This window comes from Dermochelys coriacea, chromosome 1 (assembly GCF_009764565.3).
Source record: "Dermochelys coriacea isolate rDerCor1 chromosome 1, rDerCor1.pri.v4, whole genome shotgun sequence".
Taxonomy (NCBI): domain Eukaryota; kingdom Metazoa; phylum Chordata; order Testudines; family Dermochelyidae; genus Dermochelys; species Dermochelys coriacea.
The window spans coordinates 14931475-15003563 of NC_050068.2; the positions used below are offsets into that span (position 1 = coordinate 14931475).

At 44.6% G+C, this 72089-nt stretch overlaps 2 protein-coding genes and 1 long non-coding RNA gene across 5 annotated transcripts in view; 1 reads left to right on the plus strand and 2 right to left on the minus strand.

Moving 5' to 3' along the window:
- Positions 1 to 10667: 10667 nt before the first annotated feature.
- LOC119848254 lies at positions 10668 to 13241 on the minus strand. Its single transcript, XR_005290224.2, has 3 exons — positions 12695 to 13241; positions 11502 to 11625; positions 10668 to 10833 (listed from the first exon to the last, which is right to left on the minus strand). It is a non-coding gene; the product is annotated as an uncharacterized LOC119848254 (long non-coding RNA).
- A 2319-nt stretch (positions 13242 to 15560) lies between these two features.
- On the plus strand, positions 15561 to 58318 carry AQP11 (aquaporin 11). The gene is made up of 3 exons (XM_038403638.2): positions 15561 to 16581; positions 49113 to 49229; positions 56396 to 58318. Exons 1-3 carry the CDS (start codon positions 15972 to 15974, stop codon positions 56446 to 56448), a joined length of 780 nt encoding a protein of 259 aa, XP_038259566.1. The 5' UTR covers positions 15561 to 15971; the 3' UTR covers positions 56449 to 58318.
- A 2699-nt stretch (positions 58319 to 61017) lies between these two features.
- The window catches only part of CLNS1A (chloride nucleotide-sensitive channel 1A), a 20938-nt gene continuing 9866 nt past the window's right edge, over positions 61018 to 72089 (minus strand). Inside the window, exons 5-7 of one of the 3 annotated variants that reach the window (XM_038403662.2) lie at positions 66512 to 66685; positions 64768 to 64852; positions 61272 to 61410 (exon numbers count right to left, since the gene is read on the minus strand). In XM_038403662.2, the coding sequence (XP_038259590.1) occupies positions 64785 to 64852; positions 66512 to 66685 (242 nt within the window). In that variant the 3' untranslated portion in view covers positions 61272 to 61410; positions 64768 to 64784. Of the gene's footprint in view, positions 61411 to 64767; positions 64853 to 66511; positions 66686 to 72089 lie in introns of all 3 variants that reach the window. The other 2 variants (XM_038403670.2, XM_038403676.2) reach the window with 2 other exon arrangements.

Sequence of the window (72089 nt, forward strand, 5' to 3'; positions counted from 1 at the left end):
GTGATGAGTGAGATATAAAGGCACAGATGGATATAATAATTTACAATTCCGAGGGCAGAGGCTTCATTCCATTTTACTTAAGATGCAATGCTGAATGCAAAATAGTACCTTGTCTTGAAGAACATTCAGTAACTTCTTGCAAGTAGAGTGCAGTTTAATAGGAGTTTATATAGGTGCACAGATAATAAGGTGAGGGATTTCCTAGCTATAACAGAGATTATGTGCCATTTAAGCTTGCAGCATGCAACAAGAGAAGGATTTCAATTCATCACCACCCAGAAAAATCAAATTTTATCCTCTCGCAAAAGATCCTGAAATCCTTATTGGCACTATCAAGCAGATGTCTAATCCAATATTGCCAGCTCCAAACTTGCCAAAATCATGAATCAGTCCCCCCAAAATTATGAGATTGGCTTAGAAACCATGAGATTTAAAATAAATGTTGGGTTCTTTTTATTTGCCTTCTGGCTTGTGGATGCACTTGGACCATGTTTTCAAGGTTTTTGCCACAACCAGGAGGGCTTTAAGAAAAACATCAAATATCACAAGATTCATGATGAATGGCAAAATTAAATTACATCTGGCCTTCTTCAAATAACCCATGTCTTCAAATCATCATTCATTTAAAAAAATCAATTGTATTTTTGACATATTAAAAATCTTATTTTAAAACCCCATTTCCACAGGATTCTACCAAGGATCCTCTATTATTTAAAAACCTATAGTGTTCATGCAGATAAATTTTTGTATATGTATTACTATATATAACTTATATCCTATCCTTTAGCACTGGAAAGGAGAAGGTTGGGGGGAAATATGTGAAAAAAGAGGTTTCAATTCTTTGCCCAAGAAATAACCTTTTTCTTGGTTTTATGCTGTGTAATACTTTTAATGACAAATATACTTAATAAAGTAAGCAATACAATCTGAAAGAAAATGAAACAGAGAAATGTTACTGCAAGCTGGTGCAGTGGGTCACCGAGTTCAGCCAGAACTAAAAATCATTGGTCAGCAAGTCTCCATCCTCTAGGTTTTATTCTTGAAGAGGGTTAGAATGCATTGGTTACAACCAGAAAAACAAAGGAAAAGTTTCATAGTAGCAACCGTGTTAGTCTGTATTCGCAAAAAGAAAAGGAGTACTTGTGGCACCTTAAAGACTAACAAATTTTGTTAGTCTCTAAGGTGCCACAAGTACTCCTTTTCTTAAAGGAAAAGTTGTTTGCCATAAATAAACCCAACTTCATGTACAATCAATCTCTACAACAAATGGACGAGAGCTCTCCCTTCTCAAAGGCTATCTACTCTTCTGCATGGTGAACATAAGAACAGCCATACTGGGTCAGACCAAGGGTCCATCTAGCCCAGTATCCTGTCTATTGACAGTGGCCGGTACCAGATGCTTCAGAGGGAATGAACAGAGCAGGGCAATTTCAAGTGATCTATCCTATTTTCCAGTCCCAGCTTCTGGCAGCTGGAGGTTTAGGGACACCCAAAGCATAGGCTCGCATCCGGGACCACCTTTCGCTAATAGTAATTGATAGACCTATCCTCCATAAACTTATCTAATTCTTTTTTGAACCCAACATTCCATAACAACGAGTTCCACATGTTGACTGTGCATGGTGTGAAGTACTTCCTTTTGATTGTTTTAAACCTGCCACCTATTAATTCCATTGGGTGATCCCTAGTTCTTGTGTTACGTAAAGGGGTAAGTAACACTTCCTTATCAACTTTCTCCATATCACTCATGATTTTATAGACCTCTATGATATGCCCCCCACAGTCCCAGTCTTTTTGATCCCTGCTGGGATGGAAGCTGTTCCATACCCCTAATCATTTTGGTTGCTCTTTTCTGTACCTTTTCCAATTCTAATGTATCTGTTTTTGGAATGGGGTGACCAGAACTACATGCAGAATTCAAGGTGTGGGTGAATCATGGATTTATATAGTGGCATTAGTATATTGTTTTTCATCTTTTATCTAACCCTTTCCTAATGGTTCCTAACATTGTTAGCTTTTTTACTGTACTTTGACTGGATGTTTTCAGAGAACTATCTACGATGACTCCAAGATCTCTTTCTTAAGTGGTAATGGCTAATTTAGATCCCCGCATTTTGTATTTATGTATAGTTGGGATTATGTTTTCTAATGTGCATTAAACTGTGAGAAGAGTTCCAGATTTTTCTGGATTCCCCTAAGAATTTGATCAAGTTTCCAGTGCACAATCCTACTTCATTATCTGCCCCTAAATTCCTGCTTGCTGAAAATCAGATAGGGCCTCTATCACATGGATTATAGCCTTCATCTCATAATTCTGCTACTGTATGTGTTGAATAGCTCATTTATATGACCTGATTGTTATGAACAGTTTAAAAGTATAACCTAATTCTTTGAAGTCAATTGTAAAAAGGAGCTCCCTTATGGCTCTAGTGCCTCCTAGTGGCCCATCTGGGGATTGGCTCACCTTGTGATCTGACACCCCTTCTGATTGCTCAGCCTGTTGTCCTACTCACTTTGTAGTCTCACTCATACCCCATAACCTCAGCCATGCAGAACACAGTGCCATCCACAGCCTCAGAAACAACTCTGACATCATAATCAAAAAGGCTGACAAAGGAGGTGCTGTCATCATCATGAATAGGTCGGAGTATGAACAAGAGGCTACTAGGCAGCTCTCCAACACCACTTTCTACAAGCCATTACCCTCTGATCCCACTGAGAGTTACCAAAAGAAACTACAGCATTTGCTCAAGAAACTCCCTGAAAAAGCACAAGAACAAATCCGCACAGACACATCCCTAGAACCCCGACCTGGGATATTCTATCTGCTACCCAAGATCCATAAACCTGGAAATCCTGGACGCCGCATCATCTCAGGCATTGGCACCCTGACAGCAGGATTGTCTGGCTATGTAGACTCCCTCCTCAGGCCCTACGTTACCAGCACTCCCAGCTATCTTCGAGACACCACTGACTTCCTGAGGAAACTACAGTCCATCAGTGATCTTCCTAAAAACACCATCCTAGCCACTATGGATGTAGAAGCCCTCTACACCAACATTCCACACAAAGATGGACTACAAGCCGTCAGGAACAGTATCCCCGATAATGTCACGGCTAACCTGGTGGCTGAACTTTGTGACTTTGTCCTGACCCATAACTATTTCACATTTGGTGACAATGTATACCTTCAAATCAGCGGCACTGCGATGGGTACCCGCATGGCCCCACAGTATGCCAACATTTTTATGGCTGACTTAGAACAACGCTTCCTCAGCTCTCGTCCCCTAATGCCCCTACTCTACTTGCGCTACATTGATGACATCTTCATCATCTGGACCCATGGAAAAGAAGCCCTTGAGGAATTCCACCAGGATTTCAACAATTTCCATCCCACCATCAACCTCAGCCTGGACCAGTCCACACAAGAGATCCGCTTCCTGGACACCACGGTGCTAATAAGCGATGGTCACATAAACACCACCCTATATCGGAAACCTACTGACCGCTATTCCTACCTACATGCCTCTAGCTTTCATCCAGATCATACCACTCGATCCATTGTCTACAGCCAAGTTCTACGATATAACTGCATTTGCTCCAACCCCTCAGACAGAGACAAACACCTACAAGATCTCTATCATGCATTCCTACAACTACAATACCCGCCTGCTGAAGTGAAGAAACAGATTGACAGAGCCAGAAGAGTACCCAGAAGTCACCTACTACAGGACAGGCCCAACAAAGAAAATAACAGAACGCCACTAGCCATCACCTTCAGCCCCCAACTAAAACCTCTCCAACGCATCATCAAGGATCTACAACCTATCCTGAAGGATGACCCATCACTCTCACAGATCTTGGGAGACAGGCCAGTCCTTGCTTACAGACAGCCCCCCAATCTGAAGCAAATACTCACCAGCAACCACACACCACACAACAGAACCACTAACCCAGGAACCTATCCTTGCAACAAAGCCCGTTGCCAACTCTGTCCACATATCTATTCAGGGGATACCATCATAGGGCCTAATCACATCACCCATACTATAAGAGGCTCGTTCACCTGCGCATCTACCAATGTGATATATGCCATCGTGTGCCAGCAATGCCCCTCTGCCATGTACATTGGCCAAACTGGACAGTCTCTACATAAAAGAATGAATGGACACAAATCAGACGTCAAGAATTATAACATTCAAAAACCAGTTGGAGAACACTTCAATCTCTCTGGTCACTCGATTACAGACCCAAGAGTGGCTATCCTTCAACAAAAAAGCTTCAAAAACAGACTCCAACGAGAGACTGCTGAATTGGAATTAATTTGCAAACTGGATACAATTAACTTAGGCTTGAATAGAGACTGGGAATGGATGAGTCATTACACAAAGTAAAACTATTTCCCTATGTTATTTCTCTCCCCCATCCCACCCCCCACTGTTCCTCAGATATTCTTGTTAACTGCTGGAATTAGCCTACCTTGCTTGTCACCATGAAAGGTTTTCCTCCTTTCCCCCCCCCTGCTGCTGGTGATGGCTTATCTTAAGTGATCACTCTCCTTACAGTGTGTATGATAAACCCATTGTTTCATGTTCTCTGTGTGTATATCAATCTCCCCTCTGTTTTTTCCACCAAATGCATCCGATGAAGTGAGCTGTAGCTCACGAAATCTTATGCTCTAATAAATTTGTTAGTCTCTAAGGTGCCACAAGTACTCCTTTTCTTTTTGCGAATACAGACTAACACAGCTGCTACTATGAAACCTGTCATGCTTCCTTGTAGCTTAGCCATCCAGGCCAGTCACATTGAAGTTCCCCCCATTCCAGAGTATTATCAAAATCCATTCCAAACTGTCCCCAGCAGTCTCCAAATAGGCTGCCCCTTGCATGCTACTTCCACAATGGCTTGTAAGGGAACCCAGGCCCATCCTCAACACTGGATTCCAATCCAGGAACCCTTGACCCAGCAGCTCAAGTCTTTATTCTTCCAGCTCTTACTGCTTCCCTGGATCACTTCCTACACTGCCTATTATAGGCCTCTCGTCTCCTCCCTCTGTATCAGGGAGTGCGACTGTAAGTTTCCTCAGCCTTCCTCTCTGTTGTCAGCTCCCCAGCTTTATAGAAGCCCCACCTGTTTCTGCTTAGGTGAACTTCATCCTCACTTAATCCTCATTGCACTCTAGCTCCCCTCCAGATGCAGCCTGTGGCTAATTAGCCTCTCTTGCCTATATTAACCCCCCCAGGGCTAGTGGGGTGGGGGGAATGTCCCATCACATCACTACAAAAAATTATGTCAGGGTTTTGGTTTTGCATTTTTATTCTTCCAAAAATGTTATTTGTGGCAGCCATGTATTCTAGTATTCCGCATATTTGTCCATGCAAAGATATTAACACAATGGGTTCAGAAACAAAACACTGGATCTAAATTATTACACTGGTTGAGTGTATGTGATCAACCATATCTAGTGGCTGGGCTCAGAGACTAAAAGAGCCTACTAATGTCTCATAGCTAGAAGAGTTCAAGTAGTAAAGGCCTGTGTTTTTGGTGCTGACAATCCAAAGTCCCAGCCTCACTGAGGACCATGGTGTCTGCATGTATGTGGTCACTGATTGTTACAACACCTCACTACTTTATTTAATTGGATTTATAAAAACAAGTTCAAAAGAAAAACTACTCATAGACACTAGGCACCCATTAAAATTGTTTAATCACACAAACTTTGTGGTTTGGGCTTCTCTCTAGAAAATATGTAATCTTTTCCAACAGAGATAACAACATAAATTAAAGCTGCTGTAAGATTACCCAACAAATGATTGGTTTGTAGAATGCTGCTATATTTTGTGGTCATAAAAAGCAATTATGTATACACAGCTTATGTAAAGAATTTATATATTCCAATTAAAATTGCAAGCTGGTGACCTTGAGCTGACCTTTTAGAGAACTATGACTGCTCGATCTTTTCTTCATGTAGTCATATGAGCATGTAATGGAAAATTCCATGCTGACATGTCAAGCAAGCTGCAAATCAAAGGAATGAATGATGATCCATATGTCAGCAAACCGTCATATATTTCATGTTATATATATGTGAGCCAGTCCAATCTTCCTCTTCTCTGGCAACTTGACAAGAATGTGAGGAATCTCACCCATAGCAGGACCATAGAAGTGGGAGGCAACTCAGTAACTAATTCCCAAATTGCCCTTCATGACAACTTAGGACACCATAAATAGTAAGGCTGGCCCTTGCTAACCCACTCCTCCCCCACTTGTCTGTCTTAGCATCATAGAAGAAGGGACCTCAATATGTCATCTAGTCCAGTCCCCTGCACTCAAGGAAGGACTACATAATAACTAGACCATTTTTGACAGGTGTTTGTCTAACTTGTTTTTAAAAACGTCCAATGATGGAGATTTCACAACCTCCCTAAGCAACTTGTTCTAGTACTTAACGACTCCTGACAGGATGTTTTTCCTAATATCCAATCTAAACCACTTTCAAAAGCCGTCCCAGAATGCCCCACAGTGACAGTATAGTTGGTACAAACACTCCTGGTGAGGTCACACACCGCTGACACAAGGATTGTAGTGTGGACATGCAAAAACAGTTCAAGTACTGCAGTGGCTGTATGCTGACATAATTTAGGTTGACATAATTTCATAGTGTAGACATGCCCATAGAATGGAAGAATTATTTCTCCTGTCTTGCTTACAACACTCCTGCTGATACATCCCAGAATGTTTACTTTTTTGCAATACTGTTACCCTGCTGATTCATATTATCTTGTGGGCCACTGCAATCCCCAAATCCCTTTCCACAGTCCACAGAAGCCCCTTCTGAGCTTTGAGGGAGGTACCCACAGGTGAGGGCAGTGCGCAGAGCCCTCTGCCCCTCCACCCCCCAGGGGCCGCAGGGACATGGTGCCGGCTGCTTCTGGGAGCGGCGTGGGGCCAGGGCAGGCATGGAGCCTGCCTTAGCCGCGCGCTGTTGCCACCCCAGAGCTGCTCAAGATAAGTGGCGCTGGGCCGGAGCCCGCACCCTGAACCTCTCCTGCACCCCAACCCCATGCCCTGAGCGCCCTGCTGCACCCCACACCCCTCCTGCACCCCAACCCCCTGCCGCACCCCTCCTGCATCCCAACCCCTTGTCCTGAGCCCCCTTGTATACTCCGCACCCCCTCCCACACCCCGCACTCCCTCCTGCATCCCAACCCCCTGCCCCAGCGCTACATTCATGGCCCTGCATGCAATTCCCCCACCCAGATGTGGCCCTTGGGCCAAAAAGTTTGCCACCCCGATGTAGACTGTAAGATCATCAGAGCAGGCACTATCTCTTACTATGTGTAATATGTACAGGGCCTAGCATAACGGGGCCCAATCACTAGACAAAACTGTACTATAATACAAATAATTAATAATAATAATTATTTCCTGAAGTAAAGACAAATGGAAGGCATATTTTCTAAGGAGTGGGATGATGTATAGTGCATATTTGAATGTATAATGAGCTACATATGCAAAAACAGGTTTGTACAATTGTGACGAAGGCTAAAATTGTTAACTTGTAACTACATGTGTGTTTAGGTCATCTGAAGTTCTACATTTTATTTATTTCTTTACTTTGATGTCCTTATTTATTTAATATAAAGTAGCAGCACATTTTAAACTCCTAGGAACCCTTATGTTCATGCTTGCTCCTAATTATTGATCCCTGATTCAGCACTGGCAGGGATCAACAAAAGAACAGGTGGTAAAGCACAGCTATGCGAGAGAATTTATTCTGTTTGCTCTGAAAAGATTTTGCAACTTTGCTCTGAACATTATACTGACCTTAAGCTGAAAGTAAGGTTTTGTTTTTGTTGGTGGAAGGCAACATATTCATCACAGTAGGCATTGCCTCTGCAGGATATTTACTGTCAATATCAGTGCTTCTCAAAAAAAATTTTTATGGACCACTTGAAAATTGCTGAGGGTGTCGGCGGACCACTTAATGATCCTTCCAAATGTTGTTTGACTGTTAGCTAACTATTGTAAAACGCTTTGGATAAAAGCACTATATAAAAAAACCTTAATAATGATTAACTTTTTTTGTTCTACAAATAAAAGCACACAACTCATATTTTAATATCAGTAGTCTTACCTTTCTAATGTGATGGATGTGCCCTCTCTCCCCTGCTGTGGCAGCCCCCAAGCTGGGCCTGGGAAGGAGGGGGGTCTCTCCCTCTCCCCCACCACAGCAGCCACAGAGCTGAGGCTGAGAAGGAGGGCCGTCTCTCCCCGGCAACCACAGCCCTGGAGCTGGGGAAAGTTGCTTCTTTCTCTGGCCACCGCAGCTCTGCACATCCCAAATTCCTCCCACCCACTCTTCTCATCCCACTGCCCCTCCCATCTACCCCCTATTCCCCCACAAGGCCACCACCTCACCTTACATGTGTGTCTTCTCCAAGGTCCAGACATCTAATTAGGAGGGTGGCCCTTCATTCTCTCATGTGCGGCTGCCCAGGCACACACCTTAAAGGGAACTATCCGCGGACCACCTGAATGGAGCTCGTGCACCACTGGTGGTTTGCGGACCACAGTTTGAGAACCTCTGGTCTATATGAACCTTGTTCAACAAATTGCAAGTCAGAAAGTAATTCCTGAAAGTTTTGAAAACATAAGGTAATCTTTGCTGCCATCTTCTGGAAAATTATGTGTATATATGCCCAGGTATGCTGAACTTTGTCCTTTTCTGCCCTTGCAGATACACTCTGTTTAGTACTAGCTCAGCTGCAACAATCACTGATAACCACTGACAGCAGTGGTTTAGTTTCATAGTGCAAGGGGACAACAACCTTACTAAAACTCCATGGGGGTGTTTTGGTTGACTAACTCCCAGTATCAAAAGGGGAAGGGTGGATGGGAAATCAGGACATGGAGACTGACAGTCCCCAAGAGCAATGGGGAGAGGCCAATGCTGCGGGTCAGCCTGATTGACAGGGTGGGCAGGCTAATCAGGGAGTCAGGAGGCCAGGGTGGGTCCCGTCTTCCATGTGAACTGGAATTGCCTGGGTCAGAGAGAGTGTGGCCGAGCTAAGGAGAAAGCAGGGGCCCAAGCTGAGCTGGGGAGCAGAGCCATGCCAGCCAGAGGGGCCAGAAAAGCAGCCCAGGAAGCAGGTCAGGGCTGGAAGCAGAGTCACAGAAGCAGCCCACAGAGCAGACCTGTCCTGGGGGGAGAGCAGCAGCCACAGAGCCAGAAACAGCCCAGGGAGAGAGCAGATCCTGTGCTGGGAGCAGAGCTGCAGCCACAGAGCCAGGTGTAGTGAGCAACTGGAGCCAGCCAAGGGGGGATCCTGGGCAAAGGGCCCAGCACAGAAAGACACCCCCAGCCAAGGGTCCTTGCAGACCAGACTGGGAGGGGGACCTTATCCCAATGGGGGGCTGATGCTGGGAAGAAGGGTCCTACCACCCAAAGCCCGGAGGTGTGTGATCACCACCAGAGCAAGTGTCTAACCTGCAGCATCCCTGCAGCACAGCCAGGGACTGAGAAGGCCTGGGACCTAAAAGGAACAGACTGTGAACTGCCCTGACGTTCCAGAGACACTGTTTGTGATGTTCCCTGCCACAGAGCAGGGTGATGTGTTTTCCTTTAACCTTCCCATTTTGCCTTATTCTTTTTTAAATTAATTGTTGATTAAACAACTTGTATTTGCTTTAAATTGTACGTAATGATTAGTGGGTCAGGGAAGTGCCCAGTGCAGAGAGAGTACCCCAGAGTGGGGACACCCTAGTCCCTGTCCTAGGTGACCATAGCAGGGTTGGGGGTCGAGCCCCCCAGGAATCCTGGACCCAACCTTGTCAGGGTTATGAGGACTCTGCCACACAGGAAAGTGGAAGGAAGTCCTCAAGGGCAGGGAGGCCTCTGGGTAAAGGTAGTGGGAGCGAGGACTCAGATTCTTTCGCTAGCCCACTTCACCGGGGTAGTGCAGAAGCTAGGAAAGTTCCCCACAATAGCAGGACCATTCCCCAGCTTGCTATAAGATAGACTCTCGAACAGTATCCTTACTGACCACTCAGAAGCCGGGACAATGTGCTTTCTACCTTAGATCACAACTACAGAATGTCAGAGGAGTAGCTGTGTTAGTCTGTATCCACAAAAACAATGAGGAGTCTGGTGGCACCTTAAAGACTAATAAATTTATTTGGGCATAAGCTTTCGTGGGTAAAAAACCCACTTCTTCAGATGCATGGAGTGAAAATTACCAGATACAGGCATAAATGTATTGTGACGGTGCTCCCCATAAGGCTTTATGGAAATATGCTTATGAATATATATATATATATATGACATAACTGGAATATGTTTTATGCTATATATGCCATGTAACATATCTATGTAAAGGTCATGATCTACTGAATATATTCATCCAGTTGTGCATGTGTCATTGTTGTATTCGAAGTTATGAATACTGGCTGTATATTTGTTTGATTTTAAATAACTTTAGTAAGGCATTTGGTCTGCTTCTTTAGAAAGGAATTTGCAAGTTAAGTGCTCAATCAAGAAGCACTTAATGCACAATGGATCTTGGAAGGCTCCAATCCACATAAGAAGTCTTCCTGGAGACATTCAAGACAGCATGTGGGCAATGGCTGTTGCCTGTAAAAACTGAGTCATGCATGGACATGTGACTTGCCCATGTGACCCCAAAACTCCATCTTGTAGCTAGATTCTACACAGGGGGAGGGAGGGATGTCCACCCACAAGAGAAAGTCTATTTAAACCCCTGGGAGACCCCTCCATTTTGTCTTCAGCAGGCTCAAGAGAGCCTCTCTACCGCCAAGGATACCTGAAAGAAACTGGAACAAAGAACAGTAACTACAGGGGGTGTGAGTAATTGCTGGACCCAGACTAGAAGGAGACTAGTCTGTAAAAGGAAGCTTACCGGAATTCCTCTGAGGGTGAGGTGTTATCTGTATTCAGTTTTCTTAGACATAGAACACGCCAGTCTATTTTATTTTGCTTGGTAATTCACTTTGTTCTGTCTGTTACTATTTGGAACCACTTAAATCCTACTTTCTGTATTTAATAAAATCACTTTTTACTTATCAATTAACCCAGAGTATGTATTAATACCTGGGGGTGGGGGGCAAACAGCTGTGCATATCTCTCTATCAGTGTTATAGAGGGGGAACAATTTATGAGCTTTATACAGGGTAAAATGGATTTATTTGGGGTTTGGACCCCATTGGGAGTTGGGCATCTGAGTGTTAAAGATAGGAACACTTCTTAAGCTGCTTTCAGTTTAAGCCTACAGCTGTTAGGGGACATGGTTCAGACCTGGGTCTGGGTTTGCAGCAGGCTAGTGGGTCTGGCTCATGCCAGGCAGGGCACTGAAGTCCCAGGCTGGGAGGGCAGGGAAAGCAGGGGCAGAAGTAGTCTTGGCACATCAGTTGCAAGTTCCCAAGGGGGTTTCTGTAATCCAACCCATCACATATATATTGGCACATGAAGAGAAGGGAGTTACCTTAGAAGTGGAGAACCAATGTTGAAGGCCAATTTAGTCAGGGTGGATGTAGTCCATTCCTAATAATTGCTGAGGAAGTGTTAATACTACAGAGTGGTCTAGCACTGAGATAATGAAATTCCTCCTGAAGAATAAAAAAAAATGACACCATCAGAAATGTTTCTTCTCTACACATTCCAGAAATAAAAATTGTAGGCCCAGTGTGAATAGCATAAACCCTCCTACACTCACAGCCTGGAACAGGTAGATCTTCACTTCTTCTCTCTGCAGCTGAAAAATACTCTCGGGGAGTGGAGGAACTGCCTCCAATCAAGTGAGGACTAATTCTGTATGTGAGAATGGAGGCAAGAAACCATCTTCCTGTGTAAAAGTAACTGGTTATATTTATGCTGAGTAATTTAGAATTCACAATCCTTCTTCTCAATTGACCAAACATGAAGCTATCCCAAAGGAGGAACAATGCCTATCTTCAGGGCTGGCCTGAGAAAATACAGGCCTTCTATATATATCAAGGCAGGGCCCTGTAATGGTCTCAGAGGTACCCAGGACTGAAAGTCATTTTGTTACACCCCCGCCCCCTAACCTACAGCATGAGGGAGCCTTGCTTGTGCTTAACTGGATATCAGCTCCCTGACATCACCAGCTAATTAGCCACCCAAGCACTCTCCTCTGACCTATACCAGTCTTTGCTTTGCCTTGTAGGTTAACAATGGGTGCACCCCAATCCCTTTGAAGCATTCCCCCTGTAGTGTTAAGCCCCTTATAACTGAACACTCACAGAAATACCAGGCCTGCTGTTTCCAAAGGAACAGTATACACACTAGTTTATATGATTCAACTGAGAATCAGCACCTTACTTAACATCACAGCACTGAGATATATTTATAGTGAAAACAACAATATGTTCCCTAGCCTCTGTTTGCCAAAAGCTGGGAATAGGGATGGATCACTTGACGCTTACCTGTTCTGTTCATTCCCTCTGGGGCACCTGGCATTAGCCACTGTCAGAAGACAGGATACTGGTCTAGATGGACCTTTGATCTGACCCAGTATGGCTGTTCTTAAGTTTATTTTCAAGTGATAGCAAGTCAGAAAATTGGAAACAAAAGGCTACATATAAAATAAAATCATAACATGCTTTCTAGAGACTAAATTTAACTGGTTAACCTCCTGTCTAAAGACATTTATCTCACCTCCAAGGTCCTCTGAAGTGTTTCAACCAAGGTTGGTTGAGATCCCATTTTGATGAGTATAAAGGCACTGCCTGTTTAACTCCTACGGGCAGGATAAGGGGGTGCGTTGTTTGTCTTCTATTTATATCCCCAAAGTTCACTGATTGTCCCTCATGGTTTCTTTTCCTGTGTGCTGCTTCCCTGTGGACTTCACATCTCTTTGTTAACTTCATATGTAAATAGGCATCCATTGTGTTAGCTTACAATGCTTAACTTACATCCGACAAAGAGAGAGATGAATAAATATCTCTTGTCTGACAGAAAACCGTCTTCCCCCCATCTGCCATGATACAGAAGCTAAGAACATATTTTCAGTTACTCCTTACATAGTATCTCTACATACATTTCACAATAGTATTAATGAGCAGTGTGACCCCAGCTTTCGTTTAAGACCTCACATGACATTCTTTGGTGAACTAGAATGTACATACTGTACCAGAAACAGGACATTTGGAGTTCACTGTATTAAAAATGCAAATGCTTATATACTATTTTGAGGTTGTATGGGGCTTCTTTAGCAGGATGATATGGTTAATGTAATCTTTGGAAGGTAAAGGATTTTTTGGAACAATATGTGTGAAGTGGATTTCCTAAAAAGTACTTTGGGGTGAGGAGAATGCACATTTTTCCTACCCAAGCCAACCTTTTGAAGATACATCATGTGGAGAGAGATCCATTGTGTACTAATGACCTGCTTCTGGAAACTCTAAATGGAAGATCCCTGAAATGTATAAAGTGTAGACTGAGTGTGCTTGTTCTCAGCTGAAACGGTTATGAACCTATAACCAGAAGGAACCCAATTTGGGTGGAGGTTTGAGGGGCTCTCCGTACCATAATCCATGTAAGGTTAGGGTGATCTCTGGTAAGCTTATTAGCATGCGTGTAGTTTCTTTTAGGGTAGGGTGACCAGATGTCCCGGTTTTATAGGGACAGTCCCAATTTGGGGGGCTTTTTCTTATGTAGGCACCTATTACCCCCCACTCCCGTCCCGATTTTTTACACTTGCTATCTGGTCACCCTATTTTAGGGGTTTTAACACTTTTTTTTTTCTCTGTAATGCTTTCCCCCTTAATAAAGTAGGCTCGCTTAGAAAGAGCTGCGTGGTAATGACAACTGTGGGCAGTCACACCGTCACCCACCTCTGAAGAGACAGCAAGCAGGCGGTGCCCTTACGCAACTTGTCTGCGCTGCACAGAATACCACAGCGAAGGCAGGGAACAGCGCCGTGCGGTACCGGGGTCGGAAAGGAGCGGGACGCGCGTCTCCACCCGAGAAACAGAACGGGGGCTGGGGAGCTGGCAGCCGGAGAGTGGGTGCCCCTTGGCGGGGCCCTGGGGGAGAAATACACGTGCAGGGGCCTGAGCTGGGACGGTGCGGTAGGGACGGGAACGCAGAGGGCCGAGGTCATGCCCTCCGAGCCATGAGGGCACGGTAAGGCCAGTGGGGGGGGTCAAGACGCCCAAGTCAGGCTGGGGGCAGAATCAGGCTGAGGAACGTGGATAACCGGTGAAGTGGGGAGGAGGCTTCCCCCCCCCCCCCCCGCGGTGTGCTGGGGGGGGGCACGCCCCTGCGTGGGCTTAGATCCGTGGGAGGCGACCCGGCTCCCGCCCCCGGACCAAGCCCCTCCCCGGGGACCCGGCTCCCTCAGCAAGCGCGTGAGCGTCACCTCAGCGGACCAACGGTCCCAGGCGGCCGCGCGAGCTCCCGGCCCCGGTCAGCGGCCAGCTCGGGAGCCGGGCACCGGAGGACGCGCCGTCTGCGCACGCGCCGGCTTCGCTCGGGCTCGGGCTGTTTCTGTCCCGCCCGGCGGCCACGGGCCCGGAGCAAAGGCGGCTTCCTTGCCCGGGTCCAAATGCGGGGCCGCCAACTGCCGTTTGGTGGAGGCTCCTCGAAGCGGGGGGGAGGGGCGCTTTGCCACATAGGCATTGCGGAGAGGAGAGGAAAGGAGAGGAGGTAGCGACCGGCTGTGGGGGGAGCTGGCCAGGAAGGGGGGGAGCTGTGAGTGACCCCCGAGCGGGAACTGGGGGAGCTGAGTCACCCCCCCCCCCGACAGGCTGTGGGGGGAGCTTGGCAGGAGAGGGGGGAGCTGAGACACTCGCCTGACAGGCTGTGGGGGGAGCTTGGCAGGAGAGGGGGGAGCTGAGTCACCCCCCCCCGACAGGCTGTGGGGGGAGCTTGGCAGGAGAGGGGGGAGCTGAGTCACCCCCCCCCCGACAGGCTGTGGGGGGAGCTTGGCAGGAGAGGGGGGAGCTGAGACACTCGCCTGACAGGCTGTGGGGGGAGCTTGGCAGGAGAGGGGGGAGCTGAGTCACCCCCCCCCGACAGGCTGTGGGGGGAGCTTGGCAGGAGAGGGGGGAGCTGAGTCACCCCCCCCCCGACAGGCTGTGGGGGGAGCTTGGCAGGAGAGGGGGGAGCTGTGAGTGACCCCCGAGCGGGAATTGGGGGAGCTGAGTCACCCCCCCAACAGGCTGTGGGGGGAGCTTGGCAGGAGAGGGGGGAGCTGAGTCACCCCCCCCGACAGGCTGTGGGGGGAGCTTGGCAGGAGAGGGGGGAGCTGAGTCACCCCCCCCCCCGACAGGCTGTGGGGGGAGCTTGGCAGGAGAGGGGGGAGCTGAGTCACCCCCCCCCGACAGGCTGTGGGGGGAGCTTGGCAGGAGAGGGGGGAGCTGAGTCACCCCCCCCGACAGGCTGTGGGGGGAGCTTGGTAGGAGAGGGGGGAGCTGAGTCACCCCCCCCGACAGGCTGTGGGGGGAGCTTGGTAGGAGAGGGGGGAGCTGAGTCACCCCCCCCGACAGGCTGTGGGGGGAGCTTGGTAGGAGAGGGGGGAGCTGAGTCACCCCCCCCGACAGGCTGTGGGGGGAGCTTGGTAGGAGAGGGGGGAGCTGAGTCACCCCCCCTGACAGGCTGTGGGGGGAGGTTGGCAGCAGAGGGGGGAGCTGAGTCACCCCCCCCGACAGGCTGTGGGGGGAGCTTGGCAGGAGAGGGGAAGAGCTGAGACACTCGCCTGACAGGCTGTGGGGGGAGGTTGGCAGCAGAGGGGGGAGCTGAGTCACCCCCCCCGACAGGCTGTGGGGGGAGCTTGGCAGGAGAGGGGAAGAGCTGAGACACTCTCCTGACAGGCTGTGGAGAAGAAGAGTCCCCCCTCACAGGCAGAAGGGGAAGCAGGGCTGGAGAGGGGTGAGCCCAGGACCTGAGTGTAATTGCCCCTGCGCTGGGAGAAGTCCTGGCCTCTGACAGCATGGGCCTCACTATGGTTCTGGATGATACCTGGATCTCGCTCCTGCTGATGGCTGGCACCATGATGTTGGTAGGAGGGTGCCGGATGCTAACCAGACATCATATGTACTCCCAACGCCCTTGTCCTCGCACGTTTCTCCTGGAGGTGTTTGCCACTTTCCAAATCTGTTCCTGCACCAATGAGCTCCGGCTGCTGGCCAATGTGCAGCCCAAGCCACATGTTGCCCTCGCCCTTACCTACATTTTTACTGTCCTGCATGGATTGACACTGACTGGCAGCACATGCAACCCCTGTGGCACTCTGCAACAAATCTTGGATGGTGGGATCTCAGTCAAGCAAGGCGGGCTGAAGGTTGGAGCCCAGTTCGCTGGTGCAGTGCTGGCCAGAATTTACATGCGCTGCATCTGGTCCATGGGGATCATCAAGGTGCACTCTGAGGCACTGTCCGAGGGCTGCTGTAATCCCATCCAAACCACTGAGACCCAGGCTTTTTGCATAGAGCTGCTCTTCTCCACCGTGTTCCAGCTGACCATACTGCAATTTGAGTCCATTAAACCCAGCCTCAGAGTCCACCTAATTGCTCTTCTCATTACTATGCTGGTGTATGGAGGTTAGTTACCTTTTTTTTTTTGTCAATGGTTGTCTCAAGTTGTAGATATTTCTGAATTATGTGATGTGTTAAAAAATGTGTGCATGGAAAATTGTTTCTGTAGTGCTGTTGTGCTTTACAGCTGACAAAAAACACTGAACAAAGACCTTGATCCAGTAAACTGAACAGGATAGGGATATTTCATTTGGACTCTGTATAGATGTAAAGGTCTACCTGCATAGATCCCATTCCAGGATTGGGGCCTGAGAATGAAGTGAAGTGAAATCTCTGTTGTAAAGAATTTGCAATCTATAACACAAATGGGTAAAACTAAGTATAAAGAATTTCTCCAGATGGTTCTTTTAAATATTTTACTGAAACAGACAGAAAAATCCTTTCATAATACAACTTTATATTACATGACATCTTTCATACAACTTGTGTCAATTAATTTTCATCAGTTTAACTACATCAGCGGTTCTCAACCTTTTTCTTTGTGAGGCACCCCCAACATGCTATAAAAACTTCATGGCCCATCTGTGCCACAACTCTTTTTCTGCATACCCAGTAGATTAAAAGCCAGGGCCTGCGTTAGGGGGTAGCGAGCAGGACAATTGCCTACCAGGGCCCCATGCCACAGGGGGTCCTGCAAAGCTAAGTTGCACAGGCTTTGGCTTCAGTGCCGGGCCAGGTGGTGGGGCTTGGGGCCTTGGGCTTCTGCCCCACACAGCGGGGCTTGAACTTTCCGCCCTGGGCTCCAGCAAGTCTAATGCCGACCCTGCTTGGCCGACCCCCTGAAACCTGCTCATGGCCCCCCATGGGGGCCCGGACCCCTGGTTGAGAACTACTGAGCAACATCAATGTGCAAACCCTTAACATAGTTATACTACTCACACGTAAAGCACGGTTTACACCAGTGTGATTTAATTAGGTATATTACACTGAGACTTCAGGTAAACCATGACTAGACCCCTGCAAATTGGCGGATATCCGTGGACTGTGTTTGCGGATCGCGGACTGGCTATGGATACAAATTTTGTATCTGTGCAGGACTCTAACCATGACCAGGAACAAATGTCTCTCAAGTGTATACGGTAATGTTAATTGGCAATCAATTAATTCAGGTTACAGCACAACCAGCAACTCTAATCTAAACAAGACCAGGAAGACTGGAGCAAGTCCATAAAGATTTGCAGAAACAAGTTTTGCAATTTTGAACTACATTCTGAAGAGAATTTTTGAGGACAAACGCAACGTGGTGATGCTTCCTAACAGATTTTAAGTGTCTCACTGGAATTTTTCAGCAAAAGTCTTAGAAGAGGGGTGTACATTAGATTATAGTATTCTGACATTAGCATAAAATAGAACACAAGATTCCTGATTTCTAACATTCCTCTGCTGTCTAGCAAATATATGTGTAAGCCAAAAGTATGTGTCATGTCATCCCCTTAGTGGCTGGTCCTCACAGAGGATAGTGGCCTGTTACTGCTATTATTTAACTCAAGTGGTAGACTTCTGCACTGTGGATAGGGTGACTAGACAGCAAATGTGAAAAATCAGGATGGGGGGGGTAATAGGAGCCTATATAAGAAAAAGACCCCAAAATCGGGACATCTGGTCACCCTAACTGTGGATCTAATGCCCTTGGGTTCCAGCTCTGCTGATGATCTATGCAGGAAATCAGAATGGCTCAACATGAAGGAATGTTTGTGTTTTTTTAATTTGTTTTTTAAAAACACTGGGATATTACGTATAAAAAAACTACATTAAAAGAACATTAAGGTTACAATATTAACCACTCAAAAATTAGGAAATTCTAGAACTAAGGTTGCCTGAGCAGTCATAATTCATCCTTCTTTATGTAACATTATGATATAGTTGTTAATTACATGATTACGTGCTATTTGTTTTACTGGATCCCTGCCTCATTTAGTGCACAGGATGGATACTGAATGAAGCAGTGGGTTGCAAGAAGAGAAAGAATGGCCTCCTGCTGTTAAGGCAATTGGACTGGGACTCTGGAGAGCTGAGTTCTCTTTCTGCCTCAGTCTTCCCATATTGGGCAAGACTGTTCATAGATTCATAGATACTAAGGTCAGAAGGGATCATTCTGATCATCTAGTCCGACCTCCTGCACAGCGCAGGCCACAGAATCTCACCCACCCACTCCTATGAAAAACCTCACCCATGTCTGAGCTATTGAAGTCCTTAAATCATGGTTCAAAGACTTCAAGGAGCAGAGAAGCCTCCCTCAAGTCAACCATGCCCCATGCTACAGAGGAAGGCGAAAAACCTCCAGGGCCTCTCCAATCTGCCCTGGAGGAAAATTCCTTCCCGACCCCAAATATGGCAATCAGCTAAACCCTGAGCATATGGGCAAGATTCACCAGCCAGATATCCAGGAAAGAATTTTCTATAGTAACTCAGATCCCATCCATCTAATATCCCATCTCAGGGGATTTGGCCTATTTACCCTGAATATTTAAAGATCAATTACTTACCAAAATCCCATTATCCCATCATACCATCTCCTCCATAAACTTATCGAGTAGAATCTTAAAGCCAGATAGATCTTTTGCCCCCACTGCTTCCCTTGGAAGGCTATTCCAAAACTTCACTCCTCTGATGGTTAAAAACCTTCGTCTGATTTCAAGTCTAAACTTCCTGGTGGCCAGTTTATACCCATTTGTTCTTGTGTCCACATTGGTGCTGAGGTTAAATAATTCCTCTCCCTCTCCTGTATTTATCCCTCTGATATATTTATAGAGAGCAATCATATCTCCCCTCAACCTTCTTTTAGTTAGGCTAAACAAGCCAAGCTCCTTGAGTCTCCTTTCATAAGACAAGTTTTCCATTCCTCGGATTATCCTAGTAGCCCTTCTTTGTACCTGTTCCAGTCTGAATTCATTCTTTTTAAACATGGGAGACCAGAACTGCACACAGTATTCCAGGTGAGGTCTCACCAGTGCCTTGTATAATGGTACTAAAACTTCCTTATCCCTACTGGAAATACCTCTCCTGATGCATCCCAAAACCGCATTAGCTTTTTTCACAGCCATATCACATTGGCAGCTCATAGTCATCCTATGATCAACCAATACTCCAAGGTCCTTCTCCTCTTCCGTTACTTCTAATTGATGCGTCCCCAACTTATAGCTAAAATTCTTGTTATTAATCCCTAAATGCGTAACCTTACACTTCTCACTATTAAATTTCATCCTATTACTATTACTTCAGTTTACAAGGTAATCCAGATCCTCCTGTATAATATCCCGATCCTTCTCCGAATTGGCAATACCTCCCAGCTTTGTATCATCTGCAAACTTTATTAGCACACTCCCACTTTTTGTGCCAAGGTCAGTAATAAAAAGATTAAATAAGATTGGTCCCAAAACCGATCCCTGAGGAACTCCACTGGTAACCTCCCTCCAACCTGACAGTTCGCCTTTCGCCTGTTATAATGCATACATGAAAAGAGGCTGAATTGTGGTTGCCCAGGCAAACTTAATTATGGTATTTTTTAGCTTGAATGCTTGACTTTGCAACCTTAATGTTCTTTTCAGATATTACTGAAAATCATATATAGGTGAATAAGATAATCCTCAAATATAAAAATCATGAGGGATGAGACCAAAAGCTTGTTTAGGCTTTGGGATCCTGATTCACAATGCTTCAGATTAATATTTATAAATTATTAAACTGGGCCATTTTCATTGTTATGTACTTCAAACATTCAGTTTTTTCTCCAACAAATAACAAATAGATTAGACCAGTGGTTCTCAACCAGAAGTCAGGGGCCCACTGGGGGGTCCAAGCAGGTTTCAAGGGGTCAGCCAAGAGGGGACCGGCATTAGACTTGCTGGGGCCCAGGGAATAAAGATGAATCACCACTGTATGGGAATGAAGCCTGGAGCTGCAAGCCCCACTGCCCAAGGCTGATGCTGAAGTCTGAGCAACTAAGCTTTGTGGGGCACCCTGTGGCAGGGGGCCCCCAGGCTATTGCCCTAATTTCTGCCCCCTAATGTTGGCCCTGGCTTTTATATGCAGAGTTGTTGTGGCACAGGTGGGCTGTGAAGTTTTTGTAGTATGTTGAGGGAGCCTCAGAAAGAAAATGGTCTAATCCAGGGGTTCTCAACCTTAATGTGGAGTAATAATTTGCCATTTTTAAAATTTTACATTATTTTACTTGCGTTACGAAAAATGTACTAAATCTGTGAATTTGAACTAAGTTAGATGGTTTGTTTTTAAAAGGCAAATTGTGGGTGTGCTTTTCAAACTGACATGTGCTTCAGTAATGAATGACTCAGATATATCAGAGTACATTTCTTATGTCAGGCTTCAGCCTAAGGTGAATGTTTTATGACCTAGTAAACGTTCAAGAGCTTTGTGCTACAAGTGTAAGTGTGACTATATTCTAAAAAGTGATTGTTTTAAAAAAAAAAAAGTTTATTATTTGCTCCATAACAAAATTTGTTTTGTGTACATTTTTTAAAACTATTTTTTCCTCTATTTTTTTCTGTTCTGGACAGAGACTTGTATGCCGTAAAGTACTTAGCAGCATACTTGGGGACAATACCAAAGATAAACAGGGTTTATGAAGTTATAAGGCAATTTTCACCTGGGCATTTAAGCATAAACTGCTATCACCAACATTTTTCACTAGGATCCTAAAGTCTAGCTGGGTTATTTCTTTATATATAATTACCAGTAAACCTGACCCAAAAGAGTGGTGTTACACCTCAATTTATTTTAACTACCACTAATATACATATCAGTTGGGTCAAATTAACTGCTGATGATGTGCAAGAAAGTAAAAAAAATCGTCATTATTTGTAAACTGAATGACTTTTATAGGGAGTGATTGAGAGAGAATAAATTTGGAAGCCCTCAATGTCATATTCTTTCACTTTTTGAAAGTACAAACAGCTTTTATAAAAAATAACCTTTTCTGCCTTGTTACTCTTCATATAGTATTTATGGAAGTACCAAAAAAACGCGTGAGTAATTGGTCCCATGTAATTTAGGTCTTTAAATATTTTCTGTTTGAAAGAAGGCACTTGTATTTAAAAAGCATAGTATAAAAATGGAAATACACAGTCTGTACCTTTCACACCCCATAATTTTAACAGTAACTCTGTCTCCCTGACCATCAGAATTCAAGGGCAAAGAGCTTATTAAGTGATGTGCAATATTACCATTATTTTAAAAAAATATACTACAAAATATTTACTGTTGTACTATGAAGTGTTATATAGTATTAAAACTACACTTGTCAAATTAATAAAGAATATTTTGATGCATTATCCTTACGAGACCAGTAGCTCAAAATGTGAACTGGCTGTGATACCTACACACGTATCATCCTTGAATGCAGGGAGCCCAGGGGGATACAAATATGAGGGAAAAGCTCAAGGTTGATTGAGGTACCTTAACTTTGCATTTCTGTATTTTCTGGTGTTCCTTTCTGTTTTTGTTTTTAAAGTATAATTTTAATTTTTATCATTGTAGATTTTTTTAAGTAGTGTTTTATTAAGGTTCAAATTACATTTTTGGTTTAGAATAAATATCTCAATATTTAAAACTGCCCAAAAGCATGTGAGGTACCTTGGAGAACAAATAGAAATACGGTGATACTGCTTTGAAGACTTTTCAATCTAAAATTTATACTGTATGTAAAATAACCTTTTAACTGTTGTGTTAATCATTATATGTATAACGAGAGATTATAGAAGTTCTCCGTTTCTTATGCAAAACTAGCTATGGAGGACTACTGCTTAAGTTTCTAATACTCCATTATCTACTACGTTATTATCTGGGTTGAAGAGGAGCTGATCCCTCGTTCACCAAATGTGGCTACTTGATGCTCTTCGGAAATAGCAGGAGAACAGGAGTCAGAAAATCTCCTATTCCTCTGTTTTATGAACATTAAGTTGTTCTAGCAGCTACAACATTGTTAGGAGGGGACAAAAGAAAGCACAAGGGGAAAGAAGCAACAAAGGATGCAGGAGACAGGAGAACATAGGAGAGAGGTGGGGAGGGTTAAAAATCCCTGGATTGAGAATGTGGGAGGGAAAGAGCAAGGAAAAAATTGAAGCAAACTTTTAGGGTGAGAATCATTCTTTGTTTCTTTACTGTTTCAAGTGAGTCTCTTCATTAATTAGATCAACAGCCAAAAGAAGGTCAAAATATAATTTACCCCCTAAACAGTAGTTAAAATAGTTCAAGGTAAATTGGGGAGTTCACCAGTTTTGGCTGATACCATCACAGGTCTGGACATTGTGACGTAATGTAGTGCTGCATCACCTTGTTGTGATGAGTCACTGCAAGGAAAAGAGAATAAGGATGACAGGAAAAATGTCCAAAAGCAGACCTTTGGTCAGCAAACTGAAAGTGTAAAGGTATGTGTGCATCTCTACCCAGCTACACATCTCTGCTTTTCCACACTTCCATTCTGACCATGATGGACAATCTGTTTTAATGTAAAAACAGATAAGAAGTGGGAGCTGGGATACTTTCCCAGAAAATTTTGTAATATATGATGCAGTTTCATACAATCTAGAAAATCAAGACATTTAAAGAGAAAGTTTATGTTAAATCGATGTATTTATTTCTCCTGTCTCTTCCCATTAGGGGCTGCAAGGCACTTTCTCCTAGTGCTGCTACCACTTCATGTTCCTTTGGTTTGTGAGTCCCCACTTCAAAGGAAGGGGGGAGGTTTGGAGGAGCAGTGCTCCCCCAAGAATAATTTCTCTTAGCTTTTAGTGAAGGAATGAGAGCTGTGTTCCTGCACAATAACTCCTGCCCCTAAAATTGTTGAGTTCTTCATAAGAACATAAAATAAGAATGGCCATACTGGGTTAGACCAAAGGCCAATCTAGCTCAGTATCCTGTCTTCCGACAGTGGCCAATGCCAGGTGCCGCAGAGGGAATGAACAGAACAGGTAATCATCAAATGATCCATCCCCTGTTGCCCATTCTCAGCTTCTGGCAAACGGAGACTAGGGATGCCATCCCTGTCCATCTTGGCTAATAGCCATTGATGGAACTATCCTCTATGAACTTATCTAGTTGTTTTTTTGAACTCTGTTATAGTCTTGGCCTTCACAACATCCTCTGGCAAAGAGTTCTACAGGTTGACTGTGCATTGTGTGAAAAAATACTTCCTTTTGTTTGTTTTAAATCTGCTGCCCCTCACAGACAAAAATGAAATTAAAACCCTGCAAGTAAAAAAATGTTTGTACTTTTTGCATGATAAGCTAACTACCTGTTTAATGTTTTTAGAAAAACTTTTGTATGTTGGAAAGTTTTGTCACTCTTTTTCTGTGTGTCTCTTTTTACATATCTCTTCCAGCTCCTCCTCTTTTCTTCCTTTTTTAAATATAAAAGTGCAGGGGGAAAAGTCTCATTTTCTTGCCTGACCCTTTCTGACCAATCTGATTTATCCATTGTTCCCAATGAGCAGCCTAAACATGGTGTATAATCTACAAAATAGAATACTTCATTCTAGTCATATATTTACAAGAGTTCCATGTCTGCAGAGGTGGCCATCTAATATTTAAGGGCCTGGCTTGTATTATTATGATGGCACAGATAGGTAGAGAAGAGGAGAGTGTATGCAGGCCATATTCTTCGCAACATCAGGATAGGATCTCTACTTAACACATGAAGTGGCATAGAGACTGCTGGCTAGATGATGGCAACCCGAAGACAGCTAGCATACGTGCTTTTTGACAGAACGGCAATGTTTCCCAGCAGCACATTTCCTTCCATCTTTACCACAAGCTGCAGCTTTCAGTCCTAGAATTACACATTTTAAGACAGGATTTCACTGTCAGTATCTAATTCAATATTTCTTATTAAATACTGGTATAATCCTGAAATATTCATTAAAAATACTTTGGGTCTGGAACATGGAATCGTTAGAATATCAGGGTTGGAAGGAACCTCAGGAGATCATCTAGTCCAACCCCCTGCTTAAAGCAGGACCAATCCCCAATTAAATCATCCAACAGATTTTTCCCCATGTCCCTAAATAGCCCCCTCATGGAGTGAACTCACAACCCTGGGTTTAGCAGACCAATGTTCAAACCACTGAGCTGTCCTCCTCCCGCCCCCGACATCAAACACTATGATATCAGAGTAGTTTGTCTTTGCTGAAATAAATACTATGTTTGGTGATATAAAAACTTCACTGTGAATCATTAAACATTTTGTTTAAATACTAGACAGAAAAAGTACTGTTTTTCCTCATGATCAGCAGTGATGTTGGTCTGTTGTCAGCAGATATTGGAAGATAAGGAAATAATAGAGTGCCATCACTTTACATATTTAATGTACCTGCAGCATTCAGCTGTGCATTGTGGGAGCTACAAAATCAAACCCACCCCAGCTCACTGAATAGCTAAGCTAGAAAAGGCAGCCATGTTTTAAAGTTATAAAAATCAATATGAACTTCATTTTATATTGCCAAGCCATATTATAGGCAATTCTCAAATAAGCCTTCATGGGAAAATGATAGCTCAGAAGATTGTCCATGGGTAAGGCTGAATTTTTGTCATGGGAGTCTAAGACTCATTGATTTCCAGGTTTTTTTAAAAAATGATGATTTTTGAAACTTGGGAATTTTGGCATGCAATAACAAATAGCTAAACCAGTTTCACTGAGAGCTCAGGTATGTGGGCCATGGAGGGTGGGGTGTCTAACATATCTCTGCTAGGTTTTTGGGTTTTTTTCCCCTGAAAAATTTCCAGTTGGTGCAACTTCACCATTGGTATCAAAGGTGGGACCACTAGAATAGACAAAGTTTCAAGCACCCACAACCATTTGAAAGCATGTTTACACAATACAAGTTAAAATGCTGATGGGCTGTTGTTGTTTTGTCTTTGCTAGCACTCCCACCATTGTAATAATTGATGAGATGCACTAGTATTTGCAAAAGTTGGAATTTTTTAAAATCAGAAAACAGGCTAGTTTAGATGAGGCCTTAGGTAATGGGAGCTCTAGCATCTATTTTATTTTGTTTGATTTATAATTACATTAAAAATGCACCCATTTGCTATTTTGTTTTGAGCTTCTGGTGTGCCATTTTGAGGAAGATGGGTGAGTAAAACAGATTTTATGATCTCTATGGTTTTGGATTTTTTAAAGACATCACAGAATTTACTTTGTTGGTTTTTGAAGTGTCTGCAGTGGCTGAAGCAGAAAAGTGATGAAGAAATGACAGTAGCAGGTCTATTCTGTCTGCCTTCCTGCTTTGGTGCTTCTACAGAGCTGAACTGGAAGCACTGGATAGCAGATATAAATAGTTTTACACAATTTTATTACAAAAAAAGTATTTTAAAATTAAAATAATGCGTCTATGACTTTTGGCCCTCTCCTTTACTATCAATTTGTAACTTTTACCCTTTATCCTCCATGACCAGGCCATCACTTTCTGTATAATTACCATGATAACCTATTAACCCCAATAAAGGGATGTAGCACCTATGGACTCTGCATTGTTAGTTTAGTTTAGGTCAGTTCAGAGGTGACAGGAAATTGTTACCATCTGATAGTTTATGTGAAATAAGTTGGGTGGCCTCAGTTTCAGATGGCTCAGAGAAATGAGTGGACAGCATGGTAAACAATACCAGCGACCCTTCAGACAACCAAAGGCACGTTCAACTGTCATTCTGCTCCTGCTGAGCCTGTAGTTGAAAGCTCCTTGGTGCTGTCGAGATGAACAGAGTATGGCTTCATGAGCCCTGGGAGCAAGGGATAGGCTGGGATGCCCAGGATCACTATAGGCATTTCAAAATTCCCAATGGTAATCTGCTGGGCGGGAAAGAAAGTTCATGCTTGCAGCTTCCTGAACTGTCCTGTATTCTTAAAGATGCAAGCGTCGTGCACCTTCCCAGACCAGCCACACTGATGTCAGTAAAGAGTTCCCAGTAATCCACCAGACCTTGCATAACCATAAAAAAGTAGCTCTTTCTCTTGATGTACTCTGGGGCTGGTCATCTGGTGCCAGAATAGGGATATGCATGCCATCTGTCACCCCACCACTGTTCAGGAACCTAATTGCTGCAGATCCATCCACTACGTTTTGCACATTGCTGAGAGTCACAGTCCTGCATAGCAGGAGTTGATTAATGGCTCTGCAAATGTGCATGACAGTGGCCCCTGTAGTGGTTTTCCCAACTCCAAATTGATTCCCAGCTGACTAGTAGCAATTGGGCATTGCAAGTTTCCACAGTGCAATCACCACTCACTTCTCAACTTCTCAGTGGTGCTCTCATTTTGGTGTCCCTGAACTGGAGGGCTGGGGCAAGTTCAGCACACAGACCCAGGAATGTGGCATTGCACATCCAAAAGTTCTGCAGCCACTGCTTATCATCCCAAACCTGCATTGCAATGCGATCCCACCAGTCAGAGCTTGTTTCTCAAGCCCAGAACCATCGCTTCATCATCTCCAGCCGCTCCATGCACACTACCCCCAACCTTGAATTGTTTCTTTCTTGTCTCCAAGGAATCATCATGTTCCCCATAGCTTTTCTTGCGGCTCTGCAAATACTGCAAGATCATGCACCCTGTGTTTGTAATGCTCATGACAATAGTGCAGTGCAGTGCTGTGCAGACTCCAGTCTTCTGTCAGAGCTGGTGAACAGCAAGGAGGGACATGCGCATTTGTGGGATTTTGAAAAGGCATGAAAAACATGGGATGGAGAACACTTCTTTTTTGAAGTTGACCCGATATTCCCAGTCACCCCTGCATTACTTGTTCTGGCCTCATCAGGTATTGCAAAAACTCCCAAAAGACAGTGCACTGAGTGGTGGTGAGTTGCACAGTGGGTTACCTACCCAGGGTGCACTGCACTCTGCATCAATAGAATCATAGAATCATAGAATATCAGGGTTGGAAGGGACCCCAGAAGGTCATCTAGTCCAACCCCCTGCTCAAAGCAGGACCAAGTCCCAGTTAAATCATCCTAGCCAGGGCTTTGTCAAGCCTGACCTTAAAAACCTCTAAGGAAGGAGATTCTACCACCTCCCTAGGTAACGCATTCCAGTGTTTCACCACCCTCTTAGTGAAAAAGTTTTTCCTAATATCCAATCTAAACCTCCCCCATTGCAACTTGAGACCATTACTCCTCGTTCTGTCATCTGCTACCATTGAGAACAGTCTAGAGCCATCCTCTTTGAAACCCCCTTTCAGGTAGTTGAAAGCAGCTATCAAATCCCCCCTCATTCTTCTCTTCTGCAGACTAAACAATCCCAGCTCCCTCAGCCTCTCCCCGTAAGTCATGTGCTCTAGACCCCTAATCATTTTTGTTGCCCTTCGCTGTACTCTTTCCAATTTATCCACATCCTTCTTGTAGTGTGGGGCCCAAAACTGGACACAGTACTCCAGATGAGGCCTCACCAGTGTCGAATAGAGGGGAACGATCACGTCCCTCGATCTGCTCGCTATGCCCCTACTTATACATCCCAAAATGCCATTGGCCTTCTTGGCAACAAGGGCACACTGCTGACTCATATCCAGCTTCTCATCCACTGTCACCCCTAGGTCCTTTTCTGCAGAACTGCTGCCGAGCCATTTGGTCCCTAGTCTGTAGCGGTGCATTGGATTCTTCCATCCTAAGTGCAGGACCCTGCACTTATCCTTATTGAACCTCATTAGATTTCTTTTGGCCCAATCTTCCAATTTGTCTAGGTCCTTCTGTATCCTATCCCTCCCCTCCAGCGTATCTACCACTCCTCCCAGTTTAGTATCATCCGCAAATTTGCTGAGAGTGCAATCCACACCATCCTCCAGATCATTTATGAAGATATTGAACAAAACGGGCCCCAGGACCGACCCCTGGGGCACTCCACTTGACACCGGCTGCCAACTAGACATGGAGTCATTGATCACTACCCGTTGAGCCCGACAATCTAGCCAGCTTTCTACCCACCTTATAGTGCATTCATCCAGCCCATACTTCCTTAACTTGCTGACAAGAATGCTGTGGGAGACCGTGTCAAAAGCTTTGCTAAAGTCAAGAAACAATACATCCACTGCTTTCCCTTCATCCACAGAACCAGTAATCTCATCATAAAAGGCGATTAGATTAGTCAGGCATGACCTTCCCTTGGTGAATCCATGCTGACTGTTCCTGATCACTTTCCTCTCCTCTAAGTGCTTCAGGATTGATTCTTTGAGGACCTGCTCCATGATTTTTCCAGGGACTGAGGTGAGGCTGACCGGCCTGTAGTTCCCAGGATCCTCCTTCTTCCCTTTTTTAAAGATGGGCACTACATTAGCCTTTTTCCAGTCATCCGGGACTTCCCCCGTTCGCCACGAGTTTTCAAAGATAATGGCCAAGGGCTCTGCAATCACAGCCGCCAATTCCCTCAGCACTCTCGGATGCAATTCGTCCGGCCCCATGGACTTGTGCACGTCCAGCTTTTCTAAATAGTCCCTAACCACCTCTATCTCTACAGAGGGCTGGCCATCTCTTCCCCATTTTGTGATGCCCAGCACAGCAGTCTGGGAGCTGACCTTGTTAGTGAAAACAGAGGCAAAAAAAGCATTGAGTACATTAGCTTTTTCCACATCCTCTGTCACTAGCTTGCCTCCCTCATTCAGTAAGGGGCCCACACTTTCCTTGGCTTTCTTCTTGTTGCCAACATACCTGAAGAAACCCTTCTTGTTACTCTTGACATCTCTTGCTAGCTGCAGCTCCAGGTGCGATTTGGCCCTCCTGATATCTTTCCTACATGCCCGAGCAATATTTTTATACTCTTCCCTGGTCATATGTCCAACCTTCCACTTCTTGTAAGCTTCTTTTTTATGTTTAAGATCCGCTAAGATTTCACCATTAAGCCAAGCTGGTCGCCTGCCATATTTACTATTCTTTCGACTCATCGGGATGGTTTGTCCCTGTAACCTCAACAGGGATTCCTTGAAATACAGCCAGCTCTCCTGGACTCCCTTCCCTTTCATGTTAGTCCCCCAGGGGATCCTGGCCATCTGTTCCCTGAGGGAGTCAAAGTCTGCTTTCCTGAAGTCCAGGGTCCGTATCCTGCTGCTTACCTTTCTTCCCTGCGTCAGGATCCTGAACTCAACCAACTCATGGTCACTGCCTCCCAGATTCCCATCCACTTTTGCTTCCCCCACTAATTCTACCCGGTTTGTGAGCAGCAGGTCAAGAAAAGCGCTCCCCCTAGTTGGCTCCCCTAGCACTTGCACCAGGAAATTGTCCCCTACGCTTTCCAAAAACTTCCTGGATTGTCTATGCACCGCTGTATTGCTCTCCCAGCAGATATCAGGAAAATTAAAGTCACCCATGAGAATCAGGGCATGCGATCTAGTAGCTTCCGTGAGTTGCCGGAAGAAAGCCTCATCCACCTCATCCCCCTGGTCCGGTGGTCTATAGCAGACTCCCACCATGACATCACTCTTGTTGCACACACTTCTAAACTTAATCCAGAGACACTCAGGTTTTTCCACAGTTTCGTACCGGAGCTCTGAGCAGTCATACTGCTCCCTTACATACAGTGCTACTCCCCCACCTTTTCTGCCCTGCCTGTCCTTCCTGAACAGTTTATAACCATCCATGACTGTACTCCAGTCATGTGAGTTATCCCACCAAGTCTCTGTTATTCCAATCACGTCATAATTCCTTGACATCACCAGGACCTCCAGTTCTCCCTGCTTGTTTCCAAGGCTTTGTGCATTTGTATATAAGCACTTGAGATAACCTGTTGATCGCCCCTCATTCCCAGTATGAGGCAGGAGCCCTCCCCTCACAGACATTCCTGCCTATGCTTCCTCCCGGTATCCCGCTTTCCCACTTACCTCAGGGCTTTGGTCTCCTTCCCCCGGTGAACCTAGTTTAAAGCCCTCCTCACTAGGTTAGCCAGCCTGCTGGCAAAGATGTTCTTCCCTCTCTTCGTAAGATGGAGCCCGTCTCTGCCCAGCACTCCTCCTGGCATTCCTGGTGAGTATGTGTATTGTAAACAAAAGGAGCCAAGCATGCACGCACAGAAGCGATGTACTAACTGCAGCGGCTGTATGAGATGGAACTTAGGTTGACATAATTTTGTAGTGTAAACGTGGCCTCAGTCACCACCACCAGTTGAGAAGCATTATCACTAAAGCTGTGAGTTTGTCATGGAGGTCACAGAAGTCACGAATTCTGTGACTTTCCAGGACCTCTGTGACTTCTGCAGCAGCCAGTGTAGCTGGCCCCGGAGCCACCTGAGCAGCTCAGGCAGTCCCTGGGGCAGCCGCACCACCTGCTGCTGGGGCAGTCTCTGAACAGTTTATAAACTAGGTCCTGTTAAACAGAAGGAAGTATTTAAATTGGTAACGTAAAGGAAACCATTTAAGGAACAGTTTTCAGATAGTCAAATGAATGAATATTAAGAATCTTACATTTCAGTTAAATCCCTCTTTTCTGATGTGTAGCCCGAGAAGCTGTTAGCATTTTAATATCCTGAGGACCATTATTAAATCTTAACATTATTACATGAACAATTAAAATCTAAATTCTTGGTAGTAATTTTGCAAACTCCATCTCACCAATTATGTTGAAATCTTAGTGATGTCATCGTGTTGCAGAAGCAATGATGGATTGGAAGGTTGCTTCTTGATGCTGTGATGTGGGGGGAACAGGACGGGATGGGACAGGACTGAGGGTCACATTGGATGATGTTGCCGTCTCCCCTGATTTCTGCCAGGGTTTATATGCCCTGCCCTGAACCTCACTGCATACCACCAGAACCTTTAAATTGTGCCCCACACACCACACACACACACAATCAACAGTTACTGTCTCTGGTGGGAGGATTAGCTGTTTTGTTGCTGTTTGTTTGCTTGCTTGTAGAGGTATAGTAACTCTTCAACTTTATGGTTATATTGCTTTTGTTTTAGTGGCAGGAAACTCTCAAGCCATCTTTAAGTTAAAGTTTTAACTCTTTTTTTTCTTGATTCAGTCCATTTTCTGAAACATCCCTTCACTTCTAGCAGGATTTAATAGGAGTTGAAATTCAGTAAGGGTTCATTGTTCATGCTGATTTATTCACCCAAAGAAAATTAGAAGCAAGCTTAAAAAGGCTTAACCCTGGGTAAAATCTGCAAAAACACCCCTGTCACACATGATCAAACACAGGCAGTTTAGCAGCATGAAAATTCTGGTTTGCAGATATCACTCTTCAGCAAAATGGCCACCACCAGAAGGACATACATCAAAAGTGAAAAAACAAAAAAGCCAAATTATCCCCAGTATAACTCCACTGATGCAAGTGGTGTTATACTAATGATGAATTTAGCTTCATTTGTCTTTATGGGCCTAATCGTGAGAAATGCTGAGCATCTTCATTTGCATTTGAAGTCAGTAGGAGGTGAAGGTGCATGGCATCTCTCAAGATCATCCCTATGTTTAGCCTATGTGTTTAAAAAAAAAAAGTGAAAAAAGTAATGCATAAGGCAAATTTAATGTTATTTCCCTCCCCCCACCCATTATTGCCTAGCAATTACTTACTATAAGATAATGTACCTGAAAAGATACTGGAGCAAATTAAACAATCAATTTATAAGCACCTGGAGGATAATGAGGTTGTAAGGAATAGTCAGCATGGTTTTGTCAAGAACAAAACATGCCAAAGCAACTTAGTTTCCTTCTTTGATAGGGTTACAGACCTAGTGCATAGGGGGGAAGCAGTAAACGTGATATACGTTGATTTTAGTAAGACTTTTGAAACAGTTCCCTCTGACATTCTCATAAGCAAACTAGGTAAATGTAGTCTAGATGAATTTACTATAAGGTAGGTGTACAACTGTGTGAATCATACTCAATGAAAGATCATACTCAAAGTGTCGTTATCAATGGCTTGTTGTCAAATTGGGAGGGCATATCTAGTGCAGTCCTGCAGCGGTCAGTCCTGCGTCCAGTACTATTCAACGTTTTCATTAATGACTTGGATAACTGAGTAGAGAGTATGATTATAAAATTTGCAGATGACACCAAGATAGGATGGGTTGCAAGCACTTTGGAAGACAGGCTTAAAATTCAAAATGACCTTGATAAATTGGAGAATTGGTCTGAATTCAGCCAGATGAAATTCAGGGAAGACAAGTGCAAAGTACTTCACTTAGGAAGGAAAAATCAAAGGCATAGAACAAAGTAGGGAATAACTGTCTAAGTAGCAATACTGCTGAAAAGGATCTGGGGATTAGAGCGGCCCACAAACTGAGTGTGAGTCATCAATGTGATGCAGCTGTGAAAAAGACTAATATGATTCTGAGGTATATTAACAGGAGTGTTGTGTGTAAGACACAGGAGGTAAATGTCTTGCTTTACTTGACACTGGTGAGGCCCCAGCTGGAGTACTGAGTCCAATTCTGGGCACCACAATTTAGGAAGGCTGTGGACAAACTGGAAAGAGTCCAGAGGTGAGCAACAAAAATGATAAAAGCTTTAGAAAACCTGACCTATGAGGAAAGGTTAAAAAAACTGGACATATTTAGTCTTGAGACAAGAAGACTGAGGGGTGATCTGATAAGTCTTCCAATATATTAAGGGCTTTTATAAATGGGATGGTGATCAATTGTTCTCCATGTCCACTGGAAGTAGGACAAGAAGTAATGGGCTTAATTTGCAGCAAGGGAGATTTAGGTTCGATATTAGGAAAAGCTTTCTGACTATAAGTTAAGCTCTGGAATAGGCTTCCAAGGGATGTTGTGGAGCCCCCATCATTGGAAGCTTTTAAAAACAAATGGGGCAAATGGGGCAAACACCTGTCAGGGATGGTCTAGGTTTATTTGATCCTGCCACCATGCAGCGGGCTGGACTTGATGACTTCTCAAAGTCCCTTCGAGCCCTGTGATTCTATGAATGTTAAAAATTACATAAAAAAATAATTGTTAGTCTAATATTAAAATTGTGATCACTGTTTTCATGTTCTATTATCATTTGGTGTGTGGCATGTCATGTGCAGTCTGGGCATTGTGTTTCAGATTTCATGGAAGCTTAAATTGATGAGTTACTACACTGAATTCCCAAGGTACAGAGGTCAGAATCTCTCAATCTATATAGTCTGTAACCTTTGGAATTTGCTCCCTTTGGACATTTGGCCAAGGTTTTTTGGGTAGTCTACAGGGAAAGATGCAAAATACATTTATATGCTTCGGCTTCTGGTTTATTGTTTGGGGGTTGGGCAGTAACAGCAGTAGTAGTTTTTTTGTTTTTTGAAATTTACCTCACTGTAGGTTATGTATGCAGTTATGTTTATTAACTTTGTAAAGTAACACCTACTTACTAAGGCAAAAGGTTTCATAATAAATCATTAGGGAAATGGAACAACAAATAGAATAAAATTAGTCTTTTAATAAATTTCCTCCATTGAACAGCAATTAGAAATGGAGGTTACTTGTAACTGAAGTTCTTCAGTAGGCACTCTGCATATTCACACTCCTGGGATGTGCTGACACGGTGCAGCTACAGTGATGGAACCTTCCAGTAGCAGAGCCTGTTAGAAGCATTTTGGTCCTCTCCTTTCTCCTCTTGACCAAGAGTGCGCGCTGGAGAATAAATGCTAAAGCAGAATACCAAGTAATGATACAATTAGGACTCCACAGAAGCAGGGAAGGAGGCAGGGAGTGTGAATATGCAGAGTGTATATCAGAGAACTCCAGTTACAAATAACCAACCTACGTTTCTTCTTAGAGTGCGCTTTGCATATTTCCACCATTGGGAAAGTTTGGAAAGCAGTAGAGTAACTCCTTGCTTAACGGTGTAGTTATGTTCCTGAAAAATGCTACTTTACGCGAAATGATGTTAAGCGAATCTAATTCTTACGGGGAAACTAATGTAAATAGGGTGGGGTTAGGTTCCAGGGAAATTTTTTTCACCAGACAAGAGACTATTTTATTATACTGTGTGTGTGTATTATGTAAGTTTTAAACAAATAATTTAATACTGTACACAGCAATGATGATTGTGAAGCTTGAGATGGTGAAGTCAGAGGGTGGGATATTTCTCAGGGAATGCCTTACTGCTAAATGATGAACTAGCACTCAGCTGAGCCCTCAAGGTTAATACGTTGTTAATGTAGCTTCAATCTACAAGGCAGCAGGAATGGAGGGAGGAGACAGTGTGTGTGTGTGTGTGAGAGAACGAACGAGAACATAAGAGGCCATACTGGGTCAGACCAAAGGTATCCTGTGTACTGACAGTGGCCAATGCCAGGTGCCCCAGAGGGAGTGAACCTAATAGGTAATGATCTAGTGATCTCTCTTCTGCCATCCATCTCCACCCTCTGACCAACAGAGGCTAGGGACACCATTCCTTACCCATCCTGGCTAATAGCCATTAATGGACTTAACCTCCATTAATTTATCCAGTTCTCTTTTAAACCCTGTTATAATCCTAGCCCTCACAACCTCCTTAGGCAAGGAGACGCACACTGTGTGTGTGTGAGAGAGAGAGAGAGAGACATGCACTGCCCCTTTAAGTACACTGACCCCACCCTAAGTACACTGCCTTTTTAAGTAGATCAGCAAGTTGAGACAGCAGCTGCTGCCAGCAAGCTCCCTCCGTCCTGAGCCCTGTTGTGTCCTCCCTCCCCTACCTCCCCACTCTGTGGAGATGGGGTAAAGGAGCTGGGGGAGGGGGACACCCTGACATTAACACCCCTCTTCTACCGCCAGCTCTTGCACAGCAAGCAGGAGGCTCCCTGAAGCAGCTCCAAGGCAGAGGGCAGGAGCAGCACACGGCAGTCGGGGGAGGGACAGCTGATCTTCCTGGCAATAGATAGCCTGCTGGACAGCTGCCACACAGGGAACTTAGGGGAGCTGATGGGGGGCTGCCAGTCCACCCTGGTTCCAAGCCCCCATCAGCTAGTTCCAATGGGCTGCTCTTTCTGCAAGGAGTGGACAAAACGGGTGGCTGCCAAACAAAGTTATAAGGGAGCATTGCGCAACTTTAAACACGCATGTTCTCTAATTGATCAGCAGCATAACAAAGTTAACCAGGACGACGTTAAGTGAGGACTTACTGTACCTCAGTAAAGGAGGGACAGAGTCCTAATTGAACAATGATTGAAATACTGACCTTCCAAAATGAGCTTTGGACCTGGATTCTAGATCTAGTGCATAGTGACTTGTAAAAGCATGGATTGTTTTCCACGTAGCAGTCCTGCAAATTTCAACAATGGGAATGTGCTTGAAAAATGTTGTTGATATAGCCGTTCCTCTAGTACAGTGTTTTCCCAAACTTGGAACGCCACTTGTCCCGCAGCCCCCATTGGCCGGGCACAGTGAACCAGGGCCAGCGGGAGCCGCGATCAGCTGAACCTGTGGACGTGGCAGGTAGACAAACGGGCCCGGCCCGCCAGGGACTTTCCCTGAAAAAGCGGCGTCCCAAGTTTGGGAAACACTGCTCTAGTACTATGAGCTCTAATAGGACCTGGAGAGGAAAGCAAAGCTGTCCTATAACACTCCTCAATACAGAGTCTGACCCATTTAGATAATGATTGAGCTGAAATGGCCTACCCTTTGAAGAACTGGTATAAGGAGATAAACACCTTGGGAGAAGATCTGAAGTGTTTCGTTCTATCCAGGTAATATGAGAGTATTCTTTTTTTATCTAAAGGAATGTAATCTAGCATCTGCCTTACCTATATTAGGATTTGGAAAAAATAAGGGTAAGATAATACATTGATTCTTCTTTGAGTAGTGTCCCTATAAGTGCTTGTGACAGATTTCCCTGGGGTGCAGCCTGGAACAGGGGTACCACTGCATCCTCTGGCATACCAGTCTGGGCCCCTTTTCATACTGTGAGGCTGTGACAAGCTGCAATCCTCTCTAGATCTTGCACTTATACAGCCATACATAAGCAGGGACACACCCAGCTACAGTTTCATGAATGCTTCTCCTAGCCCCTCATGAACTAAACAATAGAGAGGCTCCAGCCAGTTTCCCCCAGCTCTCCAGCCTAGGACCCCAAAGCTGTACTGTCTTTCCCTGGTCAGAAGCCTAACCAGTGTAAGTTATTACCCAGTCTGCCCTTCCCTCCCTCAATGGGGGGAGGACAAAGCACCAGCCCCTGTTCCTGAGCAAATTTCCCTTTCACTTGAAACAACACACTGTTATAGGTAAAAAATATATAATAGAGTTATTAACTACAGAAAGATAGTTTAAGTGATTATAAGTAATAGCATTCAGATCAAAGTAGATGACATAAGAAACCAAACCAAACTGCAATCTGTTCTATAAACTAGACAAGATTTGAATCAAGCAGTGTCTCACTCTGATGATAAAAAGAAAAGGAGTACTTGTGGCACCTTAGAGACTAACAAATTTATTAGAGCATAAGCTTTCGTGAGCTACAGCTCACTTCATCGGATGCATTTGGTGGAAAAAACAGGAGAGATTTATATACACACACACACACAGAGAACATGAAACAATGGGTTTATCATACACACTGTAAGGAGAGTGATCACTTAAGATAAGCCATCACCCAACAGCAGGGGGGGGAAGGAGGAAAACCTTCCATGGTGACAAGCAGGTAGGCTAATTCCAGCAGTTAACAAGAATATCAGAGGAACAGTGGGGGGTGGGGTGGGGGGGAGAAATACCATGGGGAAATAGTTTTACTTTGTGTAATGACTCATCCATTCCCAGTCTCTATTCAAGCCTAAGTTAATTGTATCCAGTTTGCAAATTAATTCCAATTCAGCAGTCTCTCGTTGGAGTCTGTTTTTGAAGCTTTTTTGTTGAAGGATAGCCACTCTTAGGTCTGTAATCGAGTGACCAGAGAGATTGAAGTGTTCTCCAACTGGTTTTTGAATGTTATAATTCTTGACGTCTGATTTGTGTCCATTCATTCTTTTACGTAGAGACTGTCCAGTTTGGCCAATGTACATGGCAGAGGGGCATTGCTGGCACATGATGGCATATATCACATTGGTAGATGCGCAGGTGAACGAGCCTCTGATAGTGTGGCTGATGTGATTAGGCCCTATGATGGTATCCCCTGAATAGATATGTGGACAGAGTTGGCAACGGGCTTTGTTGCAAGGATAGGTTCCTGGGTTAGTGGTTCTGTTGTGTGGTGTGTGGTTGCTGGTGAGTATTTGCTTCAGATTGGGGGGCTGTCTGTAAGCAAGGACTGGTCTATCTCCCAAGATCTGAGAGAGCGATGGCTCGTCCTTCAGGATAGGTTGTAGATCCTTGATGATGCGTTGGAGAGGTTTTAGTTGGGGGCTGAAGGTGATGGCTAGTGGCGTTCTGTTGTTTTCTTTGTTGGGCCTGTCCTGTAGTAGGTGACTTCTGGGTACTCTTCTGGCTCTGTCAATCTGTTTCTTCACTTCAGCAGTTGAGTATTGTAGTTGTAGGAATGCATGATAGAGATCTTGTAGGTGTTTGTCTCTGTCTGAGGGGTTGGAGCAAATGCGGTTATATCGTAGCGCTTGGCTGTAGACAATGGATCGAGTGGTATGATCTGGATGAAAGCTAGAGGCATGTAGGTAGGAATAGCGATCAGTAGGTTTCCGATATAGGGTGGTGTTTATGTGACCATCGCTTATTAGCACCATAGTGTCCAGGAAGCGGATCTCTTGTGTGGACTGGTCCAGGCTGAGGTTGATGGTGGGATGGAAATTGTTGAAATCCTGGTGGAATTCCTCAAGGGCTTCTTTTCCATGGGTCCAGATGATGAAGATGTCATCAATGTAGCGCAAGTAGAGTAGGGGCATTAGGGGACGAGAGCTGAGGAAGCGTTGTTCTAAGTCAGCCATAAAAATGTTGGCATACTGTGGGGCCATGCGGGTACCCATCGCAGAAACTACAAAGAAACTACAGCATTTGCTCAAGAAACTCCCTGAAAAAGCACAAGAACAAATCCGCACAGACACACCCCTGGAGCCCCTGGGGTATTCTATCTGCTACCCAAGATCCATAAACCTGGAAATCCTGGACGCCCCATCATCTCAGGCATTGGCACCCTGACAGCAGGATTGTCTGACTATGTAGACTCCCTCCTCAGGCCCTTCGTTACCAGCACTCCCAGCTATCTTCGAGACACCACCGATTTCCTGAGGAAACTACAGTCCATTGGTGATCTTCCTAAAAACACCATCCTAGCCACTATGGATGTAGAAGCCCTCTACACCAACATTCCACACAAAGATGGACTACAAGCCGTCAGGAACAGTATCCCCGATACTGTCACGGCTAACCTGGTGGGGCCATGCGGGTACCCATCGCAGTGCCGCTGATTTGAAGGTATACATTGTCACCAAATGTGAAATAGTTATGGGTCAGGACAAAGTCACAAAGTTCTGCCACCAGGTAGTTGACAGTATGCCAACATTTTTATGGCTGACTTAGAACAACGCTTCCTCAGCTCTCGTCCCCTAATGCCCCTACTCTACTTGCGCTACATTGATGACATCTTCATCATCTGGACCCATGGAAAAGAAGCTCTTGAGGAATTCCACCATGATTTCAACAATTTCCATCCCACCATCAACCTCAGCCTGGACCAGTCCACACAAGAGATCCACTTCCTGGACACTACGGTGCTAATAAGCGATGGTCACATAAACACCACCCTATATCGGAAACCTACTGACCGCTATTCCTACCTACATGCCTCTAGCTTTCATCCAGATCATACCACTCGATCCATTGTCTACAGCCAAGCGCTACGATATAACCGCATTTGCTCCAACCCCTCAGACAGAGACAAACACCTACAAGATCTCTATCATGCATTCCTACAACTACAATACCCACCTGCTGAAGTGAAGAAACAGATGGACAGAGCCAGAAGAGTACCCAGAAGTCACCTACTACAGGACAGGCCCAACAAAGAAAACAACAGAACGCCACTAGCCATCACCTTCAGCCCCCAACTAAAACCTCTCCAACGCATCATCAAGGATCTACAACCTATCCTGAAGGACGAGCCATCGCTCTCTCAGATCTTGGGAGATAGACCAGTCCTTGCTTACAGACAGCCCCCCAATCTGAAGCAAATACTCACCAGCAACCACACACCACACAACAGAACCACTAACCCAGGAACCTATCCTTGCAACAAAGCCCGTTGCCAACTCTGTCCACATATCTATTCAGGGGATACCATCATAGGGCCTAATCACATCAGCCACACTATCAGAGGCTCGTTCACCTGCGCATCTACCAATGTGATATATGCCATCATGTGCCAGCAATGCCCCTCTGCCATGTACATTGGTCAAACTGGACAGTCTCTACGTAAAAGAATGAATGGACACAAATCAGACGTCAAGAATTATAACATTCAAAAACCAGTTGGAGAACACTTCAATCTCTCTGGTCACTCAATCACAGACCCAAGAGTGGCTATACTTCAACAAAAAAGCTTCAAAAACAGACTCCAACGAGAGACTGCTGAATTGGAATTAATTTGCAAACTGGATACAATTAACTTAGGCTTGAATAGAGACTGGAAATGGATGAGTCATTACACAAAGTAAAACTATTTCCCCATGGTATTTCTCCCCCCCACCCCACCCCCCACTGTTCCTCTGATATTCTTGTTAACTGCTGGAATTAGCCTACCTGCTTGTCACCATGGAAGGTTTTCCTCCTTTCCCCCCCCCGCTGCTGGTGATGGCTTATCTTAAGTGATCACTCTCCTTACAGTGTGTATGATAAACCCATTGTTTCATGTTCTCTGTGTGTGTGTATATAAATCTCTCCTCTGTTTTTTCCACCAAATGCATCCGATGAAGTGAGCTGTAGCTCACGAAAGCTTATGCTCTAATAAATTTGTTAGTCTCTAAGGTGCCACAAGTACTCCTTTTCTTTTTGCGAATACAGACTAACACGGCTGCTACTCTGAACTCTGATGATACAAACAATTCAGCAATCTTCCATACACAGGCTGGGATTCCCTCTTTCCCACCTGGGACAACCTTCCTCTGTTCAGTCTTTGTTCCTAAGGTGTTCGCAGTTGTTGAGTTGTGTGGGGAGTGAGGCCAAGTGATGATATCACTTCCCCATTTTATAGCTTCTTCCATGTGGAGGGAACTTCACTGTTCCAAGCAAAGTCCCCACTCCCCAGCACAGTTTGTGGGAAAAGCACAGGCACAAGGTGGAGTCCAGTATCACATGATCTAGTCACATGCCCTTGCATACTTCAATGAGTCATAGCAGGGGCCATTATCCTTATTTTGGCTAGAATGTTCACAGGAAAGTCCATCAGGTGGGGATACCTTTCTTCCATGGCCTATTGTGTTTCTTATTGGCCATTACCTTGAATGGTTCATCCACAATGAGCTGGCTTAACTGGATGTAAACTACCTTGTGGGTGTTACCCAGGAGCAAACACATTTGAAATATTGGTACATAGTCAGTATTCATAACTTTTAGATACAAAAATGAGACATGCATATGTCATAAAAATAAAGGGAAGGGTAAACACCTTTAAAATCCCTCCTGGCCAGAGGAAAAACCCTTTCACCTGTAAAGGGTTAAAAAGCTAGGATAATCTCACTGGCACCTGACCACAATGACCGATGATGAGACAAGATACTTTCAAAGCTGGAGGGAGGGAGAAACAAAGGGTCTGTGTCTGTCTGTGTGATGCTTTTGCCAGGGACAGAACGGGAATGGAATCTTAGAATTTAGTAAGTAATCTAGCTAGATATGCTTTAGATTATGATTTCTTTAAATGGCTGAGGAAATAGGCTGTGCTGAATAGAATGAATATTCTTGTCTTTGTGTCTTTTTTGTAACTTAAGGTTTTACCTTTTGGTTCCTTTCAAACTTTCACAGGAAAGTGCATCAGCCACTTTGTTAGAAGCTCCTGAGATGTGTTGGATGTCGAAATCAAAATCTTGGAGAGCTAAACTCCACTGAATAAGTTTTTTGTTATTTCCCGTGGCGGTATGAAGCCACCATAGTGCAGCATGGTCAGTTTGCAGGTGGAAACGCCATCCCCAAACATATGGGCATAGCTTTTCCAGAGCGTAGACAATGGCATAACATTCTTTTTCACTGACTGACCAGTTGCTTTTCCTCTTAGACAGTTTTTTGCTGAGAAACACTACAGGCTGGAATTCTTGATCCGGTCCTTCCTGCATTAAAACTGCTCCCACACCACGCTCGGACGCATCTGTGGTTACTAGCAACTGGTTGTCAAAGTCTGGGGCCCTTAGTACAGGGTCAGACATGAGTGTCGCTTTAAGTTGGTTAAAGGCCTTCTGACACTCTTCGGTTCACTGAACAGCATTTGGCCATTTCTTTTTGGTTAGGTCTGTCAGTGGGGGGGGGTGATTTGGCTGTATTGCGGTACAAATCGTCTGTAATAACTGGCCAAGCCTAAGAAGGATTGAACCCGTTTCTTTGACTTTGGGACAGGCCACTTTTGGATAGGCATCCACTTTGGCCTGTAGGGGGTTGATAGTTCCTTGACCCACCTGGTGTCCAAGGCAAGTCACTCTGTTTAGGCCTATTTGACACTTCTTAGCCTTAACAGTCCTGCCTCCCTTATGCACTCGAAGACTTTTTGTAGATGTTCCAGGTGTTCTGCCCAGGAATCCGAAAATATGGCCACATCGTCAACATAGGTGACTGCATATTCCCCTAATCCCGCTAGGAGACCATCTACAAGTCTTTGGAAGGTGGCGGGTGCATTCCGCAGCCCGAAAGGGAGTACATTAAATTCATACAGCCCGACGTGTGGTGAAGGCTGACCTTTCCTTGGCGGATTCATCTAGCGGTACCTGCCAGTACCCCTTAGTTAAGTCCAAGGTAGAGATGAACTGGGTCTGTCCCAGTTTCTCTAATAGTTCATCTGTGCATGGCATTGGATAGTTGTCTGGGCGAGTTACAGCATTTAGCTTACGGTAGTCCACGCAAAAACGTATCTCCCTATCTGGTTTGGGAACTAGAACCACTGGAGAGACCCATGCACTGCCAGAGGGGCGGATTACACCCATCTGTAACATATCCTAGATCTCCCATTCTATAGCAGTTTTAGCTTGAGGAGACACCTGGTAAGGTTGGACTTTAATTGGGTGAGCATTACCTGTGTCAATGGAGTGGTATGCGCGTTCAGTCAGTCCTGGGGTGGCTGAGCATGTCGGCACAGAGCTAGTGCACAGCTCCTGGATCTGCTGTCGCTGCATATGCCCGAGGGTCATGGAGAGGTTCACCTCTTCCATGCCACCAGCACTTTTCCCTTCGTAGTAGACACCTTCAGGCCACTCAGCATCATCTCCTCCCTTGGCTGTAAACTGACAAACTGGAATTCTCTAGAATAAAAGGGCTTTAGAGAATTAATATGGTATACCTTAGGCTTTCAGTTGGAGGTGGGGAAAGCTATGAGGTAATTAACAGCTCCCAGGCGCTCCTGGACCGTGAATGGCCCTTCCCACGACGCTTCCATTTTATGGGCCTGGAGCACCTTTAAGACCATAACCTGGTCTCCTACTTTGAAGGAACACTCTCTGGCATGTTTATCATACCAGGCTTTTTGCTTTTTTTGAGCATCCTGTAGGTTTTCTTTAGGAAGGGCTAGAGAGGTTCGGAGGATGTTTTATAGGTTGTTCACAAAGTCCAGAATGTTAGTTCCTGGAGAAGGTGTAAATCCCTCCCATTGCTGCTTCACCAACTGTAAGGCCCCTTAACCTCACGGCCACGTACAAGTTCAAATGGTGAAAACCCTAAACTGGGATGTGGTACAGCTCTGTGGCAAAGAGCAACTGCTGCAACACTAGGTCCCAACCATTGGAGTACTCATTTACGAATTTACGTATCATGGCCCCCAAAGTTCCATTAAACTTCTCCACCATGCCATTTGTTTGGTGGTGGTAAGGAGTGGCAACCAAGTGATTTACCCCATGAGCTTCCCAAAGGCTTTCCATAGTTCCTACCAGGAAATTAGTTCTTGTATCTGTGAGGATGTCGGAGAGCCAACCTACCCTGGCAAAAATGTCTGCTAGTGCCTGGCACGCACTTTTAGCCCTGGTGTTCCTTAGAGCTACTGCTTCCGGCCATCGGGTGGCAAAATCAATGAAAGTCAGTATGTACTGCTTTCCTCTGGTTGTCTTTTTCGGAAAAGGACCCAGAATATCCACAGCTACTCGCTGAAATGGAACTTCAATAATGGGGAGTGGCTGGAGAGGGACTTTGACCTGGTCTTGGGGTTTTCCCACTTTTTGGCATACCTCACAAGACCAGACATAGATAGAAACATCCTTGCCAATTCCCTCCCAGTGGAATGACCTCCCCAACCGGTCTTTGGTCCTGTTCACCCCAGCATGGCCGCTAGGATCATCGTGGGCTAAGCTCAAGAGCTTGACCTGGTACTTAGTTGGAACTACCAACTGGCTCTGAGGATGCCAATCTTCCTGGAGTCCACCAGAAAGAGTTTCCTTGTATAAAAGTCCTCTTTCTACAACAAACCTGGATCGATTAGAAGAGCTGAGAGGTGGTGGGTTGCTCCGTGCTGCTGTCCAAGCTCTCTGCAGGCTTTCATCTACTTCCTGTTCGGTCTGGAACTGTTCCCTTGATGCTGGAGACATCAGTTCCTCATTGGATTGTGGACCTAGGCTTGGTCCCTCTGGAAGCAATGTAGGGGATCGGAGTGTTTCCGTTGACTGTGAACCGCTCTCCGCTGGTGCACTATGTTGGGGTTCAGGCTCCGGCTGAGCCTCTTGCGTCGGGTTATTGGCTGCTGCCGGTTCAGGTTCGGTGGGGCCCTCTGGTGTTAGGGTTGCAAGTACTGGATTCAGTGCTGGCAATGGTTCTGGTGCTAGTTGTTCCGCTGATTCCGGTTCTGGGACTGGCTCTGCCTGGGTCTCTGGGACTGGATCCACTACTGCTGTTGCCGACATTGGCCTGGGGTCCAGGTCCATCACCTCTGACAGGGTCCTGGTAGAAGTTTCCAGAACAGCGCTAGGCGTGACGGCTGGTTTAGTCTGGCTGTGGGTGACCATTCCCACCCTCTTGGCTGACTTCACTGGATTGGCCAAGTCTTCCCCCAACAGCATGGGGAAGGGATAATCATCATAAACTGCAAAAGTCCACGTTCCTGACCAGCCCTTGTACTGGACAGGCAACTTGGCTGTAGGAAAATTGAAAGAGTTGGACTTGAAGGGTTGAATTGTCACTTGGATCTCTGGGTTGATTAAATTGGGGTCCACTAAGGAGGCATGGATCGCTGACACCTGTGCACCAGTGTCCCTCCACGCTCTGACCTTCTTCCCGCCCACACTCAGTTTCCCTCCGCTCCAAGGGTATCTGGGAGGTATCTGGGCCTGAGGACCTCTGGTGTGATTCCGGTGCAGGTCCCCACATCTGTACCCTAGAGTTCAGAGTGGGGAAGTAACCTTGACAGCATACAAATAGGATAATCCTATTCAGCAAACCATAACTTTTCCTTTAACACCTTATATGACATACTTCATATAAAATAAAAGGAGTACTTGTGACACCTTAGAGACTAAAAAATTTATTTGAGCATAAGCTTTTGTGAGCTACAGCTCACTTCATCGGATGCATTCTATCAACTTCATATAAAATGTATCAATCATATCGCCATGGCAAATATGGGGGTTCCAGGGTGTTGCTTTGGGGTACAGAATATCACAGTGTTCCACTGGAGGTGTGCTTGTGTCCCTGCACTATTGATTGGAGAACTTTGGTAACAGTGTCCTTTAGGCCTGTGCTGTCTCTCCTTGTGCTGCTCCACAAGGTTAGCCAGCATGCAGGGGCTAACCCACTTCAGTTCCTTCTCAACCACCCCAGGCTAGAAACAGAGCCATTAGCAGTCTGTTAAGATTATTGTTTCTTATTTTACATACTGTGACAGGGCAAGGCCAGATGGCTATGGAAGAGTAGTGGGAGATAGATATATTAGCTCCAGGCTAAACAAATCCCTGGTACCAGGATAAGTGAAATGGCAGCTGCTCCAGGTCAATTAAGACACCTAGGGCCAATTAAGAACTTTCCAGAAGGCAGGGAGAAGGCTAGGTTGATTGGGACACCTGAAGCCAATCAGGGGCTGGCTGAAACTAGTTAAAAGCCTCCCAGTTAGTCAGGTGGGAGTGCATGTCAGGAGCTGTGGGAAGAAGTTGCGCAGTTGGAGAGGCTGAGTAGTACACACCATATCAGGCACAAGGAAGGAGGCCCTGAGGTAAGGGTGAAGTGGAGCTTGAGGAAGTGAGGGCTGCTGTGGGGGAAGTAGCCCAGGGAATTGTACATGTCATGTTTCTAAAAGGTCAGCTACCATAGCTGATACAATTAGGGTCCCTGGGCTGGAGCCTGGAGTAGAGGGTGGGCCCAGGCTCCCCCCCCCGGCCTTTGCCTCCTATTTAATCACTGAGACTGGGAGACAACAGAGACTGTGCAAGGAAGGATAACTTCTCCTCACCTCCCTCGCAGGCTTATGACGAAAATGGCTCAGTAGACTGTGACCCTTGTCTCTAGAAAAAGAAGGGTTACGTGGAGGGTCACAGTGAGCCTCAGACTGGCGAAATCTGCCAGAAAACGCAGGACCCACAGAGGCAAGGAGAGAGCTTTTTCACAATATCTATAGTTAATTAGTCTCTTACTTATAGTTTTAGTTGTAGTTTTCCCCTTTCTTATTTAAAAAAAAAAAAGACTATTTTCTTTCCTCTCTTTTTACCTGCTTTGGACCCTTTCCCCCAACAGGGTATGCCTGGTTCACCAGGCTTCAAGAAGTGCCGCACCAAGAATATAACTAGATAAATTCATGGAAGATAGGTCCATCAATGGCTATTAGCCAGGAACCAGGATGGGCAATGATGGTATCCCTAGTCTCTGTTTGCCAGAAGCTGGGAATGGGTGACAGGGGATGGATCACTTGATGATTACCTGTTCTGTTCATTCCCTCTGGGGCACCTGGCATTGGCCACTGACAGAAGACAGGACACTGGGCTAGATGGACCTTTGTTCTGACCCAGTATGGCCATTCTTATGTTCTTATGCACCTGTAAAGAGGCAATCCCAATTGCAGATAAGCACCCTCACTGCATTCACTGCCTCTGGGAAGGCCACATACAACAGAAGTGTGGTCTTTGCCAACAACTCCAGCCAAGATCGCGCAAAGACAGAGCGCTCCACCAGAAGATCATTTTCATGGCGGCAGCTCTCTGGCCCCACCTGCTGGGTAGACATGCATCTTCCCCACTGCCTTCTACATCTTAGGGATGTGGGTTGAAGAAACAGGCTCTGGACCCTTCTCACTAATCATCTAAGAAGAGAGCAGGAAATCCCCTCAGTGAGCCCAAAAATAGCCGTAAGTGATCACCATCTTGCTCAGTATCTTCAGGATTGAGACCATCTCAGTCTGGCACCCATGCCTCATGAAGACCGATGGCAACTGGTACTGATGACAGGCCCATAGATCCAATGGGCCCGGGGACCAGGTCATGTGTACCAAAGGACAAGAGTAAGCATTCTAAAAAGACGCTCCTTGTACACAAGTCCACTTCTGAACTGCCAGCAACAGCTCACCTGGCACCAGAACGACCAGTGTGGACAAGGTCTCCTTCCCCCCCCCCCCAGCATTACCATTGATGCCAGGACGATTAGTACTGGCAGAATCTTGCCATTCCAGAGACCTCTGCATGCTGGATGCACCTGAGTCCCCACACCTTGGTACTGAGACCTCTGCACTGAGCCTCTACCAAGCATGGGAAGTATCCCCACTGTTATGCAATGTGTCTCTGCTCTCTAGTGAGGGTTCAGACAGTGAGCCCAATACCCACAAATGGCCCCATCACCAACATCTTGGTACAGCCACTCATGGACATCACCACCAGGCTCTGTGCAACCCCAATGGCCATATTGGGACCCCCTCAAGCTTTGCCTGAGAATCCTCCAGGCACATCTTCTTAGCCGCAGCATCCAAAGCTTTGGAACTGCCTCAAGACAGTAAAAGGAAGGAACAGGAAGCCAATACTGAAGAGGAAGTGGCACCAAGGATCATATTCTCCTCTTCTCCAGACAAAGCCATCATGCCTCCACCACCATCTTTGGCAGATGACTAATCTCTTCCAGGAGCTAGTGAAGAGGGTGGCAGACACCCTCCTGATACCACTGGAGGAAGTTAAGGATACCCACCATCAGCTTTTTGACATCCAGTCTTCCTGTTCCAACGTTGGAATGATTGTTAAGATGACCGTGTTGACTTTTTGAGCCTTGACAAACTTGATAGGCCCTAGAGATTGTTCGAACCACATACTCCATTCATTTTACCTCCCTACCCATACCACAGCACCCTTCCCTTTCCCTCTTCAGGGATCCTTCTCATGAGAATTTGCTATGACAAGAGAGAGATTGCCTCCTCCAGTTAGGAGCTATAAAACTATTTCCTCAAAATCTTTGAGGCAAGGGTTCTACTCTCGTTATTTCCTAATACCCAAAAGGAAGGGAGGTTAGAGACCCATACTAGACCTCAGAGCTCTCAACAAGTTTGTCAAGGCTTAAAAAATTCAAGATGGTCACCTTATTGATGATTATTCCAGCACTGGAACAGGGAGACTGGTTTTTGGCTCTCGACCTCCAGGATGCCTATTTTCACATCTCGATCATACCGGCTCATAGACCATTTCTCAGATTCACTCTGGGACACGACCACTAACAGTATTTTCTAAGTTTCAGAGTAGCAGCCGTGTTAGTCTGTATTCGCAAAAAGAAAAGGAGTACTCCTAGTATTTTCCAAGGTTCTCTCAGTGGTAGCCACTCATTTACGCTATCAAGGAATAACGATCTGCTAGACAGAAAGGAAGGAAAGACTGCCAGAAACAATGCACATTTTTTGAAACCATGCTTCCTCTCTTTGACCTCTGTCATGATCAGTAAGTTAATTATGTTGTTTTAATGTTTAATTTAATTTTTTTAATTTTTAAGTATAACTATTACAATACTGCAACTAACATTTAATTTATTTGTAGACAGTTGCACTAATTATGAAGACAAACAGCTCTAAGGTGGCCTGATGTTGTGGCAGTTGGAATGAATTGAGGTGGCAATGGCACCAATGATCCTCCTTTAGCCACACCTCCAGCTGCTGGCACAGGATCTGGGGATGGGAGGGGAGGGACAAGGCACTTCTAACAGGCACTACTACAGAAAGTTTCGCTGTCCTAGCAGCACCAGATCAGCGCATCCCAAGAGACTGACTATGCAAGGGGGCACTTGTAGAAGAACTGATACTATATAGTATCGATCAAGGACAGTCACAGAGATGGGGCTTATCACTATGCACTGGAAACTCAGATGTTGTCAGAAAGGCTGTAACTCAGCTCCCTGTGGTAGAGCATGTTTTTTAAATAGTTTTAAAAACAGTTCTGCCCAGTTCACCTGACCAGACAAACCAAATCAGAATTAAACTGTATTTAAAATCAGATCTGCTAGTGCTGTTTATTACCAATGTAACAAAACATACATTTAATATAGTATCATGGATTAACATTTGTGGCCCCATACCAAATATTTCTGCTCAAAGAAATACAAGTCAAGAGAGATGGTTTAGTTTAATTTTGTTTAAAATTTATTGCAGGAGGAAACCTCACTGGAGCAATATTTAACCCAGCACTGGCCTTTTCATTACATGCAAGTTGTTTCCATGACAAATTCTGGGATTATTCACTAGTGTATTGGATGGCACCTTCCTTAGGTAAGTGCCTTTATGCTTTTTTGCACTTAAAAAAAACATTGTAACAACACGTGATTTAGGGAAAGAAATCACAATCCTTTATTTTCACAATCTACTAGTTTTTCATTTCAAATTGAATCCAAAAAGCTACATTAATGCAATGTTAAGGTTAGAACTTGAATCAAGTCAGGACATTCAACGTTATGGTTCCCAGAGAAATCATAATTTGTCCTTGCATATATATGTAACCCTTCTGCCTGTCAGAGTTGACGGCAACAAGGGCTGGGTTCAGTATCTAAGGGTTCCATTCCAATAACACAATGCAAAACCGGCTCGAGCCCCTACCCAGTGACCTGGGACAAATATATACCATCCCCGCTGGGCGCCTCCAAGAGGCAATACTTCCCCTCTTGCAAGCACATAGTCCGAGTATAGCAAAAAGCCTTTTAATAACAGAGAGAAACAATGTGGCATTATGTTGGGGAACCACCACCAACAGGATTCATAACACAACCCATGAGCAAAAACCCACCCCAAGCAAATTGGGCCGTGTCCTTTCCCTTCGGTTCTTGAGTCCAGCAACCCAAAAGTCCAACGGCCCAAAAGTCTCTGTCCCTGGTCAGGGCAGGCCCAGAGTTTGAAAGTTTATCTGCAGAGTTTTACCTCCCAACCTGGGTGGAGATGGGAGGGGAGATTAAGGGGCACCTTACGTGGTCCAAAGCTAATTGCCACACCTCTCCCTGGGGCTCCGCTCTGCCAGCTGCCCCCATGAGCTGCTCCAGGCATCCAACAAACTGCTCTGCTTGCCATCCCACAAACTACTCCGCCATATATCTTCAGGCTCCCCTACCACTCAATGATTTCAGCTCTTAGTAAGTTTAGCTCTTTTGTGATTTCAGCTTGTAGTAGGGGAGCCTCAGTGCTAGTGCACCATTAGCCCAAAGTTAATTCAGCTCAAAAGCCTGTAACTAGACTCCTGCCCCCTCTCTCTATTTACTGGGTTTTGGAACCCATGACCCTTGCCTAGCAAGTGCTGCTTAGTTGATGGTGAGTCCCTCCATCATAACAAAAGACTGAGTACAGTTGCACTGTCCTTGATTCACATAATCAGGATAACAACAATTTATTCTTGCCCCAACAACAGAGAAACTGGGGCTCCTACAGCAGCCAAAGTGACCGTCTAGGCAGGATGGGTGTGCCTATGCAAATGAGACCAGCCCCTGAAGTTCTTTTCCACAACCCACCATGACTCACCACCAGATGTCAGGGTAGAGCTCATCCTGACTCTGCTTACATCCTCCTCACAGCCGAGAATTTGTCGTCCCGACGAATCACGCTCCTTATTATACCAATTCACTGGTTCCCTCTAAAGGGCCTCAGAAATCCCACTTCAGCTTTCACAAGCCTGTGTGCTAAGTGTATTGGCTCCTCACTAGTCACCCTAGGTGCCTCATAAATTAACCGTTTTACTGGTCTTCTTACCCTGTCTCGTCTATTGAGAATTTCTATTGCAGGGGTAGGCAGGACATCTTCTTGAGCGATGGATGGATCCCTCGGCTACTAGCATAGGCCCTTGTATCTCCAGTTCTGACTGTGGAAAGTCCAATGTGACTAGGGCCCCCTCCCCCTGGATGTCTCCACTGTCCAATAACCTGTGTGCATCATCACAGGGGGGTCCCATCGGCAGCACAGGAGTGCCAGTAACGGGCCTAAATACCTCTGCCATGGGGTTTAGGGCGGAAGAGGGGGAACTCTCTCTGGGTTCAGCTGATTGAGACTGAAATCTTGTCTCCATTCCAGGATACACCATGGTTGCGTCTTCCTCCTCAGACTCACTCTTGGATGTGCTGAATATGGGTAGGTTAGCTGCAGGGGGCCCACTGTCCGTATTGGATGGCGGCTTTGGTCTAGCACTTCTGTTCTGCCCGGCTGCCCTGTCGTGGCCCATCTCATAAGGGGTGCTTACCAATTCCCTCACAGGGAGCAAAAGGTTTCTATGCACCGTCTTTATTTTCCCTGGACCGTCTTCAGGTTTGATCTTCTAAACCGGCAGATCTCCCAGCTTTTCCATCACCAGGTGAGGTATTGCCTTCCATCTGTCAGCTGTCTTGTGTTTGCCAGCAATACCCAAATTTCACAGCAGGACTCTGTCCCCTGGCTGGAGCTCCTGCGAATGCACTCTAGCATCATATCGATGCGCAGTGGTAGCTAAGTGATAAGCATCCCGCAGCTTTTCTCTTAGTTGGGATACATATTGCTGATGAGTTTCATAGCTATCTCCATCCTCTGATACACCAAAGCACAAGTCTATGGGTAATCTTGGTTCTCGCCCAAACATCAAGAGATATGGGGTGAATCCCGTAGCATCGTTCTTTGTGGCATTGTAGGCATGCACATGCCTGGCTCCAGGTTGCCTTCTGCTCTAGTCGCAAAGTTCCCAAGAAATCTAATAGGGTTTGGTTGAACCTCTCTGGCTGAGGATCACCTTGGGGGCGATAAGGCGTTGTCCTAGACTTTTTAATTCCTGCTATCTTCAGCACCTCCTTCAGAAGGTGACTCTCAAAATCCCGCCCCGATCAGAGTGTATCTGAGCCGGGAATCCATAGACTGAGAAATATTTGTCCCACAATACTCGAGCGACGGTGGTGGCCCTCTGATCACATGTGGGATATGTCTGTGCATACTGTGTAAAATGGTCAGTCACTACTAGAATGTTCCCAACATTCCTCTTGTCTACCTCTACACACAAGAAATCAATGCATACCAGTTCCAAAGGTTTGGTGCTGGTGATGTTCTTGAGATATGCAGCCCGCGTGGGCAGAGTTTTCCTTTGAACACATCGAGCGCAAGTCTCACATTTCCTGCGAACATCTTCAGCCATTCGGGGCCAATAGAACCTACTACAAATAAGTTCCTGGGTCCTCTCCATCCCTAAATGTCCAAAGTCATCATGCAGGGCCCTTATGGCCAGGGCTCTGGACTCTTTTGGCAGTACTAGTTGTGCTCATTGCTTTTGTAAAGGGTTGGTGGTCATGTAGCACTTCCTGAATCAGTTTTAGTTTGGTCCATTCTCTCAATAGTAGTTTACCCTCCGGGTTAGGTGGGACAACCGCAGCTGGGCTTCGCCCCTCCCTTTTGGCAAGTAGTGTATCACGAATGTCAATATCTTGCCGCTGGGCTTCTTGCCAGTCAGCCGCATTGAGCATGGGCAAGGGAGATTGGTCTAATGCAATATAGTTCACTGAAGCAGAAGGCATGCATTCAGGGGGCAGGCCCAAAGCTTCTGCAACACATCCCTGAAGGTTCTCACGGGCTTCTGGCTCTCGGCGACTCACACTGCAAATACCCACGGATGGAGTGAGAGCTATCACAGCAACTTCTGGTGCCTGCGGACGCCTGGATAATGCATCTGCATCTACATTGCTCCTCCCTCATCGGTATTGAATGCTGAACTCATAGCTAGCCAAGGCGGCCACCCATCTCTGCCCTGTAGCATCCAGCTTAGCACTTGTTAACACATAAGTCAGTGGATTGTTGTCTGTCCACACCTGGAACTGTGCACCATACAAGTAGTCTCAAAATTTCTCAGTGATGGCCCATTTCAAGGCCAAGAATTCCAGCTTCTGGATGAGATAGCAAGTTTCACTATCAGACAATCCTCAGCTGGCAAAGGCTACAGGTTTACGTTTGCCTTCCACTTCCTGGTGCAGGACTGCTCCCAGACCCTCCAAACTGGCATCAGTCTGCAGGATAAATGGTTTGCTTGGGTCAGCAAAAATTAGGACTGGAGCATGAGTTAGGCAAGTAATGATTTCTCGAAAAGCCCATTCACATCTCTCATCCCACCGTGACCCAAATGGTTTGAAGGGGCATTGAGTTTCACACTGGGGTTTTACAATCAACTTGGGCTCAAAGAGGTCTGCTATCTTTTGTCCTTGCTTCACAACATCACCACGACTCGTTTCATTAGCAATCAGTATAGTCACCCTTTCCTGGGCTTCAGCAGGTAGGGTTATGACTCCACTGGGGACCAGCACTCTTTCAGGGAGCTCTCCTCCCATCGGCTGCTCTATCATTGCTAACGTCCCTTTACTGCCTTTCAGCCAGGTACTCATGCCAAGCACTTCTTGCTCCATCCTTGCAGGCACTACTAAGGGGGTTGTGCCCACGTACGTCAGTGCCCCAAGCGGTACCTCATCTGTGTCCCTTTTAGCGCTCTCAATTTTCCAATAGGCTTCAGCACAAAGTATATGGATCATCAGGGTATTCAGGTTCTGGTCCCCAGCCCGTCTTCTGCAGTAATCCGTAGGTACCTTGAAGAGACTGGAGTTGGTCCCTATCAGCACAGACACATCAGAGGCCCTTTTAGGGTCAGGGCATATTAAGGCAGCTGTGTCCACCTCTTCTCTTAGCCCAACCTCCTCTGGGAATTCCCGGTGCACTATGACGTACCTTTGATAGGGGTGTTCATCCATGCTGAGGCCGCACAGACCAAGGCCAGTCAGTGGCTGTATAGGCAGGTGCCTAAGCATCTGTTGGTAGAATGACTGAAATATAATAGTCACTTGAGATCCAGTGTCAAGCCCTGCTTTACACTCCATCCCTTCAATCCTCACCGTGACCTCTGCTCGAGGCCCTATCAGTCCTGCGGGGATCCCAGCTGGTCAGTCTTTTCTGGGGGAATCTTCAAATCCTGCAGGCCTGGGGGGTCCCCATCCCCAGACCTCTGGCAGCTACCAGATCTCTCCCAACTGATCCTCAGCTTTCCATACACTGAGGGGTTTTCTTCATTACGACACTTGGCAGCACTGTGCCCATCCTGACCACATCGGAGCAGAAGAATTGACCTTTCCCCCTTCACCTGGGTGAGATGGTGGCTCTAAGTGCAGGCTTCTCAATTGCCACAGTTTGAGGCTCCTTATTCCTGGAAGTCTTCTGCCCGTCAGAGGAGGCAGCAACAAGGGCCAGGTTCGGTATCTAGGGGTTCCATTCCAATAACACAATGCAAAACCGGCTCGAGCCCCCACCCAGTGACCTGGGACAAATATATATTGACCCCTGCTGGGTGCCTCCAAGAGGTAATACTTCCCCTCTCGCAAGCACATAGTCTGAGTGTAGCAAAAAGCCTTTTAATAACAGAGAGAAACAATGTGGCATTATGTTGGGGAACCACCATCAACAGGATTCATAACACAACCCATGAGCAAAAACCCACCCCAAGCAAATTGGGCCGTGTCCTTTCCCTTCGGTTCTTGAGTCCAGCAACCCAAAATCACCCAAAGTCCCAAAAGTCTCTGTCCCTGGTCAGGGCTGGCCCAGAGTTTGAAAGTTTATCTGCAGAGTTTTACCTCCCAACCTGGGTGGAGATGGAGGGGGGGTTAAGGGGCACCTTATGTGGTCCAAAGCCGATTGCCCCACCTCTCCATGGGGCTCCGCTCTGCCAGCTGCCCCCATGAGCTGCTCCATATAGTAGTAGTACATATGACTTAAGTGGATGAGATTGTATCTTTCATTGAACCAACTTCTGTTGGTGAAGGAGACAAGCTTTCAAGTTGACAGAGCTCATGCTTGTCTCTTTCACCAACAGAAATTGATTCAAGAGATAAGCATGAGCTCTGTGTCAACTTGAAAGCTGGTCTCCTTTACCAACAGAAGTTGGTCCAATAAAAGATATTATCGGACACATTTTGTCTCTCTAATATCCTGGGCCCAGCACGGCTACAATACTGCAGACATACATATGATGTAGTAAGGTTTGCTGTAGGGAACATAAGTTTGACTTGCTTGACAGTGAGATTTACATCTCAGCCTTACTGCCATATTAACATAGCTGTTGGAATTATTATTGGGGGGCGGGGTTTGGAGTTTTTTTTTTCTGATAAGAAAAAGTGAGATTGACTATGTGATCTTTGACTATGTGACCACTAATTTACAAATTTAAAGTCTGTATGCTCGCAGGGTGCTTGGAAAGGAACAACGGCATAATTCCAAATTGGTGTGCAATACAAGCAGATCCGTTTTAACTGATCAATTTTAAATTGACATACCTTATCTACTTTGGCTCTGCCAGAATGCTATTCCAATCTGATATAGCCGTCTTTCAGTTGGCCCTGGTGCCTCAGTTATAAAATTCTTGTTGTTTGAGATGTGGAACGTACTGTAGGACTGTACAGGTTCTAGAAAAATATCAGCCGCATGTGCTGGGTTCTGGTAGATCCTAAAAGGGAGGGTGAGCTGTGAAAGTGAAAAACAGCCTGAGAGAATTTGAAAATGGACAGAAATTGGTCAGCTGGTATCCATCCAGTTAGATTCTGTAATGCTTAATTACAACACCCAAAAACTAAGAAAGATGGATTTTTCTTAAATATTGGGCTAACTGCTCAAAATCACAAGAAAAAGGAGAACATCCAATATATTATTAATGTGAAAATGTACCTTTTCCTCCTCCTTATTGAAGTCCTGACTTGGCAGCTTCCACTCCATGAAATCTAAATGTGCCCTACTTTGGTGGTGATACAACTGTCATGGAACCCCACTGGAGGTTAGAACTGGCCTGTAGTAGTAAGATGTTATTTTTAAGTACAAAATGAGGATATTAAAAAAGCAAGTTAGCAAAACTGCACAAGACAGTACCTCGTTTTAAAAAACCGTTAACTTACTCTACTTCTACGTGTCAGTCCTTGCCTCCCCCATGGATTCAATGTGACATCACTAGCTTTGAAAAGAAGCTGGAAAGTCAAAGTATGGAAAACTGGAAATGGGGTGGAGGCAGAGTAAACTAAGTCAGTGTGCCAAATGCTCCTAAGCCTTGTTACTTGGATCAGTTGGCACATAACTTCAGAGTTTTTGGATTATTGTTATATTTTCAAGTCAGTTAAACTATATGCGCTCTGTTTGGCCTTTAAAAGTAGATTTTTCCACACAATTTCTGTCTTTTGAATAATCTATTCTTAGGGTAAGAAATCTGACAGGGAAGAATTAATGCTGTGATCTTCTACAGGTTCTGCAAGATTTCTCTTTGCAGAAAACCATGTTTGCTATGATTCTTTGCTTTTTTTCCCACCCGTCTCCACTGTTCTTTAGACTCTCAAACATATTTTAAAAATGCTTTTACTGTACATAGAACCAGGACTGTATGTTCCTCAAATGTACGTACTTAACTGCCTTTTTGTATTTTGTCCCATCAGGTACTGTACTTGTGGCCATTGTGTGGCGTGAAATCCTTCCTTTGATATTCTGAGATATTTTTAAATGGTGAACTCTAGAACTACACATGTTAAAAAGAGACTCTTAAAAACAGAACTGAAGGGCAGCACCACAGTACATAGAGGGAAGATACCAGGATACCAGGCATGGAGAACGCTGATTTCCTTCCAGGCTTTCCAGATGATTTTATTGTTTTGAAATACAGTGTTAGAACTTTATAGTAGAACTTAATTATATAACAAATTGGTATGGTGAGAACAAGAATGAAATTGTTTACCACATATTTCTCAGTTAAGCCATGTATATGAAGAAAAACACTATTGCAAAATGAACTTGTCACTTTAAATTTAATCCAAAATGCCATTCATTGACCTTTCTTCCAAACCTATATAAAATGTCAATTGTAGAGATATACAAAAGCTATCTGAAGTAGTTAGGTATCTGCCACTACTGGTTTAATTACGTCAGGCTCTTATCCATATATAATACCCACAAGAGAGGGGATGGGTTCTCAAAATTTTATTCTTCAAATGATCTCTGCATATTCCACTTGTGGCATATGTAGCCTCTGCAAGGGGGTAGGGTGGGGCATGTGGCCCCAAAGGATGCTACGTGCTAGAAAAATTCCAAAGCTTGATACCAGAGGCACCACTTCCCACAAGTGTAAACATACAGAGGTGACACTCGGTAAAGATAAGTTACTGATAAGTACTAACCCACCTTTTCCTTGTGACAAATCTGCCTCCTGCCACCTCGCTATTGTTTATTGGCTCATTAGGGCCCAGTCCTGCATGATAGTAAAAGTTGCAGAATCAGGCCCATACTCCAGTTATTTTTGTCTCTTCTTCTGAGTACTAAGTAATTAATTCTTGGTCCTGACTGACAGGAGCTCATTTTCTATGGTTAACTTTGCCTAAAACTAATCAGTATTATGAGCATGAGGAGTCCGATGGAAGAATTTATTAATACTAATCAGACTGCATACTCTGATGACTATTCAGAGAGCTTGAATCATTTGTGATTCTATTATGTCTCTTTAAAAGCTCTCAGTGGGCATGTTTAGGCTTTAGTATTTTTCTTTTACATAGAGCAGCTGCCATATAAAAAATAACCAGCAGAGCAGCTCTGCTGCCTCCGAAAAAGTACTCCTGCTGCACACCAGGCCAAACTGGTCAGAGTACACCTTTGCTTGTGGTGAAGGCCACCCACAGGATGTGAGCATTCCACAGTACTGTTTGCATTGTCAGATGGCATTTTTCTCTCTATGCTTTTATAATATCATTAACATAGAAAACACTTTGTCCCTGCTCATCTGTGCAAAAACATAATTGTTTAAAATTGCATGTAGATGGGCTGGTTGTATTTCTCCATTTATGTTTAGCAGGTTTGAAAGGGGATAAAGTTAACAAGTTTTATACGTAAATGAGATACTGAAGCATGGGACTCTCAAAGGAGTCAGGAGATTTTGCACTATTAGATTCTGGTATAAAACAGTAACCCCACCCAGACTTTAAAAAGCTATAAAGTGAATATTTTATGGATACCATTAGATATTTTGCCTGTAGCTGCTCTGATTAATTTTTAGAGCAAGTGGTACTGCCACAGATAAGCACATTTTGCCTTTTTTGTTTTAAATAGCTGTGCATATATAAGATGTTACAAATGGCCTTTAGTCTCTTGGCTGTTAGCCTTATCTCAGCTAAGTTTCCTCTCGACTTAAGATGAGGAGTGGGTTTACTTCAGAGCCAATCCAAGTAGTGCTGTGTTACTAAGACATAAAACTGAAAAACAAATGTCACCTCATCAACATACTTAGTCTGCATTAGTCCAGGTCTGCAAATGTTGCAAACCCCTGATCTTTCTCCCAGCTCACAATATAATGCATTTAGGAATAGCCAGAGAGACATTTGAAATTATTTTTGACATGTTGCTGTTAGGGATTTCCAGAATCTTTAAGATGACTGACAAAAAGAGATGATTCACCTCTAATTCATTTAAAATCTTAAACAAAAAAATAGTGAGACCTGCAAAACTGAACTCTGAGCTGTAACCTAGACTCAAGATTAGAGTTTAGCAAATTATCAGTATTGACCTAATAATATTGGTCTGTTTACAGATTTGATTCTTGCTAGTTATTTTTCTTGCGATTTTAAATCTGTCGTCCTTTGGTAAAGTGAAATTGCTACTCAGTACAGTCTTATATAAACAACACAAATCTGTTAACACCAAGATTACTTAAGGGATGATGCATCAAATTGCCCACAAAGCAAAAAAATATTTAATCAATATTTCAGAAATATAAAGCTATGGATGAATAAAATCTGCCTTTTAAACATTGAAATAGAAATTCCTGGCCTTGATTACACTGCAGACCTCATCAGATTGTTTTTGCACTATAAAAGTACTTGGTACTGAATGAACTAAGCCTTAGTGAACAGATATTTTTCTTAATCTCTTATTTTTACAAGTGTTCTGGAGATAAATTCTATATTGTTAATGCTTTCTTCAGATAACTTGTTTTAAATCTAGTGTTTTGTTCTCAATAAAATCTTTGCTTGTATATTTTTCCTTGCATTTTAGATACACGTATTCAGAACTCACTATGAGATGACATGACTACTAACCTAATGCCCAAACTTTCATACAATAGGACCCCAGCACACGAACATTCGCTGCTGTATTTCTGTATTCAGTAACTTAAAAACAAAAAGCCTAGCTTGCCATGTGCCAGTGTTGGGAAGGCTTCTAAGATCTTATCCACTCGGTTCTCAAGAACTCAGTTTGACTCCAAACTCATCACTGAGGTTTATTCATTAGCATAAAATCAAACTACACTTGAGTTGATCAGGCTCCAGGATAGAGGGTGGCTACAGGGCATACCAGATAAAGTTACAGAGCAAACCTTTTTCTTTATATACATTACATTGAATTTACTACATTCCACTGCTTTTGTTTCTCTCTTTTATATTGGCATGTGTTTTATTTGTTAAATCAAGGACAGATTTAACATTCATGTCGCAGTCCCAGTGGAAAATAGAATAGAAAGGAGGGAAGTGGCTACAGTTGCAGTTAAACAGTATTCAGCACTGGTTCGGCTGCACCTGTTGGCAGCAGCAGGTAAATTTCATTGTGAAAACACAATTGGAGGTGAACAAAGACAAATAGTTGAAGGTTACAAAGCATCATAGGAACAGAAGACGAAATTACTTGCCAGAATCTCTTCCCTTTTTTGAAGTCTGGTACCCTATCTCCTTTTCTCCAGTCTTCTGTGCCTTTCCAGTTCTCCATGACTTATCCAATAATTCTCAGTTTCAAAAGCATATTAGCCAATTTGCTTACCAGCCTATGATGCATATAAAATCTGATTTACAAGTGTTCCCAATTTCCAGATACTTGCCTATGTTCTTTACCAATAAATGGTCTTTACTATTTTCCAACTGTGCCACCATTTTTATCTGAACAGGCTATAAAAGATGCATCAATAATTTTAAAATAATCATCAAAGCTTCTTGTAGTACATGGCACATTGTTTATAATATTGTTAGAAGACCATTAATTTTACTGAAATAAGAGTGCTCTACAAAGAGCAGCTATAACTAATGCATGTTATGTACATTGTAGCAGTGATTATGCCACCTGGTATCTTCTGGTATTCCACAATAAGCAAGTCATCCAAAGAGGGCAGAACCAGTTCAAAAAAAAATTCTCTTCAGTACTGTTTGTGAAATAATTATAAGTGGCATAAATTCTAACCAGAAGTTAAAGAAGGGAATACTTATGATTGAAGCAGGTCCTCAGGTTGACTTCAGAAGAACAGATGGGTCTCTACCAACTGCTCCAGGCACCCAAACTGACCTGCCTGCACTGCCGGGGAGGGGTGCATGACTGTTCTTGCAGCTTCCCTTTGATTCCCCATCAGAAGCCGTTGTTCTGCAGGGAACATGAATTCTGCGCATGTGCAGTGGCGCAGATTCCCCCAGGAGTAGAATACGGAGAGGAGAGTTTATCTGGCAGAAAACTGTCTAACAAATCAGAGCGCACAATGGAATGGGACGAAAGGCAGCCTCAGCAGATCGGTTCATTGTTCTTGGCAACCAGAATCTCCTAAACTCAGGATAAGTCACAGTGAAGGTAGCTCTACCATACCTCAGTACAGTGCATCTATACTGGGGGTTTGCATCAGTGTTGTTACAATAGTGCAAAAATCCCATGTGTAGACAAGACTTAAAATGGGTTCAAGGAAAACATCCCCTTTAAGATGCACTTAATTAATATCCCTCCCACCCCATTCCCCACAAAAAAACACAAATAAGAACTGCCCAAAAAGAGCCCTGAGCAACTAAATGAGTCTTCCAAAGAAAATGATTGAAGGTTGCAATGCAAGCTTGGATTGTGAGATACAAAAGTCTAAGTTTATTAAACAATTTTGTTAATGTTTATTACAAAGACACAAAACAAGTCTCGTCTGTGGGACTTCACTCTAGCCTCTCCCCTACCCAGACTCGTGTCAGTAAAAAGTGACAGACAAAAGATCTGAATAGATAAAGCTAGTTACTTGGAGGGCTAAAAATTTAGTTAGTTTTGCTTTGCATTCTCAGCTGACTTCTTTACCAAACTCCTGTTTCTATCATACATGTGTGACTCAGTGGATAAACAGATACAAAAATACGGACAAATTCTAGGACAACCTAGAATTCTGTTCTAATTACAATTTTGTTTAATTCCTAGAATTCCTACAAAGGCTTCCTAGAAACGAGCCATGATTAGCCCCATTCAAGCGTTAGACAAGAGGTGTTATTGTTTTTATCTTTTAAATAAAAACCCCATGGTGGTCACAGAAATATCAAACTCTGTTTTAAGCACATCTATAAAAGCATTTACAAACGTAGATGTCCATGCTTAGGTCATTAATAGAGAAGTTAAAGAGGTTAATTCCCAATAGTCACTGCAATGCCTTCAGTTTTACAGCTTATTCTGGAAGTGCCATGAGAGGAATCTGAAAGATACAAGACATGGGGTTTAGATAATTGGCGTTAATGAGGTTAATAATCTTTACAAAGAAGTCTCTGAACAGCTGCTAGCAACAGCATGGGATAACTATTCACTCTCAACATGTCCTGGGCCTGATTTTCAAAAGGGTTGGGCACCTGCAGCTCACAGGGACTTCAGTGGGAGTTCTGAGTGGCCAGCTGGTCTGAAAAATCAGGGCCTGTAAGCATACTACTGCTTTAAAAATCAGCATCACCGAATGTGTGTATGGGGAGGGGAAGACTGCCCAACAACTGACAGTTTAATATATACAAAATTGTTTGAACAAAATGTGAACTTTTGTAAGTGGCATAAATAAAAAACTACTCTTGACAAGACTAAGTATAAATTTCACACTTTTATCATCAGCAAGTCTCCAAGAGCTTCCTCAGGCAACTGTCACATCTCATTTGTGTAATGAACAGGGACATGCAACATTAGTTTCACATGAGGGTGTCACTTCAAAGGCGTGGTGATTCATTGCTTTCTAAAGGATCACTGGAACGTGATGTTCCTGCAGATTGTTTGCTCAGTCTGCTTGCAATGTTAATGAAACTAAAAAGAATTAAATCTAAAATAATTTGCTCCATAGCGTACTATGAAAATCTCAAACTTCCTCTTTATTACAGTAACCTACATGCCATAAACTTTTTAGCACGGTGATTAGCAGAGACAAAGAGCTGTTTGTTCTTCACATGGATTCTGTGATTACTTGGGAGTTACTTTATAATTTCTTGTGTTTTGAACTCGGTTAAAATTACATCAGCAAACCAACCTGGTGGCCCATTCATTACAGGGCTTTTCATACCAAAGGCTCTCAACTGCTTTATGAAGTGACGTAATACTTAGCACTACATACACAGATCACTTTATCCACCACTGAACTGGAGCAGCTGGTTAACTGCACAGCAACAGAGTTTAGGACAGGAAGCAAAGAATAGCAACCAATTAACTCCAGCAACACAATGTTCTGTAACATACTAGGGCATGTACAGTACAGACTCAGGAAGAGTGCCGCCAACTGAAGATACTATAACATAACACGTGCTAGGTGCTTTGCCAGCAAAAGAATTACCAATACACAAGGCTTCTCATTTTAGGTTTTAACTGATAAACATCAATAAAACACCTGGATAAAAAAAAAATTAAATCAGTGTTTATCTAACAAACACCAGAACTGGTTACCCAATCTGTGTTGACTTCACCCCCTTCCCAGTGCAGTTTGTTTATATAGTCCCTACTCCCTGGCTTCTACCTAAGGGCTAGTCTTCACAGAGCACTAATGCGGACTTGGCAGGTGGAGTGGGGGGGTCAGGATGATTTCTAAAGCACACAAATGTATTGCACGTTAATTGTTCAATGTAAACTAAAAGTTCCCTAGGGCGCTTTCATGTAGTACTGTTTCAAATAGCACTATGTAGGTATACAAAGAGAAAGCCCTGACACCCCACCCTGATTTTTGGACATCTACACAGAACTTTACCACCACCGCCACCCCCCCAAAAAACCCCAACAACCCATAAGCCCTACAATACCACTTCCTAGTATGCCTCCAATTAGATGCCTCCAATTCTACTGCTAACCCGGCCTGACCCAGCTCATCTTACAATGTGACCATTTGGTGGTAATGTTAGTACAGAAAGTAGCATGGTTGCAGTGATATTACCACCACAAAGGAAACCTGCCTTTAGATGTGGCAGATGGATTCTTAATCCATGGGTTGATAGCCCTTGGAGGGAAAACACAGATCTAAGAACTCCATCTCTATGGTAATAAGAGCAGAACTCTTCAAGGTGTAGATGTCATGGGTATCCCTGATACAGAGCGAGGAATCTGGACATAGATGGAAGAGTAACTAGAATCTTGATGTACCCATAATAGCTCCTCTTTGAACCACTCAATGCTTCAGGAGGGTGGCAGGGCTCTGTTACATACCTCTGAGTAGCAAAGAGTAAGGGAGGCAGAGCCTGAGTCCCTACAGCAAAGAAGAAAGAGAATGAAAGCTTACTTCAGGGCCAAGCCTCTCAGGATCAGTATGTGACCAGGGGGACATTCAAAAGCCCCCCTCAGGAAGAGCTGAGTCAGATGTACAAGGAGCAGCACACAGGAAAAATAAGTAGTAGCAGGGGAGAAGACGGTGGGAAAGCCACATATGTACTGACTGTCCACACACCGCACCCCATAGTGATTCCCAGCCTCCTTCTTGTGCAACCCCTGTTGAGACAGCTGCCTGCCTGCTTCCTACACTTGCTAACAATTATTTTTGATTCATTTTCACTTGTCCTTTTTCAGCCACTTTTTGCACTAACTTTCAGTTAGTTTGTTGTTCCCCTCCTTGTTCCCCCCACTCCCCAAAGGGTGACACGTTGCTTAGAGTGAGGCTGTCTAATGGTGGCTTCTTGAGGCAGGATTTTGTGCTCTTACTTCTGGATTGAGCAGGCCAGAGATTGAAAAGCCTATGCACTGCTGCCAGCACGTGTAAGCTGCTCCTATGGCTGGCTACCTCAATAGCTGCTGCAGAAGCTGGAAGGCAGGCAACTTTAATGGAGCTGTACAAGCGCAGTGCAGAATCTGTATATGTCAGAAGTCAATTCCTCTCATCTTTTCCCAGATTAAACTGCTGCCTGCCCGCCCCCCACCCCGGGAAATACTGGCACGCTTTGTTATCCCACTAACATCAAACAGACAGGAAGGGTGACATTACAGAAGAGGGGAAATAAAGACTTTTTTCTAGACCTGCTCCAAAGCTGAAAGCTTTCAATGACACCTTCACTAAGAAAGAAGTCCTGTTCCACTACAGTAAAATAAGAGATGGACTTGCCACAGAGTTCTACCCCCTTGAACAGTCTGGCAAATCTTGTATGCTAAGGGGGGAAACAATAGATACCAGGGACAATAACTTCCCAGCAACAGACCCAGTATCTGTGTAGCTTCCAAGAGACTTCATGAGATCAGACAATTCACGTGACCCAAGGATCTAGATCTACCAACAGCCTAATCTACCTTTCTTTGAAGTGTGTAAGGACAGTGTCTGAATAAGAAGATAATTTAACCTGATCTGGCTCTTCATTTTACAGTTTAACTCCTTTCCAGAGTTTTGATAAACACCATTAATTTTTTTTTTTTCAAAGTTGCTATATTTATTCTTTTACTAGAAGATACAATCCCTTGTTTATTCACAGAACTCTCAATGGTTTCCGAAGTAATTTAACACAGGGACTTATGGACAATTCTCAATTCATCAAACTATAAAAGCATACGACTCTGCAGGACTGAAGAGCTTCACACTGAAGGTAGGAAAAAAAACCTAAAGGTTTAAGCTTACAGCAGCATACAACCTCCTCAGTGATCAACTTCTGCATCTTCAAACTGCCCTGCAACCACTGGTGCTGTGTCCACCTCCATCCCATCTGAAAACAAAGTCAAGGCAATGAAATACTGCAGCACTCACAAGCTGAGCACACTGTGACATGAAGTCAATGCCCTCTGCTGGCGAGAGATCAGTGATGCAGGAGATAGTAATACCGTGTTGAGAGTATTCTAGGCAGGTTGAAAACACAGCAACTCCCCAGACCTATTTCACCTACTCTTAGCAATACCCCTTTTAAAAATGTCAGTCAGGCAATAATAAGTCACTAAATTGCATGTTATAAAGAGATGCAAGATTATTAACTGCAGTTTCTATTACTCTCCTTAGAAAACTTTTTTCTAAAAAGCAAGAACCCTTATTTGGTTCACAGATTTGAACATTAGACCCCTGCAACTGAGATGAACACATCATTAGAAAGCATAACATTGCAGGTGTATATGAAGTAGTTTAGTCTCAAATAAAAATCAATCTAGGGCCTGTTCTGAGAACGTCTGACCATGCTTATTAGTCTCCCATGTAAAGCCATCATGTTGAGCAAAGTCAGGATTAGTCACTTTTTCTGAGATTTCTTGACACTGCAGCTAAATTCAGAAGATCAGCAGTCAAGGATCTATCACTGAACTAAGCAAACCCCAACCCAACCCACTCTTCAAGAACAGAGCAACAGCCAACAAGATCCAGGAAGGCTACTAAGCTTGCTCAGAACAGGTCCAAGTTGTGCCATACACGGTCCATTTTATTTCCAATATCCAGAACTTTGGGTTCCAAATCCAGACTGAACTTTGAGATGAAGAGAAATTTCACAAGAACAAATGAGATCATATAAAAACATTTTAATACAAATCTAATTTAATCCACAAAAACTTGTGGAACAAACAAACATACACTAAGTTAACCTATAAAACAGTAAAGAAAATGCAAAGTTAAAGCTAAATAAAGTAGTCACTCAGCTGTGTCTATTACTGCAACACATCACATATACCTAGTTACCATATTGCTTTGCTCAGCTTAGAAAAAGGATGGGCTAAGGACAAAGTTTCACAGAATGTTTTAAAAAGGGTTGGATAAGGGGCAGAGGGTCCCAGGGGGCAGTCAGGGGAAAGGGGACAGTTGGATGGGGTGGAGGTTTGGGGGGGCAGGAGGGGCAGTCGGGGGGGGATTGGATAGGCGGTGAGGTCCCGGGGGGGCAGTTAGGTGTGGGGGTGTGGATAGGGGTCGGGGCCAGGCTGTTTGCCCACCCAGTTTAGGAACTCTAAAAATCTTACCTGAACTGGTGCAAGCCTATATTCTTACACACTGCACATTTTTGACCCAGGGAAAAGCAAGAGGTACTACCCTTTAAAGATTAAATGGCTAATAGCCCACAGCTTTTTCCCCATGTTTTCTAATATTTGTCTCCAGGTTGCTATAGTTGCATTCACAAAGGGTATAACAGTGATCAACCTACAAAACAGATATTTTAAATGATAATGGAAATACTTACACACCAATGTAATTTTTATTAATGTTTCAAATAATGTTATTACTCACTGTTTATACTGTGAAACCAGCTTCTTTTTCCCTCAAACACACACACAGAAGTTTATGATATTATTGCTCACAAGCCAATTTCACCCTTGCTACTGCCACATAAAGCTGCATGCAGCAGGGGTCAAGAAACCTTACTACCTGTAGTTTGGTGGAAAGGGGCATGTCTCACCTTCAAACTCTCTCACTGAATCTTCTGTTCGCACTCCTGCCATGTTGTACTGGCTGCTCACAGACTGAGCTAACATGCCCTCTAATCTCTCCAAAGTGGCTTGACCCTCTGCAGTTAAGTGTGACAACCCTTCTTCATATGTGTAGAAGGAAGGGATATCGCCTTGTCCTTGTTCTGCAAAGACAAATTTGTATTTAGCAGATATGAAGTTATAAGATACTAAAACACTTTAAAAAGATATTTCCAGATGGGGTCAGGTAACGTGTACCTATTTATTAACCAGGTAGGCTATTTTTAAACCAATAGTAAGAGTCAAACTGAAAAGGATTCACTAGCATTGACTACACAGCAGGATCTCTTGATGAGAACAACAGACAATTTAGAAAGAAATCCATACACTGTCTAAAATGCTTTTAAAAGAACTCTCTAATGAACAGCATTTTGCACTTTCATTTGCAGATCTCAATGTGCTTCAATCAATAAATTTCTTCTCAATGCTCCTGCAAGGCATTATAGCAGGTAACAGCCCTGCTATAGTTAAGGTTCAGACCAGATTTCTGTTTAAAGCCTGAATCTTTTCAGTGCTCTAAATTCAGTACAGTTACTCAGATTGCCTTGAAATTTGCAGAGCCTCATGAGAGCACAGGTTTCCGTTAGTAGACCAAATCTGGGGACATTTGACCAAGGGGTTCCCTAAATACAGGTTCCCCCCCCCCACTAAAAAAAAAAAAACAGCTTTTTTTTTTTTAAAGTTGACACATTCTGGCAACTGATTTGTGCTTACAGAGCACAAATTACAGAGAAATTACAGCATGAAATTACAGAGCATTGGGCATAAACTAGAAGAGGCTGGATGGCATATTGCTAAAATCTGTCGGTCAGATACTAATTTTTGGGAAAACGTATTTTGGCAAAACAATTAGATATGCAAATACGTGATGGCAAGGGAGCAGCATTTTAGGGGGGTGGTGAAGTGGAAGGATTAGGGGTGAGAAGAGTCTGACCCCCCTCCTTCAGCTCCCCACATGGGAGCCAGGTTCTGCAGGGGGCTTCCTTACTGGGAGGGGGTCTGAGCCCCTGCTGCATGCCCCACCAGTGTGAGCTGAGAACTTGGTCTCCTGCATCCCAGAGTTGTTTGTGCCCCACTCCCTTCTCCTTTGTTTGTGCGCCAGTATTTGAGGCACCTCAGCACATCTATGAAGGTCTAACCCCCCCCCCACATCCCTCCCCATGTGAGCTGGGATCTGAGGAAGCCCTGCCTCTCTGGATGGAGAGCTTAGAATGGGCATGCTCAGAACAGACACTAAGAAGACACTGCTGAGACTGGCATGAAGAGCTGGGAATGGGTATGCTTGATGTATCAGCACTGGGGAGTGGGGAAAAGAACATCCATGGACATGAATGGAGCCATTCACAAGTCTCAGAACTATTGTTTCAGGCTGTATTCAACTCCATAGGGTATTCAGCGGAGAACATCTCACGGGGCCTATTAACATTGCCATGAGCCTGCAACTTGGGCAGAAATCCGAGAACGAAAATTTTTCCCAAATATTCACTAAGTTGTTTTTTAATTATTATTTTGGAAAAATGTAATCTGAGTACACCAGAATATTCAGAAGATGCTGAATCCATATTTGAAAAGAAAATAAATTACACACGCAAATGCTCAGTAGGAGGGGAGTTGTGATTAGGGGTGCAAAAGTAGTTGGTGATATGGGAAGTGACGTTTGGGTCTGCAGCAAGGGCAGAAGATAAATGGGAATGGATGGTAGAGGACAGAAGAAGGCTTGGGGGACTCATCTCAGAGGGAAGGGGTCAGAACATAAGAACGGCCATACTAGGTCAGACCAAAGGACCATCCAGCCCAGTATCCTGTCTTCCGACAGTGGCCAATGCCAGGTGCCCCAGAGAGAATGACAGACCAGGTAATCATCAGGTGATCCATTCCCTGTTGCACATTCCCAGCCTCTGGCAAACAGAGGCTAGGGACACCATCCCTGCCCATCCTGGCTAAAAGCCACTGATGGACCTATCCTCCATAAATCTATTTAGGGATTAACTGGAGTGGGAGGGGAGAAGATAGGACAGGTTGGACAAACTAATCCAATTTCCTTCTTTGACAGGGTTTACTGGCCTAGCAGATAAGGGGAAGGAGTAGACATGATATATCTTGATTTTAGTAAAGCTTAAGCACACTAGGGAAATATGATCTAGATGAAATGAGTATAAGGTGGGTGCACAACAGGTTGAAAGACCGTACTCAGAGAGTAGTTATCAATGGTTCACTGTCAAACTGGGAAGGTGTGGTCCTGTAGGGGTCAGTCTTGGGTCTGGTACTATTCAATATTTTTATTAGAGACTTGGATAACAGAGTGGAGGGTATGCCTATAAAATCTAGATGACTCCAAGCTGGGAGGGGTTGCAAGCAGTTTGGAGGAAGGATTAAAATTCAGAACCCCCCTAAAAAAACTGGAGAATTGGTCTGAATTCAACAAGATGAAATTCAATACAAGACAAATGCAAAGTACTTAACTTAGGAAGGAAAAAATCAAATGCACAACTACAAAATGGGGAATAACTAACTAGGCGGTAGTACCACTGAAAAGGATCTGGTGGCTACAGTGGATCACAAAATGAATGTGAGTTATCAATGTGATGCAGTTGGAAAACAGGCTAATATCATTCTGGGGTGTATTAACAGGAGTGTCATGTGTAAGAAACGGGAGGTAACTGTCTTGCTCTACTCGGCACTGGTGAGGCCCCAGCTGGAGTACTGTGTCCAATTCTGGGTGCCATGCTTTAGGAAAGGTGGACAAAATGGAGAGAGTCCAGAGGAGAGCAACAAAAATGATAAAAGGGTTAGAAAACCTGACCTATGAGGAAAGGTTAAAAAAACTGGACATGTTTAGTCTTGTGAAAAGAAGACTGAGGGGGGGGACCTCATAACAGTTTTCAAATATATTAAAGGCTGTTATAAATGGGATGGTGATCAATTGTTCTCCGTGTCCACTGAAGATGGAATAAGTAATGGGCTTAATCTGCAGCAAGAGAGATTTTGGTTAGACATTAGGAAAAACTTTCTAACTATAAGGGTAGTTAAGCTCTAGAATAGGTTTCCAAGGGAGGTTGTGGAATCCCCCATCAATAGAGGCTTTTAAGGACAGGTTGGACAAACACGTGTCAAGAATGGTGTAAATTTACTTGGTCCTGCCTCAGCACAGGGGGTTGGACTTGATTTCTCTAGGTCCCTTCCAACCCTACATTTCCATGATTCTACTACATAGGATAGCAGAAGTTGGGGGTTCAAGGAGGAGCTCAGATCAGCCCTGAGTTCTCCCCTTCCGTGTGTGTGTGCTGAGATCTATAGATCCCTACCCCTCTGCAGGGGTTTGAGACCTCTGCTTGCCTGCTACATATTCTGGAATCAGGGACATCCTGCTCCACTTAGAGTGTCTGAGCCCCTTTCTCTGCCCCTCCATGTGAACTGGGGTCTGGTGTGCAGGGAATGAAGATAACGTTAAATAAAAATCCAGAAAATGAATAGTGAAGATACACTGTGGCCAGCCCTACCATCCCATACAGAAGTGATGCATATCGGGGAGGGGAACGGTTTGGAGGTGGCGTGACCTGGGTGGACTCAAGGTACGGCTAGCAAAGTCTATCTGAGGCAGAGGCAGGAGTCCCAGCTGGAGGTAGGTTAGTGGGAGTGACTGCCCAGCTCAGCATGCAGCTAGGGCTACATAACCCAGGTAGCATGCAGCCCTCCAGCAAGCTGCAGCATAGGGAAGAAGACAGCAAGGAGCAACTTTTTACAGTGCAAACTAATGGTTTCATGAGAAGCGGAGGGGAACTGGAAGTGTTGGTGGGGGAGGAGGGGCCTACACATTGTGGGGAATGGCGGGGCAGGGAGAAGGAGACACACACCAATCTTTTCTCACATGCTTAAAGTTATGGTGATAACCATATAAAACACATGGTAGAAGACAAAAACCCCACTATCTCCCCTGGGCGAAGACATTTCACAAAAAGATTACTCCGCATCCGACCTCTCAGTTCTTGTCCTCAAAGGAAACCTGTCAGGGGCAACTAGTGAGAGGGACATAAAGGGGGCACCAGCTAAAGGGGGGCACGTGACCTCCCCACGTGACTCGTCCCTGCCCTGCCTCCAGGCCAGGGCCCCCGCACTCTCCCCATCTCACACTACCTGGCAGGGGAGAAGGGGCTCTGCTCCAGTCCCCCTGCATGTCTCAGGCAAGCAGCGTGCCCAGAGGCTGCCTGGGAGAGCGCAGCCACTGCGTGCCGCACCAGGGCTGGCAGAGGAGGCCGAAAGAGGAGAGGCTCTAGCACCGCCTCTTCCCATCCAGCTCTGGCTCTGCCCCTTCATCTCCGCAGCTGCCGGCCTTGCCCATCTCCCCACTCCACTATAACAAAACATGTAGGAGGGGGAGGAGCACTGCAGGATCACATGGCAACCATGTGGCCTAGTGGAAAGACCACTGGACAGGGACTATCCCTAGCTCTGCCACTGGCTTGCTTGGTGACCTTGGGCAAGTCACTTCATCTCTCCATGCCTCAGTTTCCCAACTGTAAAATAGGGATAAGGATGTGAAGCTGTTTGAGATCTACCGATGAAAGGCACTGCATAAAAGCTAGGTCTTTTGATTATTACCTAGCCACAGCTGCATACAAACTGCAAACCTTGGTGAGAACTACAGTTGCCTAAATGACCACTAATGCTTACCCACAACATTTCTCTATTTAAAAAACTAGGAAATTAAATGGCAAAAAATTCACTAGCACAGGGTTAAGGCTGCCCAGTGATAGCTCATGCCCTTCCTGAACATTGAGTTCAGCAAAACTCAAACTTCTGAAAACCAGGAAAGAGAGTTAAGGTAATTGCCCAGGCTACCTTAACTCTGCCCTCTTTCAGCGATGCCCCAATACACCCAGAATACACACAGCCTTCTCACTGTAAACGACAGGCATTACCTGTGCTTGCCCTATGCTCAAACACTGAGCCTACTCCCCGATAGAATACCACACCTGTAAAATTTAACAACTATACATACCATTTTATAACCCCTTCCCACTCACTCACAGAATACCATCTCCACCTACACTCTCCCTTACCTCTCATTAAATCCAGACTGTTCTCATACCCTATCTCACTACTGACAATACCCAGGGCAAAAAAAGGCTCCAGTGCCCTGTTGCTAACACAACCTACACAGGTTTCAGAGTAGCAGCCGTGTTAGTCTGTATTCGCAAAAAAGAAAAGGAGTACTTGTGGCACCTTAGAGACTAACACATTTTTTTGAGCATAAGCTTTCGTGAGCTACAGCTCATCCGATGAAGTGAGCTGTAGCTCACGAAAGCTTATGCTCAAATAAATGTGTTAGTTTCTAAGGTGCCACAAGTACACATTTTTTTTTTTTTTTTTTTTTTTTTTTAAAACCACAACCTACACAGTTCTTCACTGAAACAATGCAGACTGAAACCTCGAGGGATATTTCCTGTGACCACACACATGGGGGGACTCAGATCCAAATCTCCTCGTATCACAATCATTTCTCTTCCA

Excerpts from the sequence above, each read along its gene's own strand:
- AQP11 (XM_038403638.2), top strand. The coding sequence starts at position 15,972 with ATGGGCCTCACTATGGTTCTGGATGATACCTGGATCTCGCTCCTGCTG. Across the intron at positions 16,582-49,112 it reads TACTATGCTGGTGTATGGAG|GAGGAAACCTCACTGGAGCA; the intron begins GTTAGTTACCTT and ends AATTTATTGCAG. Across the intron at positions 49,230-56,395 it reads TTGGATGGCACCTTCCTTAG|GTACTGTACTTGTGGCCATT; the intron begins GTAAGTGCCTTT and ends TTGTCCCATCAG.